This window comes from Nicotiana tabacum, chromosome 5 (assembly GCF_000715075.1).
Source record: "Nicotiana tabacum cultivar K326 chromosome 5, ASM71507v2, whole genome shotgun sequence".
NCBI lineage: Eukaryota > Viridiplantae > Streptophyta > Magnoliopsida > Solanales > Solanaceae > Nicotiana > Nicotiana tabacum.
Window position 1 is genome coordinate 157,579,477 of NC_134084.1, and position 61,799 is coordinate 157,641,275.

Genomic DNA, 61,799 nt, shown 5'->3' on the forward strand with positions numbered 1-61,799 from the left:
TACCGGGTCTTTATCATTATTTTTTAGGTTCAACACTTTAAGTATGTTATTATTCTATTTCTTTATAGGATCTTCTTTTTGAATGTTTTATTGAAAAATACGTCTTAAATTTAACTAGAAGAGAAAATAAATAATTGTCATTACTACTATTGTCATAGGAATCGTTTTTTTACGAATAATCATAAATAAACCAAGAAAGGCCCCATTACCACTAAAACAAAATAACTTTCTATGGTTGGTCATGTTTGTTATTTGTCTTTGTCTACTATATTATATCAATATTCGCACCACAAATAACGACACCGTCACACCTTCGCTCAATCAAATGAAGAGAATCTTCCTCTCCATTTCTAGAACTATCACTGTAGTTTGGTTAAAATTTGAAAAACAACAACAACAACAACCCGGTAGTGTGTACGTAGACCTTACCCCTACCCTGGGGTAGAGAGACTGTTTCCAAATAGACCCTCGGCATTTTTCCCTCCAATAACTTCCCACCTTGCTCTTGGGTAGACTCGAACTCACAACCTCTTGATTGGAAGTGGAGGTTGCTTACCATCAGAACAACCCCTCTTATCTATAAAATTTGAAAAACAAGAAGCACAATAATAGTTCTCCATTACTTATTTAGAGAATTAATTAAGCTGCTCGACCAAACTTTCGAATAAAAAAGTTAGTCAAAATAGGAATAAAAAAGCTTTTACTCTGAAAAGGAGAGGAAACAATAACCACATACTCCAATGGCCAAATTCAAAAAAACGCCGTTTAAAATTTATTAAATGATGTCGTGTATTGCGCGGAGTGTAGTTTTCCATGTCCAAGCCACTTAGTACAACACACTTTAAAATTTAAATTAATACTCTTATTTGACCGTACTTCTAAAATCAGCTTATTTTAAAAGATGTTTTTCTTAAAAATCCTTTTAAAAGAAAATACATTTGGTTAACCAGTTAATGTTTGACTAGTTAATTTAAAAAGTGCTTTTTGAGTAGCAATTAAATTTTGGCCAACCTTTTAAAAAGTACTTATAAGTATATTTTTCTCATTACTTTTGGGAGAAACTACTCTCACGGTCCCAATTGATGTGGCAAAGTTCGGATTTCGAGAGTCAAATAAATTTTTTTACTGTATTTTTTTATGTCTTTTAAATATTTTGAATTGTTAATTCTTGTGACTTATAATACTTTTTTACGTAGTTTTCAAATATATAAGTTTTGCTTTAAAAAATTTAAAGATTCTATGTCCGAATTTACGGTCAAAATTATGAAGTTTACAACAATAACATACCCAATGTATTTCCATATTTGAGGTCTGGGGAGAGTAGTGTGTACGCAAACCTTACCCTTACTTAGTAAAGGTAGAGAGGTTACACGTAATCCCATAAAAAATTTCTTTTTATGAATTATTCATTTTAAATTTCCAGTTTAAGTAAGTTGTAACTTGCTTAGGCTTGTTTTCAATAGACCTTCAGCTCAGAAAAGTAGGGAGGAGAGGAAGAAGAAGAATAAGAAGAAGGAGTTGAGGGAAAGAAGGAAGAAGAAAAGAAAAAAAGAGATAGCGGGAACAGAGTAAATAGCACCAAAATAGTAAAAAAATTAAAAAGTTTGATGTGAATTACGCCACATAAATTGAGATATAGGGAGTACTTTTTCCTGCTTCTCAAAATCTGCTACTGCTTCAATTCAAAAATTTATATATTTTTTTAAAAGGTTGTCAAAACACTTTAGCTTAAGAAAAAAAAACTTTTGTTAACAAAAAAAAACCCATGGCCAACAGGACTATAAGACAAGTTTAATATTTTTCCTAAAGTTTCTTTTAGAAAAGTTCACAAGTTAAAGAAAAAGGAACCAAATTCAAATGCTAATGGCCAGATGGCAGATGCTACCAACTCTTTTTTCAATTTGTCTGCAATTCTCTGACTGCAGCTCATTTTTTAAAACTGAGTTTTCGAATAAAAGCTTCCTTTACCAGAGCGCGGTAAAGCCAATTTTCATTTCCACGTCACCACAACTCCATCTTTTTTTAAACCAAATTCAATTTCGTCTTATTATAATTCCTTGAGCATACATAATTTTTTAAGTTTATAAAAATTAAACACTTTAGTCGAAGTGGTAATTTTTTTAAATGAATTATTTTTTTTTTTGGGCGCGCTCAAGCTAAATAATGATCGCAATTAGGTTCATCTTACTTAATTTTATTTTTCATCCGATTGAAATTTATTTCATTACAGATAGACTTTTTTTATTTTATTTTTTCAGTGATTGTCTTGTTTGATTTTATAAACATGACTTAAATAGTGCTTTAATTGGAGGCAAAAATACAACAAGAAACAACAACAAACCCAACTTATTCCCATGCTTGGGATAATGTGTATGCAGCCTTACACCTGACTTTATAAGACAGAAATAAAAGAGATATTATTACTTTTAGCCAGCGCCAGAAACTATTTATATTCTATAGTCGAAAAATATATAAAATTTGTATAATTTTTATATATAACATACAAAATATATATATACAAAAAATATATTTTTTAGTTATTATTTTGAGAGCAGCTATACAATACTATTATTTTTTCGAAAATTAATTAAAATCAGAAAAAATAATCTCCATCTAAATTATTCTTTACTAACTAGTCATGTGAAACACAGGTGACATTTTTATCAGATTTAATGGACCGCTTTGATGTTCTGCCAGCTGAAATGGACCAAAACACTTTATTTATGAAAAGAATTACTACTACTATATTAAGATAAAATTAAATAATCTCCAATCCCTTATAGGAGTAGCATTTATTATTTTTATTTAAATTTAAAAATTCACTGTGGCAAAAATAATTCAAACTCACCCTCCCATTATTCCTCAGTTCTCACTCCTCATCTCTCTCTCTCTCTCCCTTCTCTGCATTTCTTCTTTGTCTTAAAGAAGACGAAAACAAGTTTCAGATTGAATATCCAATTATAGCAACTACACTACATAATTTACACACAGACACACAGTGGATTCATCGTCTGAAGCTTCTCTCTCACTACCATTTTACTTCAAAGGCTAATTAAGCACCAATTCAAAATCCATTACTTCAATCTCTCGTCTTGTTCCATAGAAATGCGTGTACTCCAATCGCAGCCACAAGCGCGTGTACATTCATAGAGAAGTTCGGGTTAGCTTTAGCTTGAGCTTGAGCTCGAGCTAGGTCGTTGATGGCTTCATCGTCGAGAGGTAGTCGAAGTAGTTCACCATTTCAGTACCGTAGTAAACCTTCAACTCCGTACTCATCATCTTCGTCATCCTCATCATCCGTCATGAACCCTAAGCTACTGCCGCGATCTTACTCTTCATCTACGACGTCGTTTTACGGCTCTTCAAATGGCTACAATTCCAGATCCATGAGTCGTTCCGATTCGATGTACTCGCAAGGTTACGAAAATCGTACGCCGGTCAGTTACACGTCGGAAGCGGAAGAGGAGTTGATTGATGAACCAGTTGATGAAATGTCTAGATCGGGAGATAGCATTTCAGTCACTGTCAGGTTTCGCCCAATGAGGTAAATTCTAGTAAATTTTAGATCTGTTTGAACTGATTTAGATATGGGTTTAAGTTATATACAGGGACAGAGTAGAAATTTTTTATACCATCAGTGTGACTTGACCTGTTACGACTGGTAACTTATGATTTAATATGGACTACTAATCAATGCTTATTATACATAATTACCTGCTATTAAAATAATTTTTTACACTGTCAATTCATAGAACTTAAACACTTTTGAAATATGTTCGGCTGAATTTTAGGGATGTGAGTTTTGAGACAATGTAGTAAGTATTTGAAATTGTTGTAATTTATGGTGACAGTGAACGAGAATATCAGAAGGGCGATGAAATTGCATGGTATGCAGATGGTGATAAAATTGTGCGGAACGAGTATAATCCAGCCACAGCTTATGCATTTGGTACAATTCTAGACACTTTCGGGTTTCATTATGATTCTGATTCTGCTAACTGTTACAAAATCTCCTAAATTAGCCTGGGAAGAGTATGGAATTGCTTAGGACTTAGGTTTTCGTCGAAGTTAATATAGTTATTTTGGTAATATTTGCTTTGATGCTGGGTAGATAGAGTGTTTGGACCTCAAACAATTACTCAAGAAGTTTATGAAGTAGCTGCTCGACCCGTGGTCAAGGCTGCAATGGAAGGCATACATGGTAATTTTTTTTCATGGACCGAATTTGTTGTCATTTAAGTGTGATACATCGTGCTGTCCAATTTAATTGTGTTCATCTGTTATTTTTGTATTTTGACTTGAGCCCTGCTGATTATGCAGGCACAGTATTTGCTTATGGAGTTACAAGTAGTGGAAAGACGCACACTATGCATGTAAATCAATTTTCCTTTGTGTTATATCCTTTTTCCCTTTGAACTGAAAGAAAGCTTCACCGACTCAGTTACATTGCCAATGAACTGCCTAGGAACTTTTAATTGCTATTGACAAAGCTGCTGCCCTGTAATACTGCACAATCTTTGTATTTATTGCACGTTTTGTTGAAAATTGATTGTTAAATTGTAGTTGCTTCATTTTCCTCTTTGCTAATTGAAGTTTGTTTTTCTCCTTCCCCTTCCCCATCCCTCCCAAGTGTACAAGATTTTGTTATCTGAATGTTGATTTTTGAGATATTGGTTTCAACAGGGAGATCACAGTTGTCCGGGCATAATTCCTTTGGCGATAAAGGACGTTTTCAGCATTATTCAAGATGTAAGTAAGCTCAGAAGTTGTCCTCATTCTGAAAATTTGGTGTTGCAGTTTTGTCTGGCATGGCACCCTAGAGTGATATGGTGTTATTCATTTTCCTCAATCATCTTTCCATAAGGATTGAGAGCCATGCTTGTTTCAATTATCCATTATTCTATGGAGAGTGTGACTAACTCTTAAAATTTTCAGACTCCTGGACGCGAATTCTTAATCCGTGTGTCATATATTGAAATCTACAACGAGGTTAGTATGAAGCAGATCAGCAGATATTTTCACAAACAATGATAGTGACACTGATTAGAATGAGAAAATACCATTATGCTTTGCGGGGTGGTTCACAGATATGATGAGCCTTTTTTATTTCGATCCTACGTCTATGTTTAGATTTTGCGCTCATGTCCTTCATAGCTACATCATAAAGCTTCTCCTATAGACCTATACAAAGTGAAATACTCTTTAGTGTATATTTAGCATCTGTCTGTATGCACTTATCACCTCTAGACATTTTTAACTGTCTCATACCCATTTTTACCATAATTAACTTGTGTACTCTTCGTATTTATGATGTCAGGTTATCAATGACTTGCTGGATCCTACTGGCCAGAATTTGCGTGTCAGGGAAGATGCACAGGTTTTTGTTCTAATAAGACTTGCTTTTTTAGGGCCATTTGCCAAGGCTTTTTTTTTATTTATTTTTAAAAAGCCAGTTTTCTTGAAGCTATGATTCTGGTCATTTTGATATTTCTTTCTACATTTTTGTCTGAAGATGAGCATATTGTTTCATATGAGGGATCTGGATGTAGAGTTGTACATTCCTGTAGACATCATTTAGGGCAATAATAGGAAACAATTGCACAAAAGCAATGATGTCTTCTGACCAGTCATCACTAGCTTGTGAGTAAATTCAGCTTGTACTTTTCATTAGTATCTTGAGTCACAAATGACCCTGAAAATGAATCAAGAAACAAACAAAAGCTAATATATGCTATCTTTAGCATATTAGCTCCATACTGTTCTTTTCACCTTCCAAGCTACAGTTCCTGAGGTTTCCACTCTAGTTTTCTACCCAGATATTTCGTTTAGGATGTTAATTCCATATTGTTTTTTTTTTCACCACCTAAGCAACAGATTATAAGTTTCCTCTGTATTTTTTGCCATCTGCATAACAGATGTTTATGCTGCTGTATATAGTTGATTCTATTGCTAAGGTATATTTCTTGATCATTCACGCTTGCTATAAATATGCAGGGTACTTATGTTGAAGGTATAAAGGAGGAAGTTGTTTTGTCACCCGGTCATGCTCTTTCGTTCATTGCTGCTGGGGAAGGTAATTATTGTGTATGGTTCAATTCTGTCTCTCCAAACCCATTATTGACAGCCAAGGCCATGTTATGGACAATTTATATTGATTTCTATCTTTTGTATTGCAGAGCACCGTCACATTGGTTCAAATAATTTCAATTTGTTCAGTAGCCGCAGTCACACAATATTCTCCTTGGTAATATATCATGTACTATCTTCTGCTTTTACTGTATGTGAAATCTACTAGGTCTGTGATCATAATCTTCTGTTTGGTCACTTTATAGTTCTCCCTCCCTGCTTAACAGTCACACATCGTACTTGGTTTTTATTCCTCTATCTTATTATGTCCACTTCCCTGCACATTTTGCAGATGATTGAAAGTAGTGCCCATGGTGATGAGTATGATGGAGTGATCTTCTCACAGCTTGTATGGCTACTTACACTGTTTTCTGTATTGAAATGTCAAGCCTTATATTATAGCATCTCACTTATTTTTCTTTTTTTGCCCCTTAGAACCTGATTGATTTAGCAGGGTCTGAGAGCTCTAAAACTGAAACAACGGGATTACGGAGAAAGGAAGGATCATACATAAATAAAAGTCTGCTGACTCTAGGAACTGTACGTACTCTAAGCATCCCTCATTGACCATTTCTATGGTGGTTTCCTATAACAAATATATAATGCACCGTTGTCATAATTCAGTTTCTTGTCCTTGCCTATCAGAATGATTGATGTATTCCTTTTTCAGGCTGGGCTAAAGATTATAATAGTCTGAACGTAATGCTGATGCATTGATTGTGTTCTCATGTATTAGGTCATTGGAAAACTTAGTGAAGGGAAGGCATGTCATGTTCCTTATCGGGATTCTAAACTTACTCGCCTACTCCAGTCATCGCTGAGTGGACATGGACATGTTTCAGTAAGTATGATGAGCCCACACAAGGAGTTCTATTTTATTCTTCATATCTTTTATTTGTACAGCTTTATTGATGTGCATCTTTGGCCTCTTAGCTCTCCATTTTTTTTCTTTTAAATAAATAATGAGGCACACTTTGCCATCTGATATTCATGGTGCTTGCTTTGACATCAATTGCTTCAAAGGAAGGATGGCTAATTTCTCCCCTTTTTGTGATCTGCAGCTCATATGTACTCTTACTCCTGCTTCAAGCAATATGGAGGAAACACATAATACGTTAAAATTTGCAAGTAGGGCTAAACGTGTTGAGATTTATGCATCACGCAACAAGGTTTGCTCTTTAGCATTGCTTCAGTTTCCTAGAGTTGCAATAGAGAAGGCTGACAGTTCGGTATGTATTTCTTTCAGATAATTGATGAGAAGTCTCTGATTAAGAAATATCAAAGGGAAATATCATGTCTGAAACAAGAGCTTGATCAGCTAAGAAGAGGGGTGCTTGTCGGTGTCAATCATGAAGAGCTTATGAACTTGAGACAGCAGGTATGATTTAAAGTTAAATGATGTGGTAAGGACTCTCTATAGCTAGACGTGATCATGTCAAACTAATTGCGTGTTTAATATCTTTACTCAATTAGCTGCTTTTGGGTGTTCTTTTAGCATAAATAGATTCTGTACTGAATTACATTCTTGTTCATTTTACAGTTGGAAGAGGGACAAGTGAAAATGCAGTCAAGATTGGAAGAGGAGGAGGAAGAGAAGGCAGCTCTACTGAGTCGGATACAGAGGCTGACTAAACTGATCCTTGTTTCTTCAAAGAGTTCAATTCCTGGTTATTTGGGTGATGCTGCTGCTCATCAAAGGAGTGTTTCTGCTTCTGAAGATGATGTAGGCTTGTCTTTCCATAATATCATGAGTTGTGTTCTTCAGTGCTGTTCTTTCTTCGCTCTTCACCTAGATAATTGCTTTAAGATAACATCATGTGTATTGTATTTTTTGCACGAGTTTTACCTGCTCTTTTGCAATCAGTTGTGCACTTCATAGATGTTTTACTTAATCATTACTATAAGGTAAATAATTTTATTAATGTTGGGGGAAACCCCGTATACAAGAGGTATACCAAAAGTAGAGAAACATATACCTCAATTGTTCAACTCATTATCATTGGAATGTAAGATAAACGACTCCTCTCGTTTCTTTTCCTATCCAGTTATTTTTTGGACAAACATTCTCTGCCTTTATCTGATCTAGGATAGAAAATTTGTGTTTTGTACTGATCTTCTATTTTCGATCTTTCCATCAGAAATTGGACGGTTCTATTCTCACAGATAGCGAGAATCAGAAAGACCCTTCGTCAGATAGTTCTGATTTAAAAAACAAAAGATCCTCTAGCAAGTGGAATGATGATCTATCACAGGCTGGAAGTACGATTACTGAATTGGCTGAGATGGGTGAACTTCTTGGCGGTTCTTCCTGTGGTTCAAAGCTGCCCATAGTATGTCTCTTCCTTCTCTTTGCTTCTCAATTTTAAAACTTTTAAGTGGAGGCTGCTTATTTATTTGTTCTTAATTCAATTTTCCAATTGAGTGCATGTGAATCTTAATCCTTCTAAGGACTCAAACGATTTGTAAGTTAATATTTGCAGTTGCTCTTATTCATAAAGTGAATTTATTTTACTGAAAAAAGCAGCTTTGTCTAAGAAAAAAAGTGCTGATCTGCTGAAACTTTAAGTACAAAATGCAATTAAGGCATTCATTGCAGTAGGAAACGGTGCAAATGAAAAACAAACAGAAGTATATATGTAAAGCAACAAAAGTTAACTCTTTACACAAACAACATTATAAAGGCAACTGAATTGGAAATACTAATATGAATCAAACTATGTCAATCAAGTTCAAAAATCATTTGAAATTTGGTTAGATTAAAAAAAAAAATGCAAATTTGAGTTTCTTATCCAGATTTTCCCTGAATTTCTCATACTAAGTTTCTAAAATAATTTTCACAATCATTACTATAATCATCCATAAAGTTTCCTTAGTAATTAAAATATTTAATATATAATATAAAAAAAAAATTAATGAAAATATTTAATATACCATCTATACTTATTTGTTAGTGCTGCCACTTAACAAAGTAAGGGTTTGGCACTGACGCTCACACCTTTGCATCTTGGTGCATGTATGGGAGTGCCACCTTAGCAAGGTGAAACGCTTAACCTTTGTTGCACCTAGCTTCAGGGCTTAAATTTGCCTTAACCGTGTATTTAACCAATAAAATGCTAGCTAAGGTTATTTTCATTATCCAAAATTTACATGAGCTATTTACATACCTTGCTGAAGTTTCAAATTAAGCAAATATCCATCCAGATATTATATTTGAATACTCTCGCCATTTTGTATCAGAATTGAGAAATTATGTGATTCTATAGCTATATAATAGTTTTCCGTCAGTCCAATCATGTTCACTTAATGGGAGCTGATAAATTATGCGGTTCCATAGCTATATAATGCTACCCTATCGGGAGTTTGGTTTAACTTTGGCCGGGGTACCACCCCTACTCATGTCTGGTGTTTCGCTGCTTGGATGACAATCCCATTTGGGGGGGGGGTGCCATGCGTGGATCAGCAACCCCATGGGGGGATCCGATGCGAGATCAAATTCCTATCCCATGGATTAGACACGAAAATACTATTTTATCCTTTCTCTACCTTGGCCTTAGCACTCGCAGTATCTTTTGCCATCTCGCTCACCTCCTTAAGCATGATCATCAGCTGTCACCCTTTCGCTTACCTAACTTGTTGTGTTATTTTGTGTAACTTAATAATAATTGTATACATAAAAAGGTTATCATGTTCAGAACAGATTTACCAACACACGTCATCTACATACCAAACCTAGTGTACAATTTACCCAATCTGATTCATAATCCCTTAGACCCCAGTAGAGCAGAATTGATATAAAGGAGTCAAATAGCCGACTTCAACTAACTTTGAATGATTGATTGATAATCCACAATCCCGTCTCTCCCTAATCCGTCCATCTCCTTGCTAATAATTCCCTCACTATGATCTAGTAATATTATGATTCTTTTGACACGGTATAATCTAGTAATATTATAATCCACTTTTGTACCATCAATTGATTATGGGTTTTGGGAAATGCTTATATGTAAAGTCAGCATAGCTAGGACATCTTTCTAGTCCTTTGTTTAATGCGTTGAACGAATAGTATATGGTGCAACATGATGATCGTTATCAAGGGTTAGCTTTTTGCTATATTTGATTGTCTGTTCTGTTTGAATGCAGGAAGGTATCTCAATGGCAGATGAAATGGACCTCCTGGCTGAGCAAGTTAAGATGCTTAGTGGAGAGATTGCATTCAGCAGCAGTACATTGAAGCGGTTGATGGAGCAATCTGTAAATGATCCTGAGAGTTCAAGAACTCAAGTATGCTATCTTTTGTTAATTCTTTTTCCATCTTCAAAACAATTTGTTGGTTAAGTTGAATAAGACAATGATGTGTTTGTCTGCTATAACCTGCTGCGAGTAATTCTTTTTGAGAGAAAGATATTTGTATTAGAAAGGTAGCACTAAGGAAGTGCTGTAGTCATTACAAACGAGCAAAAAACCAAAAGAAAAATCCTTCTCCAATCTTACAGGGATTCTAAAAGGGTAAGTATTGGTTCTGCTTCATTTACAAATTCCTCTTTACACCGAAAAGAAAGCAAAACTATGCAGTTAAACTTGATCTGTTGAAAAGAGTTAGCTTTGTCTTAAAAATATCTGATGTTCCTTTCCTTCCAAACAGTACACCATATGCAATTATGCATGCAGGGATTTTGTTCCTCCAATGTCCTCTTGCTTCTCCTTCTACCTCTGTTCCAACAGTAATCTGCTGCGATTAATTAGGGTCTCCTTTATAGATTTTTCTTCCAGAAGGCAGTCTTTTTACTATTCTACTGTTCGATATGAATTTGTCATTTGATTCTTACCACAAAATTCTAGGTTTTGTGCTAATCTTTCTGTTAAGTTTCGAACTTATTCACTTCTAGTGCTGTTAGCAAAAATGATAAAACATCTCCGATATTTGAAGTCCTTAGGCTTCTTAAATCATTATCGCAGGAAGTATAGTCTTGTTCTTCATAAATGTTCTGTTTTTCGTTATACAAGGCAGCTGTATGAATGGAAGTTACTTGTTTTTATTGTGTATGTAAATGTGTTTTGAGTTTAGGATCAGAATCATTTATTCTAACTCCTATGACAGATTGAAAATTTAGAGCGCGAAATACAAGAAAAGAGAAATCAAATGAGGATCCTGGAACAGCGCATTGTTGAAAACGGTGAAGCATCAGTTTCTAAAGCATCATTAGTTGAAATGCAGCAGGTGACCTCATATTATCCTTCTCAACCTCTTTGTTTTTATTTTTCCTTTCAAATTTGCGTGTCTCATATTTTTGTCTTTTAGCAGACTCTGATGAAATTGATGACACAGTGTAGCGAGAAGTGCTTTGAGCTTGAGGTTTGTAGCAGATAATAGTTTGTTGACATGCTGTGTATCTATCTTTATTCAGAGTTGTTTAAAATTTGATCCTCTGATGCAGATAACATCAGCGGACAATAGGATTCTTCAGGAAGAGCTGCAAAACAAGGTCAAATAGCAGTGTTATTATTCTTCATTTCCATTCAACTATTTGTACTGAATTTTGTCGACCTTGTATGCAATTTCAAGCTAGTAGCTTTTCTTTTTTTCTTTTTTCTAAAGAGTAATGTGACTGTTACCTTTTTGTTGTTTTCAGTGTTCAGAGAACAAGGAACTGCAGGAAAAGATTTATCATCTTGAGCAGCAGCTGGATGCAGTTAAGGCTGAAAGGTCATACCCATTACAACGTGTATCTGATGAATATGTTGATGAGCTTAGAAAGAAAATTCAGTCCCAGGTGATTTTTATATCATTCTATCCAGCACTTGGTCTGCATCTTTATCTAATGAATTGAGTGGACTGCTTGCTCTTGAAACAAACTTTTGGTACAGATAGTATCAATTGCCAGTACTTAGGAAGGTGAGGGGAGCATTTGAAGCCTTAAACCAAACTCCTCACAGTATATATTTCCAGTGGTCTTTGATGTGATGAGCAGACTTCTTTTCATTTGTTAGCATATTTCCCTATAGATGGTGTCCCTTTTGGAGCCATATCAATGTTTTAATTAGGGAAAAGTTACAAAGAAGGGATCATGTGAACCCTTGTTACCTCTAGAGGCTAGATATGTACAACTTTCCTGGCATTAAAATAAATGCAAGTGAAGACTAATGGGTTGTTTGGTTGGAGGTATAAGAAAAAATAATACCAGCATAAAGTCCCCCATAAACACAATACTATCTTTGGTTTGAGTGATTAGAAAGAATAATACCTGCATAACTAATGCATCATTTGGTTGGCTGTTTTAACTAGTATCTGTATTAATTTATGTGGGGATCTATGTATTATTTTATATGGGATAGAATGTGAATAAGAACACATATATTATCAAACAGTGGTTAAAAAACATGATGATATGTTGAGACCAAAAATTATTCTAAGATATGTTCATGTTCATTGGAGGAATTTCAGTGATCTGATTAGTGAATCTATCAGGCGTACCTTTCTCTTGTTTCTTTCCTCATTAAGTTCTTTATGCTTTTGTGGTGCTAATTTTGTTTCAAATATTTGTTTTGGTTAACTATCTGCAAATTTTCTGCTTCCATGGGGTACTTCTGTGTTAGAATTCTTTGATTCTGTTAGTTGATATCCATCCCAATCATCAGACTGGATCTTTCTAACTTTTTTCATGTGATATTATGCATAGTTTTGCCGTCTTCACCTCAAAGGCACATTATTAACATTGCATTTGTGCTGGATGAGTTTGTATCACAGATCTTATATACTGTTTTGCAATTTGAACAGGATATTGAAAATGGTAAACTGAAGCTAGAACATGTCCAGATCGTAGAGGAAAATAGTGGGTTACATGTACAGAACCAGAAATTGTCTGAGGAAGCTTTGTATGCAAAAGAATTAGCATCTGCTGCTGCTGTTGAACTTAAAAACTTAGCTGGTGAAGTCACAAAGCTCTCGTTACAGAATGCAAAACTAGAGAAAGAGTTGTTGGCTGCTAGAGAGATGCTGAATTCTCGAAGTTCCATTACACAAACTGGTAACATTGGCAGCCGAAAGCATGGTGAAAACCTACGATCAGGGCGTAGAAGTCGGATCCCTGGCAGAGGAAGTGAAATTCCAGGAGCGATTCATGATGACTTTGACACATGGGACCTAGACCCTGAAGATCTAAAGATGGAGTTGCAGGCCAGGAAACAGCGAGAGGCAGCTCTGGAGGCTGTCTTGGCTGAGAAGGAAGTTGTGGAAGACGAGTACAGGCAAAAGGTTGAAGAGGGAAAGAAAAGGGAGGCAGCCCTGGAAAACGATTTAGCAAATATGTGGGTACTTGTTGCTCAGCTGAAGAAAGAAAGCGGTGCTAGGCAAGATCCAAAGCTGGCAGCTGAAAGGCAGAATGTAGAAGACAGTCTGAGTGATGCAAAAATCAATGATATCGATCACAAGGATCCGATCCTCATTGATAGCCAAGCCGTGAATCATACAGCTTCCATTGCTGAGGCTCCAAAGGTTGAACCGCTTGTTGCCCGCTTGAAGGTAATGTCATTATCATTTTCTTTTCACTTGTCCACACCTATATTTACACAATTGTATGGGTCTGGACATATCAGTGTCTTTCCTCTGAATTAATTCTTCGGCCTTTATGTGTTCAGTCACTGACTTCCTGTCATTCCACAGAGTGCTATTTCTGAAATGTTTCATAGAATCACTAGTAGGAGCATCAATCTTAGCTATTTTCTTTACTGGCTCTGTATGGAAATCTCTCTCTGCCCTTTTATGCTACTCATTCCACTTGTGTGACAGTTTCATCAGCCATGTTGTTTCATTGAGTTGTAGATTGTATTGGTAGCAGTGGAGAAAATAGAAAATTTCACTTGAAAGTTAGTTTGATTAGGAAAACCACAAAGAAAAAAAGAACTTCAAATGGCTGACTTCTTGAAATTTGTGAAAGACATGCGATTGTTTATTTACGTGCCTTGATTACTCCAGAAATTTGAAAGTTCTATGATCTTTTACACTTACACCTCCAGGCTCGAATGCAAGAGATGAAGGAAAAGGAACATAGGTACTCGGGTAATGGTGATGCAAATTCAAATGTATGTAAAGTGTGTTTTGAATCACCCACTGCTGCAATGCTTCTTCCATGCCGCCATTTTTGCTGTAAGTGTCCTTTTTCATTTTATGCTCGTATTATCTTTGCTCCCACAGTATGAGCTGTTTGAATGTGATGATTTTTTGCAGTGTGCAAGTCTTGTTCCCTTGCCTGCTTCGAGTGTCCCATATGTCGGACAAATATTGCAGATAGGATTTTTGCCTTTACTTGACATTATTTTTAACCTCATGATTATGGTGAAAAGAAAAGGTGATTGCTGTTCTTCATCTTACTTCATACAGTTCTTATTATGAAAATTACTTTAAACTAATGGAAGTTTCTTACTTTCCTCCCTCTTTTTCCTTACTGCAGGTTTTCATTGTCAACTCGCCATTTCAGTGACATTCTTTAATTAATTCACCTGTATTTTGTAACCTTACAATGATATATAATTATCCCTTGTGTACTTCTCCAACAACTGTAAAATAAGATAGACCCAAAGAAATGAAGGGAAGAAAGAGGAAAGGATGTAAATGAGTAAAGCTGAAGTCGTCAGGGAGGTATTGTGGCATATTTATGATCTCTTGACCTTCAGCTGCAATGTATAGAACAATACAAACTACCATATAGTTTTTGTATCTGTAAATTTTTGACTATTTATAGTTTTGCGGCTCTCTTTATACTTGGCATATCTCGAATTTTTTCTGATGGTGCTTTTAATAGCTTCCGCTTCCTGTTATATACGCTTGATTGTGTAAATGTTTACATAATGCAATTTAAGTATTTAACTGGATAAAGCAAATTATTCTATTTTTTATAATATCATATCAGACTAAAGTTATTTGTTTTGCAGGTTAACTTAGTGTTAACTATAGAGCCTTATACTCGTTTGCATGTGTCCTCCTAATCTTTGCTGCTTTCTCATTTTGTTCCCTCTGTCTTTCATCTATTACGTTTCAGGGGAGGCGGAATACTTCTTAATTTATTGTGGTCGGTTTCTTTTGCTTTTTCTTCTGCCCCCACCCCCACCCCCACCCCATCCCATCCCCTACAGTAGGTTTCTTCAGAAGGGAAATATGAAAAAGCAGGGAAAGAGAGAATTACTCGGTTTCTTCTTATATAATCTTGGAAAAATGACATTGTATGCTATATATCCGCTGTAAAAATAATAGCCGATAAAATATATAAAATTTATATATTTTTTGTATATATATACATTCTGTATGTTATATACAAAAATTATATAAAATTTATACGCTTTTTCGACTACCAAATGTAAATAGTTTCTGGTGCGGACTAAAAATAATAATACCATTATAATCTTCTTTGGTTGAACACAAGTTTAATTATTTAACTTATTATAATAAAAAAGTTGGTTAGAATTATAATTAAAATAGTTTAATTGGGATAATATTAATTAATTAAAAATCTAAATACTTTAGTATATTTTGAAAAATGTAAAATTATAGTAAAAATAGAACAAGATGAAGTGTCATGTAAATTTCTTTTCATTTTACCTTTCGTTTATAATTACACAAAGATGTATAGTTTGTTTTTGACCATATATTTCTTTCTTCAAAAATACATCACATAAATTAGAATGAAGGAATAACACTTATTAGAAAATTTAATAACACTTACTAGAGAAAATTTACACATACTCACACCAACCTAGCATACACACTTTGATTACTTAATTATGGTTAAATAATATATATTTGCTTTAGTTTATAAAATGTGTAAATCTTATAACTAAAACTAAATTGTACATTTGGCAATATTTTTAAATATTGCAGCGCTAAATGGAAGATCAAGAACCTGGTGATGCCACGTCAGGTAAACCGATATAAGATCACTATATCGCAAAAATTGCGTGGGGTAGCCACATTTTAAAATAGTATTTACTTTTTATCCAGCATTTTTTATGTTGAGCAAAAGTAAGTACTAATCTATTAAAATTAATATGAAAAGACGGCGTTACCCTTTCTTCTATCTCTTTCCTCAAACTCTCTAAATTTCAAAACCCTTCTCCCGTTCTGCAAGAACGCTGCTTATTTAAAAAAAAGAGTTTGCTAGCATGTTCATACAAACTCGGCTACATAAGTTGTACACTGTCTACTGCAACATGACATTTTCATTAACATGTTCACAATGTTCAGGGCAATCTGTGTATCACATTTGAACATGTCACAGTAACCAACATTCTTTCATTCATCAATTTCATTTACATCCTTCTTTATCTTTGCAGAGCATGAGGATCTAGGGAAAGTGATTTAGTACAAAATATTTCAAATACGACAGGTAGTCCTTAACTTAGAGTTACAAGCACAAAAATTAAGGACAAGTAGTCCTGAACTTATAGTTTCAAGTTCAAAAAATAAGGACAAATAGTCCTCAACTTAAAGTTACAAATTCAAAAGTTAAGGACAGGTAGTCCTAAACTTAGAGTTACAAGCTCAAAAACTAAGGATAAGTAGTCCTTAACTTAGACTTACAATCTCATAAATTAAGAACAACTAGTCCTGAACTTACAGTAACAAGCTCATAAGTTAAGACACTTGATCCTGAACTTTATGAGCAAAAGGGTATTTTTGTCTGGGCGAGTAAAAATTTATTAAAGTAGTGGCTAAAAACTAAAGATATTTTAAATAGTGACTTAAAAATAAATACATGTGTTATTAGTAGCTAACTGTGCACTTGCCCTATATCCAAGAGCCGATTACCCAGGTCAGCTCCAAACTACTACCTTAGCCATTCTCAAAAGAAGAAGAAAAAAACTCCTGAATCCAATTTCAGAAATAACAGACCGAATATGTTGAGAATCCTAGGAAGAGACCGCACTATGGCCTAATCGGGTAATCGGCATCAATGGCCACAAGTTCCGTTGTCACAAATCAATGCTCCCTCCTATCCACTTAAGTAATTTTTTGGCTCTATTCACACGATAGGAGTGGTAAACGGGCGGGTCGGGCCGGATATGGTTCAGTTCGAAACGAATAATGAAAAAACAGATCAATTATCCGACTTGATTCATATTTAATACAGATAAAAAACGGGTTAACCGGCGGATAATATGAGTTACCCATATTATCCATGACTTCTTGTATATAATCACTTTTGGGAGAATTCTTAGTCTCCCTAACTTGAGGAACCCCCAATTTGAGCTTTACAAATATAAAAGTTAGACTCATTGGTTATCCATCGGTTACTCATTGATTATCCATTTTCTAAATGGATAATATGATTCTTATCCATATTTGACCCGTTTTTAAAAAGTTTATTATCCAACCCATTTTTTAGTGGATAATATGGGTGGTTAACTGTATTCTTTTAACCATTTTGCCACCCCTATTCACACGTATTAAAAAATTCACCTTTTAGTATTAATTAACAATGAAATTGAGTATATTAATCTTAATTTGCTCATAAAAAATATAACAAACTACTCCTGGGCTCTTTATTTCAACGACAACTTTAAAAAAAAAGTTAATTCCTTCTTGATATTTGAAAAAAATCAAATATTATGAACCACAAAAAAATAAAAAAATCTCTTAAGGTGGACCGGAGGGAGTACCTATGATGTCCTTGAAGAGTTGTCTTCTTTAACCCCACTGAATCTGATAATAAACAAAAAGACCCATTTGACCTTTGATCATTTTGATGGTGAAAAATTGGTTAAACAAGAAAACCCCAGTACTCCCTCGGTTTCAATTTAGATGATGTAATTTGACTTGGTACAAAATTTTAAAAAAAAAAGATTTGATATATGTGATCCTAAAAGCTTAAGAGGTAAAAACTTTGTGAGGCCACGACATTTTTGTAGTTATAAATCTTCTTATTAAGGGTAAAGTGAATAAAGTGAAAAGTTTATAGTTAAACTATTTTCAAATATAAAATTACGTCATTCTTTTTAAAATAAATTAATAAAAAAAGTGTGTCATCTAAATTGAAAGAGAGAGAATAATTGAAATTGGTTTAGAGGATTTATATAACTGGTCCCAACTTGTTTAGGATTGAGACGTTAGTTGATTAATACTGCAAATATGAAATGGGCTTGAATAGAACGTAAATCATAATAAGACCTAGTAATTCGTGGTTTCTTCTTGCTTATTATTGAGTAAGACACTAAAATGCTTCTTTGTTTGTTTTTAATATTTTTCTTTTGTAAGGAGATGAAAATGAATTTGGTATCTTTTCATATATTTTATTTATATGGCTGACTATAGATGATATAGTGGATCATATTTCATCTATATATTGTATCTCTCTCTAATCTCGGTGGAACATAGATAAAGATGAAAATTTGATTATATATTTCAATTACCAGAAAATCTCGACATCTATATTCGTGAGATTACACCATAAAATTTCTTTCACTTTTTTGATTCATTTTGAAATAACACACGGAAGAGTATTTTGTCATCAGATAGCAAAATGGTTATTATTTTAGCATCCTCGCAAATTCCAGCATATTTAGAGGTGAAAGGATCAAATGTGTCCATGCACTACTTGAAATTAAGTAATTTTATCTCAGTTAAATTTTTGGTCTAATATTATCCCACAGTTAAAAAAAATATTTTATTTTTTCTTTGATAACTGAGCTCCAACTTGAGGATTATTTTATCATAATTCAAAGTTGAAGAATAAATTTAGATCTTTTTTTTCGAAGAGTTTGGACGCTATTTTCTTATAGTGAATAACCAAAAATATATATTATCATTAAATAACACTAAATAGATACCTTTCCAGAAAACAGAAGGAATAAGCTAAAAAGAAGGGAAATGCTTAAGAAAAAGTAAACGAGAATTATAAATAAATCATATTCTTTATTCTACCAGCCTCCCCCTCCCCCCCAAAAAAAAACCAAGAAGAAAAATAATTAAATTTTAGAGCGCAAACGAAATAAGTCAAAATTTATCTATAAATAATATAAGGTAATTAGTGGGCGTTTGGACATAAGAACTGTAAAATTTCGGAAAGAAGTGAAAAGATTGTATTTGAAAATTAGAGTTGTGTTTGGACATGAATACATTTTGGAGCTATTTTTTAATTTTTGTTTGAGTGCTTTGAAGTGAAAATTTTGAAAAACAGTTTTTTTGTAGTTTTTCAAATTCCAAAAAAAATCTGAAATTCAACTTCAACTGAAATTTGAAATTTTCATGGCTAAACACTAATTTTTTTTTTTAAAGAAAAGATTCTTTTTTATGGCCAAACGGGCCCTTAGTCTCTCCATCCAAACTGTAGAGCCTAATTTGTCATTTTTATGACTAAATCTGAGAGCAGAGACATGCATGAACTCCGTACAGAAACTGATTCTCTTTTGTGCCAAAGATCACTTATAAACCATCTTCACATTCTTTAAACTATATATTCCTTTCCAAAAAAGCACGTCATATGTCTGGTGCCTAACGTATATTAAAATATAAATTCATTTTCCTGCTAAAGTTCTTACGATATAATTAAAGAAATATCTCTATTTGTTTTGCATAAAGCTAGATTAGTATCCCCTCCCCTTCCATAAAAAGTTTGATGTTCATTCCTTAAAAAGCCTTTTTTTTAAAAGAACAACATGGGAAAGACATGTAAAAGCTACGCGTGAATGAGAACATTAATTGCACTCTTTGAGAACTTCTCAACAACAAAACGACAATAATATACCAGTGTAATTTCATAAGTGGGGTATGGAGAGGATAATATTTACGCAAATTTTATCCCTACGTAGTGAACAGTGGCGGAGCCAGAATTTTCACCAAGGGGTATCAAAATAAATTTTTTTAGATATTACCGAAAAGTCAAGGGGTCGATATATGGTAAATATACATAAAACAAATAAAAATTTATCTAGCAATAGAATGTAATTATCTAGCGAAGGAGTATCGAGACACCCCTTGGTTGAATGTGATTTCGCCACTTAGAAAACCTGTTTTGATAGACCCTCGACGCAATTTCTTAGGATCGTTTAATTCTAATTGCATTTATACAGCATATATATAACACCTTTGCATCATGTATATAATAAAGTATTTATATTGATAGTGTAAAAGAATTTATAAACTAATCATATCATCTAAGATAAGAAAAGGTAATCATCCATAAGTGATGATTAAATTCACAGAAAATATGCAAATTCTTTCCATGATCAGTATATATAAGTTAATTAAATACATAATGTAGTAATATATTATAGGCTTTACCTGTTCATTTCCTTCTCGAGCATACTTAGGATATATTCCAATTGATGAGGATATCAATCTTTTCAATTCCTTTGGTTAGTGTGAATGTCTCTTTAGAATAAAAGGTTGAACATGTGCAATCCTAGCTGCTTGTCACTATCACCTACAAAATCAGTAGATGCCCACCCAATATTTTCTCTTCAAAATACTAATTTAAGTCTTGATCATCTAAGGGTTACCTTCATAATTATAATAATCAGAGATTCCCTTTTTCATGCCTTTGCCATGATTTACCCAAGTGCTGCAATTATCTGCACCAGGGTTTCTTATTAGCAAAAAGGCAGTCGGGTGCACGAAATTCTCGTTGTGCGTGGGGTTTAGGGCACGAGGATTTATTGTATATATATAGTCTTACCATACATTCCTGCAAGAGACTGTTTCCACGGCTTGAACTCATGACTAGTGGCGGAGCTAGAATTTTTATCAATGAGTGTCAAAATATAAAAAAATAGCTATATCAAAAAGTTCAGGAGAGTCAACGTATAATAAATATACATAAAACATAAAAATTATCTAGCAATACAATATAATTTTCCGGTCCGCCATTACTCATGACCTCCTGATCACATGGCAACAACTTTCTTATTAACAAAGTTTTTTCTAAACATTATATATATGGGGAAGTCCATATTAATATGTGTATAGGACAACATACATTGGGTTAGAATAGCGTCATATAAGTGATTAACTTCCATATATTAATCATGTAAAAAATATCTATGCTATCACGTAATCTAAATGATAATAAATCGTTTATAAAAAAATAAAATTAATAACCTGAAAAATTAGACACATCAATTGCCTGGGACAGACTACATATATAGGTTCATACACACTGCAAGCAAAAAGGCCCTAATATGTGGAGGTGCTTAAGAAATTAACTCAATGAACCCTAAGATGGGCACATGACAATGCTACCAGCTCAATTAATTACAATGAGAAAATAATTTTTACGTAACTATTTTCGTAATTTCTTTTTCGTTCTGTAAACCTGCGTATACGTACAAATAATAAAATATAAAAGCATAAACGAATTTGGAGAAATGATTAGAATTCTGTTGAACTTTATACGTACAAGAAGGGGACAAGAGTAGTGAGTATTCATGACTGCCTACATTTTCTTGTTTGTGTTGAGCTCCAAATGAAGCTCAAGAAATGGAGCTTAACACGTTAGGCTACCACTAGACACACTAAATACGATTAAAATATACTCAAAGAGTTATCCTCTAATTATGGCCATTCAAATGGACCAAATAAGATTGAGGTTAACTAACATGAATATTGAATATATAAGGGTTGTCCGGTGCATGAAATATCCCATATTTACGTAAAGTTTGGGGAATGGTCGCATCTTAAGGGAGCGTGATATATGCAGTCTACCCTGATACAAGTATCAGTAGCTGATTTCATGGCTCGAACCCATAACCAGAAGCAGAGCTAGAGTCTCGACATCGGATTCAGCCGAACCCAGTAGCTTTAGTCCAAATCATATATTTGTCTTAAAAAATTCATTGAATATTACAAATTCTTACTTTAAAATCCTGGCTCCGCCTCTGCTCATAACCTATAGGTCACATATGCGGACCTATGTTATAGAATAAGGGGTCACCAGCACCATAGTGTTCAACAAAAAATTCATGTATATATGTACATGTCTTTACAAAATAGTGATATATTAGTAGTGACATCTTATATACAAAGTAAATTTTGGTTGAATACAAATATGCGTCCGCTACGTCTAAATCCTGAGTCCGCCTCCAAAACTCCCCTTCAACGTGAAGATTGAATGCGTAAACAAAATTTTACACTATCAAGTAACCTAGAAACTTAATATTTTTTACTAACGTATATGGACAAGTATTCTAAAGAACAAGATAAATGACCGGTAATAACAGGCAAAACATTTTGATAATATTAAAAAAATTTACACTGTCAATATAATTTTAATCTAACAACATTTAGCCGGCAAAGAAACGGATAATAGGGAGAAAAGCAGCTTTGGAGTTCATAAACAACCAATAAATCAGACATGATTAATTTCCCTATAACACAATGCGGCAGAGAGAAATTAAAATTCATGAAAAGACAAACTGCAGAATTATATGTAAACACGGCACCATATATATTAATTTTGCAGACCAAAGGCAAATAATACTTCATTGGAATCCCAAAAGAATACTAGAGCACTGATCTCTTTCTCTCACGATATATACAACAACAGGCCGCCTACCCGGAGGGGTAGAGAGTTAGTTTTCGGGAGATCCTCGGCTCAAAGATAAAAGATTCGTAGCAATAATAGAAATCAGACAAATAATATCAGTACCGTAGGAGACAACAAGTAAGTGAATCTCTCTCGATATTTTTGAACTTTGCCTTCTTTTCCCTTCTTATCACGGTGTATACTTCATCCGGTCTATAATAAGTGATTTTTTGGTATTTGGCAGAAAATATTAATTCCTACAGAAAAAAGATGTATTCACTAAATTACCCTTAATTTGAATTTGCATATTGTTACCTTTACACATTATATGTAAATAAGGGTAAATTTTAGAAAAATATTAATTCCTTCTTGATTATGTAAAAAGACACTTATTTTGGACCAAAATAAAAAGACCAAAAGATCATTTATTGTGGACAAGAGGAAATATTATTTTACATTTACACATGGAATGCACATAACAAATTTAAAAAAAATTAGCAAAAATAATTAAAACTTTAGAATGACTTTGGGTATTGAAAAAATTGCGTACCAGGCATGAAATTATTAAAAGGACTAGGGTAAGAAGGTAGTGGTTGTGTTAAATTTGTTGTAAGTTGCTCTTGCTGGAAGCCATTTGAGGAGCTTTCCCTAGCCATATTAGTGTAATGAGTCTCAGTCTCAGGGCCTTGATCATATAATATCCCTTTAAATACATGTCCTGCTATTTTCACTGATGTCTGATAAGCATATTGATCCACCACATTGTCTACTGAACTTACTCGAACACATCGAAATACTGCTGGTAAACTCAATTCTGTTGGTAGATCTTCTTCTTTCCCACCTACATTTGTAATATATATAGGGAAAATAAGTATACGGATTGGAAGTATTTTGTATAGGTAAGATTTGCGTATACATTACCCTCTCCAGAGCCCACTTGTGGGATTTTACTGGATTTGTTGCTGTTGTTGTTTGTTACTAATAATCTCATTATTTATGTGGACGGTTCCTGTATGTAGTCATCTTTTAAGTGATCTGAAAGCGCATAGAAGTTACAATCTTTTCGGGGTCTTTTGCTGAGTTGAGGGGTGCAATATGGTTCATCCATCTATGTTCAGCATATACCATTAGTTAAGTGAGAAAAAAAAACAATAGCAGTAAATATTAATAATAATAATTATGGTACTACTGAATGTCAAAGTGAGCTATACTATTACTATGACTAGGGTTTGATGGTGTCTGCAAATAGATAAGTAATAGACATAAAAAGGGTAAGCATATTGGCAAAAATGGTGGTGAGATCTCAGAAGGTGAACTTTGGTGTAATCGATAAAGTCGCTGTACCAGGAGGTCACGGGTTCGAGTCGTGAAAATAACCTCTTGCAGAAATACAGGTAAAACTGCGTACAATAGACCTTTGCGATCCGGTCCGTCCCCAGACCCCGCGCATAGCGGGAGCTTAGTGCACCAGTTGAGATCTCTTAGTACAGTGCAATCAAGATTGTGTTTGAGGACAACAGTAGATCAATTAAGATGAAGTACCTGCAGCAAGATTATTATCATTTTCTCTGTATCTTTTAGGGTTTGCTTGAAGCTGCTTCTGCTGCTGCTGTTGTTGTTGAATAGTATGAAGAAGGTGGTGCCTTGGACGTCTTCTAGAGACAGGGATCCAAGTGCTTTTGACATGGGTTTGACACTGAAACCCTCGGCTTTTACAGCAAGTTCTGCACCTCAAATATGGACAATCTTTCTTTGCTTGATTTCCACAGTCTTGACACCTACTGTTTGATGATATTCCATCTTCTCTCATCATCATCATCATCTTCAATTAGGCTCCCTTTTTTGCTCCCCTTATAAAAGTACTCATTTTAGAAGATTGATTTCACTGTTGGGGTTTTGCTGTTAGATGGATTAGTTTGTATCTGTTGCTGAATTGAGGCAAGTGTGTTTGCTTTCTTTGGATTTTTTCTTCCAAGAGAGAGTTCATGGCTCAAGAGTACTATATGTTGGGGATTGCTTTTCTTCTTTCAAGCTTTTCTCAAGTACTTTTTATTTTATCAATATATTTATTTTATGGACTGCACTTGGGAGTAATGGTAAAATTGTGTTCACCGAGTTCAAGCTTTGGAAACAGTTATTAATGTTTGTATTAGGATAGACATGGGTAAATACAGGATACCTTGTGCACTGAATTATCTTTTTTTAATAAATTTATTTTATATACACGAGCAATATAAAAAAAAGATAATACTGTAGTTTACCTATTAAAAGAGGTCCTTAACCATGTTTTGCAGATTATTAATCCATGCTTGCTATAAAAGTTACAGTAGTATGTAATTTGGTTTTAAGTGATTTGGTAAAGTAAAATTTCTCTATAACGTCAACTTATATAAATTAGACGATTCTTCATCGATACAAATTTTCATTGGGCCAAAAAAGAGGGGAAAAGGTCTCTTTTGCTAGGCGGGTTTAGGTCGTTTTTACGGTGCACGTGAACCTATAATCTTTCGATCATATTATATATTTTGCTGTAATAGGGACCGATCCAACATAATATACTGGAGATTGGTGCACATGTGTATGAACTTCCAGCATATTATGCTTGAACTCCAACACGCGGAAAGTTCCAACATAACATACTGGATATTGGAGCACCTGTGTGTGAACTTCCACCATATTATGCGACACCGATATATTATACTGGAACTTCAGTATATTATGCTGGAGTTCCATTATACTTATGCTGGAACTCCATTATAATATGCTGGAGTTCCAGTATACTTATGCTGGAACTCCAGTATATTATGCGGGAGTATTTTCCGGATTTTGAACAATATTTTCGTTCAGATTATCTTTACATGAAAAGTGGCTAAATTTCGATTACTTTTGAAACTGTGGCTATTTTTGAATGATCACTTGTAAATCTGGCTATTTTTGAATTTCTCCCGGGAAAATGCCTTGACTTTTTTCACTTCTAGCCCGTGCGAAAAACTATTTACATTCGATAGTTGAAAAAGTGTATAAAATTTGTACTATATAACATACAAAATATATATTTTTCTGCTATTATTTTGAGAACGGCTATATAGTTTTATTTTCCCAAAATGTCTCCTTTGATATGTGAAGGTACATGTAATACAGGGTGGATATGCCTGCACTCTTTAGAGCTCATTCAGCCATTTACACAACACAATGTGAACAGTCTATACGTACTTAATTGAAAAGCTAAGTCAAGTCAGACAGCAATGGTTACATTATTGTAAAAGCAAGGCAAATGGGAGATTTAGTAATTACTAGTTCAAGATATAATTTTGACTGTTGACGCAGTAAAAAAACAAAACAATAAGAAGACAAAGACAAGGGACAAAGGCATATTAGTTACAAACAGCACTGCCAAAAGTGTAACAGCTGATCATTGTATTATGACTTCTGTGCTGTGGAAAATTGATTACAGTAGTGGTTAGCAGCTTTGTCTAGCCAGGAGGATATATATATATATTATTATTTTTTTAAAAAGAAAGAGAACAAAGAAAAAAAAAGACTGTGTCCTTCCATCCAGAAAACCCTGGCAGTTTCCTTGGCCCTTCCATCAGCCATCCAACTAGTAAAGAGAAAGGTTAGCCTTCTTTTTAGGTTTTTAGTTTCTTTTCTTTTTTTGTCCATTTAAAATGGAAGGGTTTTTCAGAAAACGTGTGCTAGCTCTTTCTTTTTCTTTTTTCCCTTAAATTAGCGCAGCATAATTTATCAGTATTTAACCTATATAACTGACATAGTGATATTAATAATACACATTTATACTAACAAAAAGGGCAGCTAGATGCATAAAGCATTCCACATTTACTATGGGTCTGGGGATGACTTGTAAAACAAGAGTCAAAATAGGAAAAAAACATCCGCATGATCCTATAGACTTCTTTTAAGGATTCCAATTTGAAAAAAGAATTGATAGTTTCTATTTCTGTTGTATCAATTATGATTTCAACGATCAATTTCTCCAATAATGATATCTATGCTACCTAGTATTGTCATAATATTAGCCAATTTCATTCTTTTAACTAACTGAAGAAGAGTGTGCAAATTGATAAAATCTGGTGTGCGAATTTTCCATCTTCAAGGAAAAACGCTCTGATCTCCTATGAGAAAAATTCCAATTCTCCTTTTGGGGCTTCAACTCTCACATGAAGTTCTTGTTTTGACAATTCAAAAGTTGGAGAAGTAACAGTCTATCATAATACAACCATTAGTAGCTGCTTCTACGGCTCGAATCCGGCACAAAAATAACTTTATTATTGATCCAAGCCTCCCCTTAATTAAACACATTTACGCTACTAGCACAGTTTAATTCAACTTAGCATAGCAAGTCAATTACTATATAAAGTTAGGCTTATTGTACGAAGTTACATGCTGTTTAAGTTATCTTTACTTAGATAGCATAAAAGATTACTCCCTCCCTTTCACTTTGTTTCTGGTACTTTGGCTTGACATAGTGTTCAATAAGGAAAAGATTTTTTTTGACATTAGTGATTTTAAATATTCCGTAACATTTGTTTGGTTATAAAACTTTTGAAATTTATAGTTTAAATCTATCATAATATTTGTGTGGTTATAAAAGACTCTCACAGTAAAATATAATAATGTGTCATTCTTTTTTAAACGAACTAATAAAGAAATAATATCAAATAAAGCGGAACGAAAGGAGTAATTAAAGTCGATTATATTCAAAACTTCATTTATTAATTGACTTATTTAGATTGGACCACCTCTCTCTAGCGTTTTCTCTCGGCGCACGTTAACGTGGCCTAGCTAACGTGTGCTTTGGAGGCAATGAGAGGGAGAGGCAGACCTAAGAAGAACCTTATGAAGGTTCCGATTACAGATCAACGATCAACGGAAGCAAGAAATGTTGTCTTAGAATTGTTTGTTTCACCAAAAGAGGTGAGAATTGAAGAACCAAATGAAGTAGTCACTCCAAGAAGCATGCAAAGTGAACAGAGCAAGGAGGAAGCAGATCTAGCTCGCAGAAATGGCAAAATGAAAGCTGTAGATGTTACACCTGTAGCTGCGCAAGCTATAGGAGGTGGATCTGGAAGCGGGACAACTCAAATACAAACGAAGACCCCGAGCAACAATGGAACAATACCATGCAGCTCGAGGTGCTGTTGAGAACAGTTAAATTGCTGAATTAGGGAAAGATAGCAAGACTCAGACATGGGCAAATGTGGAAGGGGCCGGGTAACAAATTAGCAATGAAAGGTATGAACCTACAATTTATTGCACCGGTAATTCAGAATGGTGAGAAGATTGTGCAATTAGACCTCGAGGATGTAGAACAAGAAAATGATAAGTGGAGTTCTGCGATTGTGCTTTATGTGATAGGAGATTCACCTACTATTGGAGCAATGGAAAGATTCTTGACCTCAGTGGGTAAATTTTCAGTGAAGCCGCAGATCTACTATCATAATGATGATTACTTTGTAATAAGGTTTAGTGATTGGGAGGAAAAAGATCAAGTACTATATTCTGGCCCTCATACGGTGAACAATCGTCCTAAAATTATGAAAGCATGGTCAGCAGATTTCAATTTGCATGATGAAGTACTGAAAACTATTCCTCTGAGGGTCAAATTTCCTAATTTGCCCCTCAATTATTGGAGCATGAAGGCCCTAAGCAAGATATGTAGTAATTTGGGAAACCCTATCTATGCTGATGAGTGCACTACTGGATCAATTAGAATCTCTTATGCAAGAATGCTAATTGAAATGGATGTCACTAAACCATTGCCTAGAGTTGTGAAGGTGCAAGATCTAAAAGGCAAAACAATACTGCAGGAAATTACATATGATTGGGAGCCAGCATTCTGTGCTAAATGCTTGAAAATAGGCCATGATTGTAATGAAGTCAAAGTGCCACAACCACAAAGAATGATATATTAGAGGAAGGTGAATAAAGGAAAACAATTTTGGCTCAGAACTGATAGAGATGGCTTAAATGTCCAGAAACATGAGGCTGAACAAAGTAAGAAGAGTAAAGTAATCCAAACATCAGAACAAGGGGCAAAGACAAAGGACAATGAGAAACAAGAAAAGGAAGATGGGTGGATAATAGTGATTGGTAAGTCAGCAGCAAGGACAGCCAAAGCTAAACAAAATGAGGAGCAGAATCTGGTTGGAAACAATGGATTCCAATCTCTGAGAAATGATCAAGCAAATAGTGATCCAGGCACAAGTTGTATGAAGATGAGGAGTGTATGGGTGTAGGAGTTGTATAAAGGTACTCATTTTATACCAGTATGAGTGTGATCACATGAAATGTTAGGGAGTTGAATAAAACTTATAAGCAAAAGGAGATAAAGGAGTTCATAAAAGAAAATAAAAAAAACAGTAATAGCTCTAGTTGAGCACAGAATAAAGGAACAGAAAACTAAAGATGTAATGAAGAAGATTGTGCCTGGATGGCAATGGATAACTAACTTTAGCACAATGAACAAAAGTAGAATTTGGGTGATTTGGGATCCTAGAATCTATGTGTTTGACCCAACTGAAATTGATGAGCAGCTAATACATGGTCAACCCAGAGCAGTCTCAAAATTGTTACAATTGAATTTATAGCAATCTATGGGTTACATACCATCAAAGACAGGCAGAGTTTGTGGAGAAAATTGAGACAGATTCATAGTACACAACAAGGGCCTTGGTTAGCAATGGGAGATTACAACGCTGTGTTAAATGACCAAGACAGGCAACATGACTCTGTGATACAAGATATGGAGACAAAAGATTTCAAGGAATTCATGAATGATACTGGGATCAATGAGTTAGAAACAGTGGGAAAGGAATATTGATCGAGGCCAACCCTACACTACTACAAAGTAGCGAGAGTGGTCGAAGCAGCTTTTACCCGAGAAGGTCGGGATCGATTTTCACAGGGAGCTTGAAATGGGAATTAAGTTTTTATCTAAATTGGAGATGCGTAATTGCTCTTAATTGCACTTCTAATCATAGTTGGTTTTGATATTACTTCTAAATTTATACTAATAAGATGCTAAATTAAGCTAAGTTAAACTAAGAGTAAGATACTTGAAGGGTTGTCTAAATAGTTAAAAAAGCACTAGGGAAGTGACTTTTTTCTAGGTAGATACTTGACGGATTCTCGAGTCTAAGGCTAGGTTGTAATATTGGGGATTACGATATAACCATTGCATGATACTGCTCACTCTATACCTCTTGGCACTTTGAGTGATTTTGCCCTAATTGACTTTCTCAAGACCAATTGGGTATGATAATTTGTGCAAGCAATTGAGGTTCAAGTCGGGTATTACTATCTCTAGGTTTAACCCTTTAATTGGGGCTATCAATCTCTTAAATACGCCCCAATTCCTTGTTAGACTAATTTTCCTAGACTTAGGCTCTTTTTTTCAAGAAGAGCCCAAGTCAAATAGGCACAAATTAGTGTTTGCAACCACTAATTCAACATTGAAATCATAAATTAGTCCAAATATCAAACACCCATAGACATTCAAGCCCTAAAACACAAGACCCATCAATTACCCATACTAGGGTTGAGCCACAACCCTAGCTAATAGGTCTAGCTACTCATGATAATAGAAGAAACCAAGAAATAGATGAAGAAAAACCCATAATATTTAATTACAAGCTAAAACTTGAAGATTCAATGATAAAACTATTGTAAAATTACTCAAAATAGTAAAGGAACACTGTTCACGAGCGCAACTGCTAGCTAGAAACTAGAATACACTAGATGACCTAAAAATGGAAAAAGAAACTATTTATACTAGGCCGAATTTTCTGGACAAAAATACTCCTGCGGGGGTAGTGCGAACCGCACAAAATCGAGTGCGGCCTCACTGAGGCTCTTGGCTTTAAACTTCTGCTCTATGAACTTGGCCACTGCGGGCCGCACAAAATGCACCGCTGCCGCGGTGGCTTCTATTTCGGTCCGCATTGGCAGTGATTCCCCAAATTGGCAACTCTCTGAACTCTATCTTTGCGGACCGCACAATATCGAGTGCGGACGCATTGAGTCCATTGCGGTCCGCACAAATTGCTTTGCGGCCGCAATGCTTGAGTCTCCGAAATAGCACCTCTCTGAACTTCCTCTTCGCGGACCGCACAGAATGGAGTGCGGTCGCATTGGTCCTGTTACACTGTGCTTGGACTTATTCTTGGTACTTGTGCATGTTTCACTCTTTTTTGAGCTGGTTTTGACGAATTGTCACCTTGTTGACCAAACCCTGCAATCAAGTACAACATGTAAGCCTTTGGGACTATTTTGTACACATTTATAATCAAAACTCAAGTAATAAGGAGTGTAAAATGCATCGTAATCCCTAGATATCAACTCCCCCAAACTTAAGCGTTTGCTTGTCCTCAAGCAAACAAAATAAGACTCACCCCTTTAGAGTAAATCCAAGAAAATTCAGCTGACCTAAAGTGACCTCATCTAGCATCAATTGGGACTAACAATTGACCTCAATTCAAATGAATCATTAACAACATTCACTCTTTTAAGCACCATGGATTTAGTGCGACACAAGAGCATCAAGAGTTGACTCAACACATCAAAGAAACTCTTTCTACTACCTTGGTCATTGTGGAACCCAAACTCACACATCCTCAACTCTCCCTAAGCAAACCTCACCTTTAGGATTGTAGCACTCATAACGAGGTTAATGGAAATACATTCATCTCTCTTAAAGAAAAGTCACAAGTCCGGCTCTAAGTACAATATGTTTGCCCCTTATGTAAGTCACTACTAATGTAAGCTTCATTCAACTCAAGATCATATAGGGCTTTTGTGGAGATATAGTGAAGGCTTTTGTTCAGGGTAGGAAATGTTTGGTCTAAGTAGGTTCCATATTCCCTTTAGCACTTCATTTGCTTTATTTTGGCACACATTCACTTGACTTTTTAAGTCATTTAAATTCTTTCTAAGGGGTAAGAGAGACGCACTGTCATTCTTTCTTGTTCATTTCAAATCTTTTTCTCCTTTCTCAACTTTCCACACCTTTCATCTCTTTATTTTATTGAATCCCTTCATTCTGTTCTACATTGATCATTTTTTTTCTTTTTGATTTTCTTTCTTTTTCATTGCCTTTCCTTTTCTTCATTTTGTACCTTTTTACCATTTTGTTGCATTCATCGTCTCTCCCCCCAAACTTATGCTTTTGCCATGTGCTAAGGAAAGATCGGGTGCCAAGAGAGGGTATTTTTAGAATGGGTAAAGGCTTGTATCGTGATTTTTGAAAGAAAAAGGTCTAAGGCTCAAAAGGGTTGACTAGGGATATTATCATTGGTAGGCTATGGAAGTGTTCAAGACATCATTCGGATCAAGGAGATCCTATAATCACATCTCAAGTCGAATTACACTTTGGATTTCGCCTAGACAAACATTCCGAGCAAGTTCTAGACTAATGGCTCGGGACTTGGACTTGCAATTCAAATTCTCACCACACAAGCTATGGGATTGCTAAAGAAACAGAGTCAGGGGCCCACAACAACCTTAGCTAATATTTGAGTAACACAATGGTCCCGAAAAACCACTTGATGATTATCGGCTAACACAAGAGTCTCAAGGTCACAACTTTCACCATCCTATACACAACAATTTGTTTTTGACCATAGGATCAAATGCAAATGTGTTATGCCCAAGTGAAGCTTTGCTTGAGGCACCCTTACGAACTATCTACTAAAAAGCAAAAAGAAAATAGACTCAAACCCTTAAGAAGGTTGTCATGCCATCCATCATCGGGATGATCCACCCGGTTCACACAAATTCCACCTTTGGAAAGAACCGTGACATTAAGAAAACCAAAGGCTTATTGCAAAAACTCAAAACAAGAATCTATGAACGTAAAATAAGAAGCTAAGAAAGGAAAAATGCGGAAAGTAAAATGAATATGTACAATAGGGGATTTAGTCGAATATACAATAGGGAGAATGAATATATACATAAGAATGTAACTTTATATACAGACCCAAAAATAAAAAGTACAAAAAGTGCAATGAAATGATAAAGTTATATACATACCAAAGGTAAAAAAAAAAGCATAAAGAAAAAATACTATTATATATACAGTCATCCAAATAGGGCTACCCCCTCAAATGAAAGTTGGCATTGTCCCCAATGCCAACTAACCAAAATAAGCACAAAATAAGTAAGAAAGGAAAAAGAAACTCCCTATGGGCCCTCTGTCTGCATAGGATCCTGAGTCTGGGTCCCTGGGTCCTCTGTCTGCTCGGGAACCTATGACTGGCTCCCTGTAATCTGTGTCTCCACTGGTGTCTGGGCCTGGACCTGGACCTGGACTGAGTCCTGGGCCTGTACTGGAATCTGGGGCTAGCTGGAGGAACCTCCCTGTGGGTCCTCCAACTCTATGACTGCATCGTCAGTACGAGGAATCACCCTCTTCCTCTTGGGTGGCCTCTCTAACTCCTACTTTGGCTGGGGCTGGGCTGCTAGCACCGAGTCACGTAATAACATATCCAAAGGTAGGCGATCCGCCTTCAACCTCTCTACCTCCACCCTTAGCTCCTTCACCGACTCTTTTGAAGCCCGAGTCTTTCTCATTTTCTTCGCCTCCCTAGCAAGCTCCTTCAGCGCCTTTCCATGAGAGTCAACAACATCTATGAGCTTCTTCTGGTTGTCCAGAATCTCCATCAAAGTGTCCTCAGCGGACTGAGGGACCTGTGGCGGAGGAGGTGCTGACTGGGTTGCCACCGTAGTAGATAGTACAGACAGCTTAGAAGTGGTTGTCTGCATCCAGTTGTTGATGCTGGCGAGGGTCTGGCTCAAGCGGTAGGCAGTCAAGGGGTATGCAGCAGATGATGGAATCTCTGGAGCTGAAGAAGTAGAGGGTCCTGGGGCCATGTTTGGAGTGGCAGAGGCAGGCTGAGTAGGAGCCACTACTACTACTGGCTCTTCAGTTCTTGTAGTTCTTGCCTTTAGGGTTGTCATCACCCTGTAGGCTATACCAGGAGAACAGTGCCTTTGCTTTCACTTTGACATTGAATCTCCGCTTCTCCACATCTAAGTCCTCCAAGTACATAGTCAGGAAGTTGGGGAAGGGATAGGATCTGTCACCTTCATTCACCACCCGATTAATTACCCGGGACATCACATTCCTGATATTAATCGGGTACCCCGCCATGATCGATGCCACCAATATTGCTCGGTGGATAGGAAGTGAGTTGTCCTAGGTGGTGGGGTCTAGACTGCTACACACAAATGTTTCCCACCCTTTAGCTTCAAAGTTTAATGTTCTCCTCAGAATCTTCACTCCTATAGTCAACCAATCTGGGGTGGTACCTGGGATTGCCAAGTACTCTACCAACCAAGGACGAGCAACCTCACCCAATGCCACCTTCTCCAAATACAAATGACTCATCCACCTTCGAGAATCCCAAATAATCATTGATTGTTTTGCCATCAAATTTCACTTTTAAGTTCCGCACCTTAGTCACCGTAGTGCCCTTTTTGATGTGGGCAACATTGGTATAGAACTCCTTGACTAGGTGCTCCTTGGCATCCTCCACATGGCCTATGGAATAATCCCATCCAACTCTCTCTCTGAACTGCCTCAACACATTGGGGTTGTGAGGCAAAAGGTCCCGGGTGATGAATTTACGCTCAGGTATTAGCTTCCTCTCAGGCCACCATTCTCTAAACTTGTGATAGGCGACCTCGCTCACAAATCTGTCCTTCCATGCCTATCTGTTTCTCTCTACCCCTCCTACTTGGGGCTCACCCCTCCTACTTCTTCCCCTTCTTCTTCTACGGGCCCCTCCCCGGATAGTGAAGCTGTAAGAGAGGTGGAATATTCATTTCCACTGCCTGCAGCTGAGCCCTTAGACGACTCAGAAGATATATGCACTAATGCTTGGGCAGTGGGAGAGACTGGAGGTGTATCCCTCAACCTGTTTCTCTCCGGCCAGTCAGGAACATACTCTAGCACGGAGTCTGACGATGCCTCCCGGGAAGGCTCATACTTACTCCCTGATTGGTCAATGGCTCTATCAGTAGCCTTTATGAGCCTGCTGGTGTTTTTGATGTTTTGCTGGTCTTGCGGGGTCAGTTTGATCATACCCTTTCCTCTACACCAAGAGGACTGTCCTCTTCCTGATTGTTTATCACCTTTGCCTCGTGATCTCACCATTGTCTGCAAAGAACATTTAATTGAGCCTTGTTAGTATCAATATAATCAGTGAAATGCAGAATTATAGGAAAACTACTGCAGACAGTCAAAAATTGCAGAATGCGGATCACACAAAATGAAGTGTGGCCGCAAAGAGGCTACCGCGGACCGCACAAAATGCACTGCGGTCCGCACTGAGGTAGGGTTCAGACTACCTACTCTCTGAATCTATGCACCGCGGACCGCACATAATCTATTGTGGTCGCGGTCCTTATTTGACATCTTTTAGAGCATTTACCACCGAAGTCCGCACAAAATAGCTTCACGGACCGCATAGGAGCTCCGGGACCGCACGAAATCCACCGTCGTCTGCGGTGATTGCCCAACAGCAATACCAACCTAGGGTTTAAGTTTTTCACATGTTTAGTCCAAATTTCACCTATTAATGATTCCCTAGGTGTTGCATCAGTGTTGTAACTAACTATTCCTAATTAAAACAAGATTAAACTAACTTATGCTACAGAATTAAAAGAAAAATTTGAAGAAAAGAAAGAAAACTAAGAAAAATAAAAGTTCAATGAAAATAACAAAATTAAACAACTAAGAAAGAATTAAAGTTACCAGAAGTGAGATGAAATCTTGATTAACGAGCCTTAGCAGTTAAATTTGTGCAATTTAGAGGGATGAGCAGTAATTTTGAAGCTCTGAGAGTAAAAAAGTCGAAAAGTTTGAAATGAGGGCCTTAGGTCCTATTTATAGAAAAAGGTCCTGGGGCCTATCTCACCTACCCACCGCGGACCTCACAAAATGGCACCGCGATCCGCGGTGCTTAGAGACATGAAGCACTGGGAGGTTGTCCACTGCGGACCGCAAGAAATCCAGTGCGGCCGTAGTGGTCCACCGCGGACCGCATAAAATGCAATGCGGCTGCGGTAGAAAACATCAGAGACTCCTCACTTTTGACAAATCACTATGCGGTCTGCATTGAATTCTTGCTGCCGCACAAAGGCCTTCGCGGCCGCACAAAATGAAGTGCGGTCTGCATTGCAAACTTCAGAGAGTGATCATTTTTCCAAACTTGGTCCTGCACTGCATCAACACAATCCTATAATATCTCACAACCAGCTAGTTTAAAAATAAATCCTATACTACAAAGAGAATCAAAGAAAAACAAAAAGAAAGACACATGGGTTGTCTCCCAAGAAGCGCATGATTTAACGTCGCAGCACGACGCAGGTTACCATCAAATCACTTTAGATGAAGAAGTGCCACCACGTGGCTGTCATCAATCTTGCCCAGGTAGTGCTTGACCCTGTGCCCATTAACTTTGAAAACCTCCCCATTTTTGTTCTTCAAGTCAAGTGCACCAAACGGAGTCACAAAAACCACTTCAAAAGGTCCACTCCATTTTGACTTAAGCTTTTCCGGAAACAGATGTAACTGAGAATTGAACAAGAGAACCAAATCACCCACTTTGAACTCCTTGCCACGAGCATATTTATCATTAAGGTACTTCATCTTGTCTTTGTATAGGGACGAACTGGAGTAGGCATAGAATCAGAATTCATCAAGTCCATTAAGCTGCTCCACATGAAGATTTGCTGTCACATCCTATTCAAGATTCAGCTTCCTCAAAGCCCACATGGCCTTGTGCTCTAACTCAACCGGTAGATGGCAAGCTTTCCCAAATACCAACCGGTACGGAGACATACCATCAGAGTCTTGTAAGCAGTCCTATAAGCCCATAGAGCATCATCCAACTTCTTTGACCAATCAATCCTATTTGCATTGACCGTCTTTGACAATATACTCTTGATTTCCCTGTTTGAGACTTCAACTTGGTCACTCGCTTGAGGATGATAAGGAGTAGAAACTTTGTGATTGACACCATACTTTGCAAGCAAAGTGTCAAAAGCTCTATTACAAAAATGAGACCCCCATCACTTATGATTGCACGAGGAGTGCCAAACCTTGTAAAAATGCTCTTCTTGAGAAATGCAACAACACTACGGGCCTCATTGTTGGGTAAAGCCATGGCTTCAACCCACTTTGAAACATAGTCAACCGCCACAAGAATGTATGTGTTCCCACACGAGCTAACAAACGGGCCCATAAAATCAATGTCCCATACATAAAAAATATCAACTTCAAGAATGGTATTAAGAGGCATCTCATCTTTCTTCGAAATTCCACCTGCTCTTTGACATTCGTCACACCTCTTCACAAGTTCACTTGCATCTTTGTACAAAGTTGGCCAATAAAACCCACAACTAAGAACTTTGGAAGCCGTCCTCGCCCCGCCATGATGGCCACCATAGGGAGAGGAATGACAAGCCTCTAGGATACTCAATTGCTCCTCCTCTGGGACACACCTTCGGATCACACTATCTGTGCAAATCTTGAACAAGTACGACTCATCCCAATAGAAATCCAATCTATCCCATTTGAGCTTCTTCCTTTGGTTAGAAGAGAGATCATATGGGATTATACCAGTCATAAGGAAATTAGCAACGTCCGCAAACCATGGCATACCATTCACCGACACTAAAAGGAGTTATTCGTCGGGAAACGAATCATTGATCTCTAGGACATCACGAGGCCTCCCCTCCTCCTCCGAGCGGGAAAAGTGGTCCGCCACTTGGTTTTCACTACCCTTCCGGTCCACAATCTCCAAATCAAAATCTTGAAGTAAATAGACTCATCGTATCAGTCTAGTTTTGGAATCCTTCTTCGTCATTACGTACCGGAGTGCGACATGATCGGTATGGACTATGACCTTGGCACCCATAAGATATGACTGAAATTTCTCCATCACGAACACAATAGCCAAAAACTCTTTCTCAGTCACCATGTAATTCACTTGAGCATCATTCATTGTCTTGCTCAGCATAGTACACCGGATGAAACATTTTGTTCGCTCTTTGACCCAAAATTGCCCCAACCACAACATCGCTCGCATCACACATGAGCTCAAAAGGCAAGCTCCAATTAGGTGCGGTAATAATAGGAGTGGTGGTCAACTTGTGCTTGAGAAGTTCAAAGGCTTGCATACATCTCTCATCGAACACGAACTTGACATCTTTTTCCAATAACTTGCATAAGGGATTCACTACCTTCGAAAAGTCTTTGATAAATCTCTGGTAGAACCCCGCATACCCAAGAAAACTTTGAATCCCCTTGACAGAGGTAGGGGAAGGGAGCCTTGAAATCACATCAATTATTGCTTTGTCCACCTCTATACCATGCTATGCCCAAGAACTATGTCCTCTTCCACCATGAAGTGACATTTCTCCCAATTAAGAACAAGATTGGTTTCTTCACAACGGGCCAACACTCTATCAAGATTTTTCAAACATTCCTCAAATGAAATCACCCACAACACTAAAGTCGTCCATGAACACCTCCAAAATATCTTCCACTATATCGGTGAAAATGGCCATCATACACTGCTGAAATGTAGTCGGTGCATTACACAACCCAAAAGGCATCTGAGAAAAGGCAAATGTGTCATATGGACAAGTGAATGTGGTCTTCTCCTGATCTTCCGGAGCAATCAAGATTTGGTTGTAACCAGAATACCCATCCAAGAAATAGTAGAAGGCACGCCCAGCAAGTCGATCTAACATCTGATCAAGAAAAGGCAATGGAAAGTTATCCTTGTAGGTCACTTTATTCAACTTGCGGTAGTCCATGCGTACCTTCCACCCGGTGACAGTCCTGGTAGGAATCAACTCATTTTGCGAATTTGCAACCACGGTCATGCCACCCTTCTTTGGTACACATTGCATCGGCGAAGTCCAAGAGCTATCAGAGATGGGGTACACAACCATGGCATCCAACCATTTGATCACCTCTTTTTTCATAACTTCTTGCATTGCCTCGTTCAACCTCCTTTGATGTTCCAAGGAGGGTTTTGCATCATCTTCCAGAATAATCTTGTGCATACAGAATGTGGGGCTTATCCTCCGAATATCAGCTAAAGTCCATCCAATTGCCTTTTTTCGCTTTTGAAGCACCTCTAATATGGCATCAACCTGCATGTTAGTAAGACAAGAAGAAAGAATAACTGGCAAAGTTGAACTAGGGCCTAAGAACTCATACTTTAGGTGTGAAGGCAACGACTTCAACTCCAACACCGGAGGTTTCTTGATTTAAGGTTTTGTTGGTGGAGTCTTCCTATTCTCAAGATCCAAAGAGAGTTTCCTAGGCTCATAAGAGTAAGAGCCCATTCCATGTAAAACATCCACGCACTCCACTCGGCTTTCATCCTCATTTACATCAAGGTTCAAGAACACAGCCTCTAGAGGGTCCTCCACATTTATCATTGCACTAGTATCATCAACTATCATTGTGACAAGGTCCACAAAAGAGCACACCTCAGAACTGTTGGGCTACTTTATTGACTTGCACACATGAAAGATCATTTTCTCATCACCTACCCGGAAGGTGAGTTCCCCTGCTTCCACATCTACTAAGGCCTTCCCAATAGCAAGGAAAGGTCTTCCCAATATAATTGGAACTTCATAATCTACCTCACAATCCAAGATCACAAAATCAGCTGGCAAGATAAATTGGTCCACCCGGACAAGGACATCATCAATAATACCCAATGGTCTCTTCATAGTTCTATCCGCCATTTGCAATCTCATGGAAGTCGACCTCGGTTGCCCAATACCCAAAGTCTTGAAAATTGAGTAGGGTATCAAGTTGATACCTGCCCCCAAATCACATAGAGCCTTAGCAAAGTCCGCACTCCTAATGGTGCAAGGAATGGTGAAATCACTAGGATCTTCAAGCTTCGGGGCTATTGAGTGCACTATTGCACTAACTTGGTGGGTCATCTTGATAGTTTTGCAATCCATGGATATTTTCTTTATCACCAAGTCCTTCATAAATTTAGCATAGCCCGACATTTGTTCTATAGCCTCTACCAAAGGCACATTAATGGATAAGCTCTTCATCATATCAATGAACTTTTTAAACTGATTCTCATTTTTCTACTTCGTGAGCCTTTGAGGATAAGGTAGAGGTGGCCTTGGCAAAGGAGCCTTGGCTTTTGGCACAATCATTTCCGGCATGTCTATTACATGTTCCCTAGACGGGTTCACATCATTCTGAGTCTCCACCTAGATATCTTGAATATCAATCCTCACTTCTTCATTCACGTTCTCATCAACCACATTTTTAACCACCAAAGGAATTTCATTTTCTTGCAACTCAATTTCATAAATCAAAACTGCTTTTTGTTTGGAGGCATTCACATCATTGCCTCTTCCACTTCTCGTATTCACCACTATCACATGATTGTTCCTACCCTTCGGATTAACTACCGTATCACTTGTTAGTGCCCCCTTAGGGCGAGTATTCAAAGATTATGAGATTTGGCCTAATTGAACCTCCAAGTTTCTGATTGAAGTATTGTAGGAAGACAGTTGAGCATCAGAGTCCGCATTCTTTATCATCTGTTCAAACATCATTTCAATTCTCCCCATTTTATTGTTGGAAGAACTAGGACCTTGGGATGGAAATGGGGGTAGATTGTTCGGTTGTTGGTACATTGGGGGCCTTTGAAAGCCTTGCCCCCCGTTTCCTTGATTGCTATTGTTCCAACCTCCCTGATTGTTATTACCACCCCAGTTATTGTTGTTGCCATTCCAATTACCCTGATTGTTCCGATTGCCCCAATTGGAATTTTAGTTGTTGTTCCCCCAATTACCATTGTCATGTTGTTGTTGATTGCCCCAATTGCCTTATGGTCTCCATTGTTATTGGTTGGAAGAATTGCCCCTTTAGCCTTGATAGTTGTTCATGTATTGCACCTCTTCATTCTGCCCATCATAACCATCATCTTGGAATCCACCACAATCATTGTCAAATTGATCCGAACTCCCTTGGTTTTGTTGACCTCTTTGTCTTCTTTTGTTCACTAGCATGTTGACACCCTCCATAGCATTTACTTGGCGCGGATTTTGAACTTGTTAAAACTGTATCTTTGCTAACTGGTTCATTGTAGTTGTCAGCTCTGCTATAGCCTGCCCATGGTCATGTAGCTCTTTGTGCAAGTGAGTAACTGTGGGGTCACCCTATGGCACATTGGCTCTACTTTTCCAAGCGAAGGACGTGTCAGCCATCTCGTCAAGAATGTCACAAGCCTCATCATAAGATAGATTCATGAAGTTACCCCCATCAAGTTGGTTCACTATGCACTGGTTTGTTGTGTTAATGCCCCGATAGAAAGTCTGTTGGATCATCGCCTCAGTCATATCATTGTTGGGGCATTCCTTTACCATTGTTATATATCCCTCCCAAATCTCATGTAAAGGTTCGGTGGGCTCCTTCTTGAAAGCTAAGATTTCATCTCTCAATGCTGCCATGTGCCCCAGTCAGAAAAACTTTGCAACGAACTTATCCGCCAACTCATCCAAGTAATGATGGAAAGGTTGGGAAGTCGCTCAAGACAATCCAATGCTTTCCCTCTAAGTGAGAAAGGGAAGAGTCTCAACTGAAGTGTATCCTCGGACACATTAGTTTTCTTGCTCCCCCAACAGGTATCCACAAAACTCTTAAGATGTTAGCAAGCATTCTGATTGGCAGAGCCAGTGAAATACCCACGTTGTTGCAACAATGTCAGCATCACATTGGTAATTTAAAAATTGCCCACCGGATCCGGGTGGGACAATTGCACTTGCATATCCTTGGTTGGGAAACACTCAAGGAGCCACTCTTGGAGGTGGCGGGGGAGAGTCTGGAATATTATCATTGGCCTGTCGGCCTCTCCTTTGTCCTTGAGGCACAATAGGTACCTCATCATCAACATTGTCATCTACCTCCTCCCCCGGCGGAAGATCTCCAAGAGGTGCGTTGTTTAAGTTTGCTGCTATTTTGTACCTGAATTTGTGACACACACAAATTAGTAACACAGAAGGAAATAAGAACAATACACAAAACAATTTAGATAGATAGCCAAAACCGTTAGCTCCCCGACAATGGCGCCAAAAAGTGATCGAGGCCAACCTTGTACTACTACAAAGTAGCGAGAGTGGTCGAAGCAGCTTTTACCCGAGAAGATTGGGATCAATTTCCATAGGGAGCTAGAAATGGGAATTGAGTTTCTATCGAAATTGGAGATGCGTAATTGCTCTTAATTGCACTTCTAATCATAGTTGGTTTTGATATTACTTCTAAATTTATACTAATAAGATGCAAAATTAAGCTAAGTTAAGCTAAGAGTAAGATACTTGAAGGGTTGTCTTAATAGTTCAAAAGCACTAGGGAAGTGACTTTCTCCTAGATGGATACTTGACGGATTCTTGAGTCTAAGGCTAGGTTGTCATGTTGGGGATTATGATATAACCATTACATGATACTGCTCACTCTATACCTCTCGGTAGTTTGAGTGATTTTGCCCTAATTGACTTTCTCAAGACCAATTGGGTATGATAATTTCTGCAAGCAATTAAGGTTCAAGTCGGGTATTACTATCTCTAGGTTTAACCCTTTAATTCGGGCTATCAATCTCCTGAATACACCCTAATTCCTTGTTGGACTAATTTTCCTAGACTTAGGCTCTCTTTCTCAAGAAGAGCCCAAGTCAAATAGGCACAAATTAGTGTTTGCAACCACTAATTCAACATTGAAATCATAAATTAGTCCAAATATCAAACACCCATAGACATTCAAGCCCTAAAACACAAGACCCATCAATTACCCATACTAGGGTTGAGCCACAACCCTAGCTAATAGGTCTAGCTACTCATGATAATAGAAGAAGCCAAGAAATAGATGAAGAAAAACCCATAATATTTAATTACAAGCTAAAACTTGAAGATTCAATGATAAAACTATTGTAAAATTACTCAAAATAGTAAAGGAACACTGTTCACGAGCGCAACTGCTAGCTAGAAACTAGAATACAACTGATGACCTAAAAATGGGAAAAGAAACTATTTATGCTAGGCTGAATTTTCTGGACAAAAATACCTCTACGGGTGTAGTGCGCACCGCAAAAAATTGAGTGCGGCCGCACTGAGGCTCTTGGCTTTAAACTTCTTCTCTATGAACTTGGCCACCGCGGGCCGCACAAAATGCACCGCGACCGTGGTGGCTTCTATTGTGGTTCGCACAAAAAGGATCGCGGACCCCACTGGCAGTGATTCCCCAAATTGGCAACTCTCTGAACTCTGTCTTTGTGGACCGCACAATATCGAGTTCAGACGCTTTGAGTCCATTGCGATCCGCACAAATTGCTTTGCGGCCGCAATGCTTGAGTCTCCGAAATAGCACCTCTCTGAACTTCTTATTTGCGGATCGCACAGAATGGAGTGCGGCTGCATTGGTCCTGTTACACTGTGCTTGGACTTGTTCTTGGTACTTGTACATGTTTCACTCTTTTTTGAGCTGGTTTTGACGAATTGTCACCTTGTTGACCAAACCCTGCAATCAAGTACAACATGTAAGCCTTTGTAACTATTTTGTATCACATTTCTAATCAAAACTCAAGTAATAAGGAGTGTAAAATGCATCATAATCCCTAGTTATCAAATATACCTGGACAAATAATCATACTTATCGTAGAATAGACAGGGGATTGGTGAATGCTAACTGGATGCTGACAATGCCAAGCTTGAAAATACAGGTGTTAGAATCGTCTGTATCTGATCATTCCCCACTTAAACTAATGATTACATAGATACAAAGGAAGAAGAATAGGCCATTTAGATTCTTTAATTGTATAGCAGATCACCCTCAATTTATACAGCATGTTGAGCAAGTATGAAATATAGATGGAACAAAGGGAATGATGCAGGAAGTATGAAACAAGCTCAAAAGGGTCAGGGAGATTATGAAAGGGATAAACGTACAACACTATCAAGGGATAGAAGATAGAATTAAAAAATCTAGGAAGGAGTTACAAATTGTGTAAGAGAAGATGAGTGACAGAATGCAATAGCCAAACTTAATTGAGAAGGAGAAAGTGTTAAAATGTGAATTAGATAAATGGACACTGATTGAAGAGAGTATCTACAAGAAAAGATCCAGAGTCCAATCTCTGAAACTGGGGGATTCAAATTCTGCTTGTTTCTTTGCACAATGAAGAACATGAATAACTTGAATGGTATTCAGTCTCTAACAAATGACTTGGGGATCCAACTAATGCTAGAAGAAGACATAGAGGCAGAAATATTGGGATATTATAAGGAACTGTTGGGTTCAAGAGCAGCAAGTATCCCAGCTATTAATCCAAATGTCATGAAGATGGGAGCAGTATTAAGTAGAGAGCAGCAATTGCAACTCATCCAACCAGTAACTAAGAAGGAAGTTTGGTTACCATTGAAGGATATTAGTGACCTAAAAGCACCTGACTATGATGGATTTAATGCAGTATTTTTCAAAAAGCATGGAAAGTCATAGGAGAGGATGTGACTAAGGTTGTGTTGGAGTTCTTTGAATCAGCTCAAATGTATAGGCCTATCAACTGCACAACAATCACTTTGATCCCTAAATTAAGAAATCCTACCAGTATTAAAGAATACACACCAATCTCTTGCTGCACTACTTTGTATAGAGTGATCTCTAAGGTCTTAACTAAGAGACTACAAAGGGTGATGGATGCACTGGTTGATAAAACACAGTCTGCCTTTGTTCCTGGAAGAGTGATAACAAACAACATTATTCTTAGCCATGAACTTGTCAAAGGATATGGAAGGAAAAGGGTATCACCAAGGTTTATGATGAAACTGGATATGCAGAAGGCATATGATTCTATTGAATGGGCATTTATGGAGCAGGTGCTGAATGTATTGGCTTTTCCAGAACAGTTTGAGATGGATCATGACATGTATGCAAAGTGTCACATATTCAGTATTGGTTAATGGTTCATTGACACAGCCATTTGAAGCTAGGAAGGGGTTGAGGCAAGGGGATCCATTATCTCCATTTCTATTTGAGCTGGCAATGGAATATTTGACAAGGAACCTAAAGACTTTAAACCAGATTCCAGACTTCAATTATCATCCCAAGTGTGAAAAGTTACAAATTTTGCAACTTGGTTTTGCAGATGACCTTTTACTTTTTTTGCAGGGGTGACATATGATCAATCAAGCTACTTTATAACTGCTTCATGGATTTCTCAAAAGCTTTAGGATTGGTGATCAACAAGAATAAAAGCTCTATCTTTTTTGGAGGGGTATCACAAGATGCACAGGAAGCTATTCTGCAATTTCTAGGAATGCAAAAAGGAGAACTGCCAGTTAGATACTTGGGAGTTCCCCTAAGTTCTAAGAGAATATCAGCAGTTCAATGCCAGCCCTTAATTGATAAAATAGTTGGTAGAATAACCTCATAGACAGCCAAATTCCTATCTTATGCTGGGAGGATTCAATTGATCAAAAGTGTACTGTTCTCTATTCAAACTTACTGGGCACAAATCTTTGTGCTCCCAAAGAAAATCACTAAACTAATTGAGGCAATAAGCACAAGTTTTTTGTGGACGGGGGATTTCAATATTATGAGCATCACACTGTGGAACAAAGCAGCTATATGTAAACAATATTGGAACCTATACAAAGAGAAGAACAAATTTTGGATTCAATGGATGCACAATAACTACATCAAAGGCAAGAACATATAGGAAGTCCAACTGAAGCAAACATTATGGATGATGATCAAGATTATGAAAGCAAAAAAAAGATATTTGAGGAAGCAGGCTTTAATCATGAAGACATCAGGAAGATGAACCACTGTTCAATGAAGCATATATATAACAAACTGAGAGGAAACTTCAGCAAAGTGAGTTGGAGAAGATTTGTATGCAATAATGCAGGCTGCCCTAGGTGGACGTTTATACTAACAATGACAGCACATGGCAAGTTATGTACTACAGACAAACTGAGCAAATGGGGAATACAAATTGATCAGGAGTGTGTTCTGTGCAGACAAGCAAGTGAAATTATTCAGCACTTATTCTTTGAGTGCTCATATGTAGCTGAATTGTAGGGTAATCTACTAGTTTGGCAAGGGATAAGAAGACCAGTATATGGATGGCCTGAGGAGCTAGCATGGGCTGAAAAATGGCTAAAGAGAAAAATTACAACAACTGAACTATATAAGATGACACTAGCAGCATGTGTATACTATGTGTATCAAGAAAGAAACACCATAATCTTTCAAGTTAAAGTGAGACGATGAGAGATACTTGGCAAGATGATTATATAGGAGATACATTGTCGAAGCAATAAGCATGTGGAAAAAGCTTTAAGTAGATTGGATTGGTACTCTATGTAAATAGACAAATAGTTTAGTAATAGAAAGGTGGGGGGGGGGGGAGTACAGAAAGCATAGGATATATGTAAGGGTTTTTTTGATTTACTTGTAAATATTTCCCTAGTAAATGAAAGTTTTAATTACAAAAAAAAAAGTCGATTATATTCCCAGACAAAATATAAAGATTTGAACCTCAAGGATTAGGCAAGTTTTTTCACAACTATATATATGTATGTGTGTGTGTGTGTATATATATATATAACGCCCTCCATCTAAAAGTAAGATTGAAAGGATCAACGAAATATTGTGTTTGAGCTAATTAGAGAGTTAATTAAAGTATGACGAAGTCCTATTTCATTCTTAAATATATTAAACGTTGGATATATTCTATAAAGAGCCGAAAAATGGAACTAGAAAGAAGTTATTTCATAGAAAATTAATCAAACAACAAGAATGAAGAAAATGTATAAGCTTTTCGAAGACAATAGGTTAAAGGCTCGAAGTTGCTTAGAGCGTCATGATATTCTGATCGAAATGAAATTTGCTTGAGCTTTCTTTTCTTCTTCTCCTTTTTAAAAAAATAATTAATTTCTCTCTCTCGTTTTATTTATTTATTTATTTATTGTGACGAAGAACTTTCCTCTTGTCACAAGACAGTAAGCCTACTTATAAAATAGTGTCAAGTTCGACACTGAGAATCAGTGAGAACGAGCTCAACCATACATGCCATGGTGGTAGATGAAGCTTTTAGAACTCAGTGTAAGAGGAGGGAAGGAAAGAGAGTGAAGTTGATGACATAAGCTCAGCTTTTAAAGCTAACTGCTAACTAACACTAACCGATATAACCAACCTAACAGTGTTTAACTACCTAACTAATTATGAAAATTAAGTATTAAATAATATATCTCAATAACACCCCCTGCTCAACTTGGAGGTGGTGAAAACACTGGCAACTTGCCTAAAATACTAGAATGTTTGATGCATGTGAGAGCCTTTGTAAGGATATATGCAAGTTGACGGTCAATTGTAATGTGATGCAAATAAATAAGGCCCTCTTGCAGTTGTTTTCTCAAAAATTGCAATAAATTTCGATGTGTTTTGTACGCTCATGAATACGAGATTCTTAGCTATATGTAAAACTGATAAACTATCACAAAATACTGCAATTGGATAAATGGAAGGAACTCTTAGCTTAGTCAATAGCCTGCTCAAGCAGACCACTTCACCAACCACTTTCCTAAATGACATGTACTCTGCCTCTGCTGAGGATAGTGAAACAGTCTCCTACTTTTTAGATTCCAGCTGAGTGGATTATTTCCTAACAAAACAATGTACCCACTCACAGACCTTCTTCTGTCTGGGTAGGAAGCCCAATCAGAATCACAAAAAGCTTTGACAGACCAATCTGCAATGTTGGACATAAAAACTCCCAAAGTAGAATCACCCTTGAGATATCTCAGCAAGTGATAGGATGCCTTCGGGTGAGGTTCCCTAGGGTCTTGCATGAATTGGATCGAGTGTTGCACTCCAAAGGTTATATCTAGTCTTGTATTGGTAAGGAAGTTTAGTTTGCTTATCAACTTTCTGTAAAAAGTTAGATCCTCTAACGATTTGCCCTCCTTGGCCTTTAACTTTTTATTAGGATCGAGTGGTGAACTCAAAGCACTATATTTTGAGAAATTGTACTCTCTTAGTAAATCTAAACAAATTTTCTTTGGGAGATAATCACACCATCATGCTTGTATAGAACCTCCTGAGCTAAGAAGTAATGCAAGTTGCCCAAGTCCTTTATCTTAAACTTATCATGAAGGAAAGCTTTCAGCTGACATATTCCCTCTTGGTTTGTACCTTTGACCAAGACATCATCTACATACACTACCACATAAATAACTAAATATTCATGTTTCTTGTAAAACAATGAATATACATTCATGCAGTGGTTGAAGCCTCTAGAGCACAAGGCCTCTTAACTTCTCATACCACTGCCTACTTGCTTATTTTAGACCATATAGGGATTTGTTTAACTTGCAAACCAGGGATTGGTCTTTCACCATAAGGCCTGGTGGAACTTGCATATACACTTTCTCATGTAAATCTCTATGGAGAAAAGCATTGTTTACATCCAATTGGAACATTGCCCAATTATTCTTCACTGCAACTGCAATAAGTGTTCTCAATGTAGTCATCTTTACTACTAGAGAGGATGTCTCTGTGAAGTCTACAACTTCCTGCTAAGTATAACCCTTCACAACCAGCCTGGCCTTGAACCTTTCTATTATGCCATCATACTTGTGCTTCACTTTATAAACCCATCTACAATATATTGCCTTCTTATTAGTAGGGAGTGGTACTAGACTCCATGTGTTGTTAGCATAGAGTACCTCAAACTCCTGGACCATGGTTGCTTGCTAAGCAGGGCTGACAACAGATTCCTCAAAAGAAGATGGTTCACTATCATTGCAATGCTACTTACCAAAGTCTGACTATTAGGATTTATTGATTTAGGGACTATGTGGTGATTACTAGAAAATAAGGTATTGAGAGAAAATGAATGCTTATCAGGATTGCTAACATTGTGTATATAGTCTTTTAAATAGGTACGAGGTTTGTGTTCCCTTGTGACCTTCTTAAAGGCTCAGAAGAGTGATGTATTTTGGGGGAGGAACTAAGAGAAGGAGGTGAGTATGAAGGAGAAGATGCAGAAGCATCAAGAGGAGAAGTTGAAAAGGGAGATACAGAAGGGAACAAGGTGAAGAAGGAGAAGCAGATATAGGGTCAACAGGACAAGATGATCTTATATATGAAGAATTAGGTGATGAGTCATTAGTGGACACACTGGTGACATTTTCATGACTAGTAGTCACAAGTTCATCAGAGAGGATAGTATCAAAGAATGTAGGAAAAGGCACAAACACAGGCTTAGAGCATATGTCAAAAGGAAATATAAAGTCATGGAAGATCATGTCTCTGGTAATGCATATTTTCTTTGTTGACAAATCCAGAACTTTGTAGCCTTTGACACCAAAAAGATAGCCCAAAAAGACATGCGGAACTGTTCTTGGCACAAATTTATTTATGTGAACCTTAGGTATTATAGGAAAATACAAACAACCAAAGCTTCATGGCTTTCTTGCCATATAGAACTTTAAAGGGAGACCTGTTTTAGAGATATGTAGTAGGTAACATATTTATAATATGCGTGGCTGTTAGAAATTCTCCCAATACTTTAAAGGCAGTTTAGACTGGAAAAGCAGAGGCTTGGCTGTTTCAAGCAAATATTAGTGTTTTCTTTCCACCACTCCATTTTGTTGTGGTGTGTAGGGACAAGTTCTTTAGTGAACAATCCTTTTTGACTGAAAGAAAATAGTGGCTTCAAGATTGTTAAACTCCAATCCATTGTCAGATCTAATGGATTTCATATTGGTTTTGAACTGGTTTTCAACTAAGGAGATGAAGGCCTCGATTGCCTGTAAGGCATTGCTTTTGCATGCCAGCAACTGAGTCTAAGTAATTCTACTATAGTCATATACCATAATGATGAAGTATCTATATTTTTCATGTGTTTGTTCATGATAAAGTCCCCATAAATCTACATGAAGTAATTTAAAGACTTTGGAAGAAGTACTGACTCTTTGGGGAAAGATCAGTCTAGTTTGTCTATCCATGGGGCAGATTGTACATATGAATAATTGTTTAGGGGAAAATTCAGCAGGTATAGTGGATATACCTTTCATTTTTACAAATGACACATGGACAAGCCTATTGTGCCATAAAATGTTCACATTGTTGGAAAAACAAGAATTAGATCCAGAACAGGTGACATTAACATTCAAAGAGGAAGTATTAATAATTGAAAGGGAAAGGTTCTGCATTTGATTCAAAGGTGACTTATTTACAGATGAAGGTGAATGACATTGCAGATTATTCAAACTATTTACATCACAAGAATGATCAGAAGCTATAGTGAAAGAGTTGTTGTCTCTCAAACACTTGGGGCAAAGCAGGTACAAGCCATCTCTTACTTTACCAATCTTCAGAGGCCTGTTCACTTAAGGGGCCTGTAGAAGACAAATATTATCAGTAAAGGATGCCATGCATTTAAGATGTTTGGTTAACCAATAGACTGATACAAGATTGAATTTGAAAGAGGGAACTAAAAGAACTTTGTATAAGACTATTTTTGATGTGAGAACAACATCACCAATCTCAGATAGTTTGACTTTATATCCATTAGGTAGGACTACTAGAAGAGGATAAGGTAAGACCTTGATGTTAGACACTAAGGATCTAATGAAGGTCATGTGATTGGAAGCCCCTGAATCTAGTATCCATGAATCGGTTTTGGATTCAAAGCATTTACATGAAAGTTTTCCAAAATCAATGGAAGAAGTACATACTATCATACCTGCAAAGTTGACAGCATAGGCATTAGATGAATGTGAACTTCCTAGGGATCTCCCAGCATCTCCATTCCCCACATGAAAGTGTTGAAATAAGCTCATATATTGTCCATACTATTCTTCAGTCAGATTCACATTGTTTCGATCAACTTGGGTTTTGTTTTTATTTTCCTTAGTGATCACAGCTTCATTAGGGGCTCCTTGTACATTTGCAACTACTTTTTTGCCTTTATTGTATCTAGAGTTTTGTCCATGGTTCTGACCATTTGGGAAAATCACTTGGAGTAAAATTTTGAGTAGAATTCTAACTGTTCTATGGGTAACCATGCAATTTGTAACATCTCCTTACTATGTCCTGGCTTTTTGCAGAAATCACATACGAGTCGAGCTTTGGGAATGCCATTATAATTGTTATTTGCTTGGATATTTGTCTTAAATGAACCCTGTCCTGATGCATTCACGTTTAGTGAGGTTGATTCAATAGAAAATTGGTTGGTTGGCCTAATTTCTTTTTGTTTCTCATCCTGAACTAGGAGTGAAAAGGCTTGTGCTAGGCTTTACAATAGATTCATCATAAGTATATTGCCTCAAACTATAGTATAAACTTCATTCAATCCCATAAGGAATTGTATCAGTCTCCTATCCTGATCAGCTTTGCACATACTTTCTTTTGCACCACAATTACAGGTACAACTATATTGAGTCCTTTTGTTCAAAGTAATAAGTTCCTCCCAGAGTTTCTTCAACTTAGTATAATATCAACAGTACCTTGAGAAAGATCGTTGATTTCCTTCTGAATTTATACAGCCTAGCTCCATTAGTTTGCTCATAACAATCCTCCAATTCCTTCCAAAGCTCAATAAAATCATTTGCATATTCTACACTGTCTGTAATTTCCTTAGAAAGTGAATTTAGGATCCAAGACGTCACCATATTATCACATTGCTCCCATTGGCAAAACTATGATGAGAAAGGATTTGGTTGTTTGCACTCGCCGCTTATGAAACCTAATTTGTTCTTCATAAACAATCCCCTCAATACACTTCTCCTCCAAGACATGTACCCTATTCCGTCAAAAGTAGTTGAAACGAGCATAACTCCTAGATTGTCAAATGGATGAAGGTACAAAGGATCACTTGGATCGATCCATGTGCTTGCCGCAATAATAGTGGTAGTAGTTTCACTCCAGTCTAATTGTCTTGGTCGAGAACAGCATGATGAAGTGAAATTGATGAAGAAAATAGAGGAATTTGAATTATCACAATTTCTGACAATAATTTGCTAAACACAAACGAAAACCCCAAAATTAGGGCAAAGTTCAAAATCTAACAGAATCGAACAAGGAGATAGATCAAAAACAAAAATTCAGCAGAAGATAATGTGCTAATTAACCTCGCTCTGATACCATGTCAAGTTCAACACTAAGAATCAGTGAGAACGAGCTCAACCATACCTACCATGGTGGGAGATGAAGCTTCTAGAACTCAGCATGAGAGGACGGAAGGAAAGAGAGTGAAGTTGATGAAATGAAGCTCAGCTTTCATTGAGGACAATACACAGTATACATATACACATATGGCCAGCTGGCACTAAAAGCTAACTACTAACTAACACTAATCGACATAACCAACCTAACAGTGTTTAATTACCTAACTAATTATGAAAACTAAGTATTAAGTAATATATCTCAATAAATAGCTTACAATTGTTTAAATAATACTTTCTATGTCTCATTTTATGTGATATAATTACTATTTGGAGAGTACGAATTAGTATTTATAATACAGGACCAACTCCACATACTTCATGCTTTTAACTATCTACAGTTGTTATTGATTAATCGCAGATGTAGGGGCCGAGGAAGAGAGGGATGGAGAAGGACACATGTCGCCTGTCAAAAGATTAGGTGCCTTTTCTACAAATACTACCTCGAGTTATTGACAATGTGTGTAAATTTCCGTGAAGGCACTGAATAATTCAAGAATTATAAGTATTTACTTAGTTTACAAATTAAATGTACGGTAAATATTGAAGTGAGATCTCTATCATTATTCGTAAATGTGTGTTATATATATAATTTTGAAAACTCTTTAATTTATTATTCTCTTTTTACTTTTAGCAACAAGTTTTTAATTATAGAAAACAAAAATGACACACGTGTTAAAGATTAGAAGCTTCTAGCATTAATTTTGATATTTTAGTATGTTTACCTAAAAAATACAAGTAACAATTACATTTGATTACTGATTTTAAAGATATGTGATTTAGTTCAATACCAATTAATATTCAAGAAGTATGAAGTAGAAATAAAAGATAGAAGTGAATCAAACCAATTTTACGTAGCAGCAGTGACCTCGAGCTTAGTGACCTCGAGGTAGCTCAGGGCAGTAAGAACAATTAAGTAATAAAAATAAAGCAAGAATAATGGAGCTAAAGGACAATGCTGATGAACAGTAGACAAAAAGGCAAAGCGTATATTCTTTTCTCAGTGATGATCAGATGACTTTATAAATGATTGGGGTCCCCTTTATATAATAGGGGAGCCTAAATAAGGAATATTTCTATTTACAGTAAGGAATATTCTTGGTACAGTTGTCTAACCGCCTAGTACGGAATCGTATAATCATGTTCCGGGATTTGCGCCATGACTTTGGAGACGTGGCAGGAATCTAACCTGTTCTGGTATAAATTCATAATGGTACTATTTCGACGTCGAGCACACCCGACCTCGATATGCTTCATGCTTCGCCTTCGAACTCGAGTCTGGTCCCTCGAGCTCGAACTTGGTCTTACCCGGACTTGGACTTCGGGCGACCTCTCAAATATCTAGATCAAAGGCACTCGATCTCAACCGTATACAGATAGTCCCCGCGTTTCTTAGAGTAAGATGATAAGAAACGATTTGAACCCCATTTTTCTCGAACCTCTTATGATGATGTCATTTTCGTGATGCAGGTATTTGCAGTGACCAAAACGTCTCGTCGGTCCATTTCCCCAAAACATTGAATGCACTCCAGTATTGGTCGGCCACTAGCGCCGCCGAACCGTGATTGCCCATCTATAAATACGGGGCGATTCCTCTTAGTAAAGAACTTTACTCTTTTTTTACATCTTTACCATCCTCATCTCTTTCTCTCATTACCCGTTTACACCGCCTCTTTAAGCGTAGAAAAACACCAAGCTCTTGTAAGAAACACCACATCCTTGCGTAACCCATTTTCTTTAGCTTACAACCATGGCTAAAACCTTCAAAATGGTCCCTAAAAAGGATAAGGCATCGTCTTCTTCTATCTCCCGGCCGACCAAACCGGTGGTGCCGCCAACACTTGAGAAAATCTCCCCCGGTCCTTATATTATTAAGAAGGACTTTAGTATTGAGAATTCTCCTGACGTCCCAGGCCAATGTGAGCACGCATCTCGATACATTAGCTTGATAATGAAGAAGCTTATCAAGGATGTAAAGAAGGACTGTGGCTGGGGAGATGAGGTCGAGGTTTAGATCCCGAGCCCCGATAAAATCATTACTACCCACGTGGAGGGATTTTTAAGTGTTTACACTTACCCCTTCACACTGGGTCCCCTCGATCCGGTGGTGATCGACTTCTGCAAAACATACGAAGTCACCCTCAGTTAGATTCACCCCTCTTTTTTGGCGTATCGTAATCAAGTTGCGGTATTTTTTCGAGAAGGCCAAGGGGTTGGAATTTACCCTCAGCCACCTAATTCGATTGTATCGGCCTCAGTTATTTCGAAGGCTTATCAAGCTGTAGCATCGAACAACGAAAGCCTTATTTGCCAGTACCGGTGAAGCCAAAGATCTGGGTTGGATGAGCCGGTTTGTTAGAGTAAGAACCTCGGATGTCATCCCTGGGGATAAAATGTCGTTCATGGAGAGGTGGAACTTCAATCATAAGTGGAGTTTGTTTTCCCAATATCTATTCATATTCTGCTTTCATATTTCATAACGTCGTTATCCTTCTTTTGGCAGCCAATGCTTGGTGCCCTAAGCGGTTCCCGACCTCGAGGATTGGGTCCGAAAGTTAGATGTCACCTCTTCCTACGATGAGCGCAAGTGGCGTGAATTATCGAAGGGCCAGTGGGAGGCCAAGAACTATGGTGAGTGCTTTTCACAAGTTCTAAACATTCTTCGTATATTGTTGGCGTCAACTTACTAATGTTTACTTGCACAAGCCTTGGTGATGCATCCGAGATGAGGCCGGCTCCGCTCGGGAAAAAGACCAAGCCTTCAATCCCGAAGTCTGAGAGGGACAACAAAAGAAAAAGGGCTTCGAAGCCCGAATACCCTCAAGACAAGAAAACCCCTGCTCGAAGGCTGCGGAAAAGATTTGCTCAAACGGGCGCAGATTCGGCTCATGATTCCCCGAATGATGAAGAAAATGATGGTGAAGAATCGGAATTGGTGACTCGAACCAGGAAACCGGTCAAGGCCACAAGGCCCTCCAAACTAGAAACCTCATCCCGTGGTGAGGGAACCCCAAAGAAAGATGAGGGGAAGGCCCTCGTGTCCCCGGAGGTTGAGATTATCCCTCAGTCTTCAACGACTATACCGGAGGGGGTAAATGCTGAGACCCCCGAAGCTAATAAGAACGCCCCGAGTAAAGAGCTCAGGGCTGCGACAACAGCTCACTCCCTTTCTTTACCAACTTATTCTCGGGGGGGGGGGGGCAATCGAAGAAGCCAATGCTCTGCGTATGCCCGATCCGAGCAAGGTCATCGAGGATGATCCCTTTCAAGGTTGCTAAGCTGGGATTGAGGATGCCAATGACCTTAATGATGCATCCACAATCTTCAAAGAGGCTCAACATCTCCTCTCCAGGGTAAGTATTTACTTCCATTATTGTAATTTTCCCTTTCTTTTTCTTTTGACTGATATGTCTCCATTTCACGTATAGGCCATTGTAAAGTTTAGGGATGAGCTGAGCCAATGTGAGGCCGAGCTCAAGAAAGTTTCGGGCAAAGAGAAAGCCCAAAGTATCCTCTGCAGCCAAAAGGAAGAGGAGCTTAAGAATCTCCGGGCCGCATTGGCCAAAGCTCAAAAAAGCGAGTCCGAGCTAGATGAGCAGTTAACTATGATTTTAATAGAGTTTGTCCTTCTTGACCCTACTTCGGAGGGTAACACTTAGATATCTCAGCTGCAGCAAAAGCTAGAGATGATTGTGCAGCTCCGGGGCGAAGTTGATCAAGTTAGACCTGATTGTCATTAGTGGAAGAAGAACATGGATCAGCTTGCTGCCGATAAGGAAGCTGCTACAGCCCAACTAATCTCGGCTGAATCTCATCTCCGAGGCATTGAAGTGAAGGTTCTGGCTTAGGACAGGAAAATTGAGGAGCTAGAGGCTGAGCTAGCTAAGCCCCGGGCCTATGCTGTATAGGCTAAGGCTGAAGCTGAGAAGATGAAGGCTGCGACTGATAAATCCATTGCCATATACTTGAGGGAAGCCGCATCTGTTCAAGCTGAGTTGAGGGAGGCCTCTGACCAGGGAAAACAAAGCAATGAATTGGCTAAGTTCCAAGCCCGGAGGGAAACTCTCTAAGAAATCCATGCCTGAGGGTTCAACCTTGCCGAGGCAAAGGCGCAGGAAACCGATGCTAGGTTTCTTATCTCCTCCGATGACGAGAATATGGCGAGTGGCTCCGGGGACGAGGAAGGTGAAGAAGATGTTCCTAAAGGAGAGGAGACTCCCGAAGATAGAGCCGCTTAAGATGCAGTTTCTGAAGATGACGCTCCCGGGGGTGTGACCCCAAAAATAGATTAGGTTTTTTTCTGTGCAAGGGCCCCTTGTGGGCATTGTAAATATGTTTTGTAAATTTCCCTTATGAATATAAAGTATCTTTTTGCTCTATCCTCGACTTGTGTTGAATTTTATTTTGTCCCCGTTTGTGGAAAATTTCGATTGTTCAAATACTCAACTCAAGTATCTTTTTGTTCTCAGGATGTAATAAACCCTTAGGTTTTCATTGCTCAATATAATACCCATTATGGTATCAGATAATCCTCGAGCTAATCTTAAGTCAATTTGATGCAAGCTCAGAACAATGAGACTATTGGGTCCGAGTTGAGTGAGAATGGAGTCTCGGACTCTTATATGCTTTTGGCCCTTGAGCTCTTTCAAGCTGGCCCTTAGGCTCTTATATATCAGCCCTTAGGCTCTTTAAATTGGTCGTCTCGGCCTCTAAAATGGCTATATAATTTTTTCCTCATTTTGGCAAAAAGACTTTGTGAAAATTTTGTTATACCTTAGCATGTGTTTACCCGTTGGATTTTTTGAAGGTTTGACATATCGGAACCTAATTAGAAATTTGTTTGTGTAAACATAATTGAATATCTCTCGATGTTATCTAAGCCTTTGGATTATTCGAGGGCTGAATTTATCAAAGCCTTTTATATTTTGCTTTTGCAGAGGGTAGCCTGATTTAACCCGTTTTTAATGTTTGAAGGCCTTTGATTTATAGCGGAAGTCGGACGTCTCCGAACTGCATTATTTTGGCTGTAGCCTTTAGTATGGCTGTAGCCTTTGGGTTTGTCACTTGGACTTGTTTCCCGATAACTTTCCAAACTTGTTCGAAAAAGTTAGTCCCCGAGTATATTGGCCTTGACCTTTTTTTTCGAGGGAGTGCCTCCATGAGGTCTTACGAGTTCGAGTCTTTGATGACTCGGATGTACTGACTGTCGATGATAGTCCCCGAGTATTTCGGGGTGCATTTGAATTTTGGCTCTTGAGCCGCTTCCCGTAGGATTGTAAATGTAGAGTTTTTATGATAGCAAACCTCTTTGAGAGACAAAATGTTTTTGTTATAACCAGACTGCTTATTCAAATAATCGATGAATGCATACATGTTTTGCTGTCGGGGTTTGACTATTCTATATGGACACGGTTCATTTGACCGCTTGGCCCATTACAAAGTTCTCCTATCGAGGCCCTCTTAGGCGTGAAGTATTTTCCTTAAAAATATAACCTCCGAGGGTAATGCCCCCCAGTATTCGAGGTTGATTGAAAAGAAGCCTTGGATACTGTTGAGTTCTTCTTAGGTAGCATATAATTGTTGCCTCGTTAAAAACCTTGCCGGTAAAACCCATTTGGGACAAAATCCGATCTAAGAGAAACAGAGTGCAACACATGCTTTAAAACCTAAGGCCTTCATGTAATGCCTTCGAGATCCTATACCTTCGATCCAAAATCTGTAATGAGTTAGTTTTAAACTCAAAGGGACAAAAGGGATAAAATCGTACCTTAGCAGTAGTATTGTTTGGGCAATGATATGTTCCAATTATTTGGCAGTTTTTGACCTTCCATTATGCTAAGTTTGTAAGATCCTTTACCGACAACTCCGAGGACTCGGTACGGTCTTTCCCAATTCGGGCCTAGTTTCCCTTCATTTGGGTCTCGAGTATTGAGGGTGACTTTTTGTAAGACTAAGTCCCCGATTCCAAAATGTCGAAGGTTGGTTCTTTTATTGTAGTATCTTTCGATCTTTTGCTTCTGCGCGGCTATCCGAACAAGCACCGCTTCTCGCTTTTCATCTAACAACTGGAGGCCAGCATTCATGGCCTCGTGGTTTGACTCCTCTGATGCATGTCAAAATCTGGCACTGGGTTCCCCAACATCGACGAGGATGAGGGCCTCAAAACCATATACTAGAGAAAATGGGGTGGCCCCCGTGCTTGACTTCGATATTGTCCGATATGCCCAAAGGACCTCGGGTAAAACTTCTCTCCATTTTCCCTTCGCATCTTCCAACCTTTTCTTCAAGTTCTGAATGATAGTTTTATTTGTTGATTTGGCTTGTCCATTTCCGATTTGGTGGTACGGTATCGATAAAATCCTCTTTATTTTATGTGCTTCGAGGAACTCTGTTACCTTGCTACCGATGAATTGATTTTCATTGTCACACACAATCTTGGCGGGTATCCCGAATCGACGTATGATGTGGTCCCAGATAAAGTCGATGACTTCTTTTTCTCAGACTTTCTCGAATGTCTGTGCCTCCACCCACTTAGAGAAGTAATTAGTCATAAAAAAGATGAATTTAGATTTACCTGGGGCCATTGGTAGGGGGCTGACTATATTCATTCCCCATTTCATGAACAGTTACGGGGATAAGACTGAATGGAGTTGTTCTCCGAGCTGATGAATCATCGGTGCAAATCGTTGACACTTATCACATTTTTTGACAAATTCCTTAGTATCATTTTCCATGTTGTCCCAGTAGTATCCTACCCTGATAATCTTGTGGATCAAAGATTCGGCACCGGAATGGTTCCCACAAATGCCTTCGTGGATTTCTCGTAGAACATAATAGGTGTCCCCTGGCCCCAAGCATACCGCCAATGGTCCATCGAATGTTCTTCAGTACAATATTCCATCCTTATCTAATGCAAACATGGCAGCCTTGGCTCGTAGGGCCCACGATTCTTTGTGGTCCGCTGGGAGTTTTCCATTCCTCAAGTAGTCGATATACTTATTTCTCCAGTCCCATGTTAAACTTGTTGAATTTATCTCGGCATGACCCTCTTCAACCACATACTTTGATAGCTGGACGACGGTCCCCGGGATGATGTCGTCTTCTTCGACCGAAGATCTCAGATAAGCAAGTGCATCGGCCTCACTATTTTGTTCTCGGCGTACATGATCTAGAGTCCACTCCTCGAAGCAGTGCAAAGTTACCTGTAGTATATCCAGGTACCGCTGCATTCTATCCTCTCGAACCTCGAAACTCTTGTTTACTTGATTTACCACCAACAGAGAATCACACTTGCTTCGGTGACTTCTGCTCCCAAGCTTTCGGCTAACTCGAGACCTGCAATTATGGCCTCATACTCGACCTCGTTGTTAGTTAATCTAGGAATTTTGATAGATTGTCTAATGGTATCACCCGTGGGTAGCTTTAAAACAATGCCGAGCCCGGGCCCCTTCACATATGAGGCGCCATCCGTAAAAAGGGTCCATACCCCCGAAGTTGTACCTGAACTTAGCAGAAGTTCTTTCTCCACTTTGGGCACGAGGGTCGGCATAAAATCGGCCACGAAGTCAGCTAGGATTTGAGACTTGATGACCGTTCGGGGTTGATATTCGATATCGTACCCGCTAAGTTTGACGGCCCATTTGGCCAATCGGCCCGATAGCTCGGGCTTATGCAAAACATTTCAAAGGGGGTAGGTGGTTAATGCACATATAGAATGTCATTGAAAATATGGTTTTAACTTTCGATATGCGCTTATTAATGCAAGTGCTAATTTTTCTAAGTGAGGGTACCTAGTTTCAGCATCTCATAGAGTTCGACTAACGTAATAAATAAGAAATTGCATACCTTGCTCTTCTCGAACTAATACCCCACTTACTGCTATCTCAGACACTACCAAGTATAGATAAAGTTTTTCATCTACCTTCGAGGTGTGAAGCAAAGGTGGGCTTGACAGATATCGCTTTAATTCTTCTAAGGCTTGTTGACATTCTGGGGTCCATGCGAAATCCTTTTTCTTCTTGAGCAAGGAAAAGAACCGGTGACTCCGATCTGATGACCTTGAGATGAATCGACCCAGAGCGGCTATTCGACCTGTTAACCTTTGCACGGCCTTCACACTATCCACGACCGTGATGTCCTCGATGGCCTTGATCTTATCGGGGTTAATTTCAATGCCCCTATTGGACACCATGAAGCCGAGGAACTTACCCGAGCCGACTCCGAAGGCACATTTTTCCATGTTGAGTTTCATGTTGTATTTTCTCAAAATTTTGAACGTTTCCTGCAAATGAGTCAAATGGTCCTCTGTGCGCAGGGATTTAACTAACATATCATCAATGTAAACTTCCATTGTTTAACTTATTTGTTCTTCAAACATTTTGTTAACGAGACGTTGGTATGTAGCTCCTGCATTTTTAGCCTGAAGGGCATTACATTATAATAATAAGTCCCAAATATTGTAATAAACGAAGTTTTTTCCTAGTCCTCTGGGTTCATTTGAATCTGATTATACCCGGAGATGTCGAGAAAAGTTAGGATCTCGTGGCCGGCCGTGGCATCGATCATACGATCGATATTGGGCAGTGGGAAAGAATCTTTGGGACATGCCTTGTTCAAGTCCTTATAATCTACGCACATTCTAAGTTTGTTTTCTTTTTTAGGGACTACAACTACGTTGGCTAGCCACTCGGGGTACTTTACCTCCCAAATAAATCCTATTATAATGAGTTTGGTTACCTCGTCCTTTATGAAAGCGTGATTTACCTCGGACTAATGCCTCCTTTTTTTGCTTCATCGATTTGAACCTGGGATCGATGCTTAGCCGATGCGTGGTGATCTCCGGTGGAATCCCTGTCATATCTAAATGGTACCAAGAAAAACAATCCATATTATCAATAAGAAATTGAATTAGTTTTTTCCTAAGTTCAAGAGCCAGTCCTGTCCGCAGGTATAGTTTTTTTCTCGGGCATGTATTCGACCAAAATGACCTGCTCCAGCTCCTCGATAGTTGATTTAGTAGCATTAGAATCTTCGGGAACAATGAAGGTTCGGGGAGTAAAGAAATCCTCATCTTCATCTTTGATTACCTGTTGTTCCGATTCCATTGGGGCTGGAGGCGGTAATCGCTATTTGGCCGTCTGTGTACCCCCGACGCTCGATTTATCCGATGTCGAAGGCTCTGGTATCGGCACCATCTCCTCGATCGCAAATATCTCCTTTGCAGCATGTTGCTCTCCGTAGATTATTTTCACTCCTTCCCCTGTTGGGAACTTCATCATCTGGTAAAGAGTTGAAGGCATTGCCCTCATATTGTGTATCCATGGTCTCCCCAGGAGCGCGTTATACCTCATATCACCTTTGATGACATGGAACTTCGTATTTTGTATGGTCCCAGCTACGTTTACTGGCAGGATAATTTCTTCTTTTGTTGTTTCGCTTGCCATGTTGAAGACATTCAAGACCGGGGATGCAGGTACAATTTGATCTAGTAGGCCGAGTTGTTCCACGACCCTCGATCTGATTATGTTTTCCGAGCTACTTGAATCCACTAAAATACGTTTAACTTGAATTTTATTCAAAATGATAGAGATTACCAGGGCGTCGTTGTGAGGCTGAGATATGCCTTCTGCTTCTTCGTCGTAGAATGATAAGACGTTCTCGGGTACATAGCTTCGAGTCCATTTTTCTCTAGTGATTGATACTTTGGTGCGCTTGAACACAGGTCATTGAGGGACATCGACTCCGCCAATGATCATGTGGATTACATGTTGTGGTTCTTCTTGTTCATTTTTCCTTGCATCTCTCTCCCTGAGGTGATTCTTAGCCCGATCACTTAGGAATTCTTGAAGGTGGCCCTCATTGAACAAA

General features: G+C 37.8%; 2 protein-coding genes across 3 annotated transcripts; one reads left to right on the forward strand and one right to left on the reverse strand.

Annotated features, from left to right (window-relative positions):
• The first annotated feature begins 2,824 nt into the window (after positions 1–2,824).
• Positions 2,825–14,890, forward strand: LOC107813699 (kinesin-like protein KIN-7D, mitochondrial). Of its 2 annotated transcripts, none has more exons than XM_016638990.2 (25): positions 2,825–3,544; positions 3,852–3,949; positions 4,112–4,201; positions 4,321–4,373; positions 4,684–4,749; positions 4,936–4,989; positions 5,318–5,377; positions 5,995–6,073; positions 6,177–6,244; positions 6,419–6,475; positions 6,562–6,666; positions 6,863–6,967; positions 7,188–7,295; positions 7,373–7,504; positions 7,667–7,849; positions 8,265–8,456; positions 10,267–10,407; positions 11,225–11,344; positions 11,429–11,479; positions 11,562–11,609; positions 11,757–11,897; positions 12,902–13,645; positions 14,140–14,269; positions 14,351–14,471; positions 14,574–14,890. In XM_016638990.2, the coding sequence occupies exons 1-24, from the start codon at positions 3,201–3,203 to the stop codon at positions 14,431–14,433; spliced, it is 3,252 nt and encodes a 1,083-aa protein (XP_016494476.1). In that variant the 5' UTR covers positions 2,825–3,200; the 3' UTR covers positions 14,434–14,471; positions 14,574–14,890. The 2 variants fall into 2 exon arrangements, with proteins under 2 accessions (XP_016494476.1, XP_016494478.1); XM_016638992.2 differs by having other exon boundaries at positions 2,865–3,544; positions 4,116–4,201.
• A 7,863-nt stretch (positions 14,891–22,753) lies between these two features.
• On the reverse strand, positions 22,754–24,714 carry LOC107783236 (protein SHI RELATED SEQUENCE 3-like). Its single transcript, XM_016604203.2, has 3 exons — positions 24,177–24,714; positions 23,185–23,475; positions 22,754–22,891 (listed from the first exon to the last, which is right to left on the reverse strand). The coding sequence occupies exons 1-3, from the start codon at positions 24,454–24,456 to the stop codon at positions 22,848–22,850; spliced, it is 615 nt and encodes a 204-aa protein (XP_016459689.1). The 5' UTR covers positions 24,457–24,714; the 3' UTR covers positions 22,754–22,847.
• Positions 24,715–61,799: the final 37,085 nt, after the last annotated feature.

Coding starts and splice junctions, on each gene's coding strand:
- LOC107813699 (XM_016638990.2), top strand. CDS start 3,201: ATGGCTTCATCGTCGAGAGGTAGTCGAAGTAGTTCACCATTTCAGTAC. Junction 4,990..5,317: donor ATATTGAAATCTACAACGAG/GTTAGTATGAAG, acceptor TTATGATGTCAG/GTTATCAATGACTTGCTGGA. Junction 11,610..11,756: donor AGGAAGAGCTGCAAAACAAG/GTCAAATAGCAG, acceptor TGTTGTTTTCAG/TGTTCAGAGAACAAGGAACT.
- LOC107783236 (XM_016604203.2), bottom strand. CDS start 24,456: ATGATGATGATGATGAGAGAAGATGGAATATCATCAAACAGTAGGTGT. Junction 23,476..24,176: donor TGATAATAATCTTGCTGCAG/GTACTTCATCTT, acceptor TTACAAATGTAG/GTGGGAAAGAAGAAGATCTA. Junction 22,892..23,184: donor TTTTAATAATTTCATGCCTG/GTACGCAATTTT, acceptor TTTTTTCTGTAG/GAATTAATATTTTCTGCCAA.